Genomic DNA, 61,819 nt, shown 5'->3' on the forward strand with positions numbered 1-61,819 from the left:
GGATAAGTATTGTTATTCTGGTGAAAAATTGCCAAAATGTTGTCAGAAATTGATATTTCGGGTGGAAATCTCCTTGTTTTGTAGAGGAAAAGCAGGTATTCTGGAAGCAATGCTTGATAACTGAGCTAGAAAGCTTCATTTTGTAGAGAAAATGTCATCTTTTGGGGATAAAAACCAGCACTTTGGGGAGGAAATGATGTTTTTAAGGTTGAGAAGCATTATTTTGGAAAGAAAATCCTACTTTTGCGAAGATAAAGAGTGATACTTAAGAAAGAACTTCTGATTTCTGGGGTAACTATTGATAGTCTTGTGGAAATTTTCCAAATTTTGACAGAGACTGATATTTAGCGTGGAAATGTCCTTAATTTGTAAAGGAAAAGAAGTATTCTGGCAACAGTGTGTCATATCATACTAAAAAGCCAGCATTCTGTAGATAGAATGACCTCTTATAGGGATGAAAATCAGTATTTGGAGAAAAAATGCTATATTTAGGGAGGAATGGCATCATTTTGGAAAGAAAGCTATATTGATTGCAAGGATAAGGAGTGATACTTCAGAGAGAACTTCTTATTTCTGGCATAGGTATCGATAGTAGTGTGAAAATTTTCTAAATGTTGACAGAAATGGATATTTTGGGTGGAAATGTCTTTATTTTGTAGAGGAAAGCAGGAATTCTGGAAACAATGTGGCCTACTCCGATGGAAAGCATCATTTTCTAGAGAAAATGTCTTCTTTCAGGGATGAAAACCTGCATTTTTGGGAATAAAATGCTATTGTTAGGGTGAAAAAGCATTATTTTGGAAAGAAAATCATACTTTTGCCAAGATAAAGAGTGATACTTAAGACAGACCTTGTAATTTGTGGGGAAGTTTTTGATATTTCTGTGAAACTATTCTAAATGTTGACAGAAATGGAAATTTCGGGTGGGAATGTCCTGGTTTAGTAGAGGAAAACAGGAATCTGGAAACAATGGGTCATATGATGCTAGAAAGCATCATTTTGTAGAGAAAATGTCTTCCTTTGGAGATGAAAGCCAGAAATTTGGGGAGAAAAAAGCTATATGCAGGCATTAAAAAGCATTATTTTGGAAAGATAATATTTTTGCCAAGATAAAGAATGATACTTAAGAGAGAACTTCTGATTTCTGGGGATAAGTATCCATATTCGTGTGAAAATTTTCAAACTTTTGACGGAAATTGATATTTCGGGTGGAGATGTCTCTATTCTGTAGAGGAAAACAGGTATTCTGGATACAAAGTGCCATATTCTGCTAGAAAGCATCATTCTGTAGAGAAAACGTCTTCTTTCAGGATGAAGACCAGCATTTTGGGGAATAAAATGCTGATTTGTGGATGAAAAGCATTATTTTGGAAAGAAAATTCCATTTATTGCAATGATAAGGAGTGATAAACCTTCTTATTTCTGGGATAAGTATTGTTATTCTGGTGAAAAATGGTCTAAATGTTGTCAGAAATTGATATTTCGGGTGGAAATGCCCTACTTTTGTACAGGCAAACAGGCATGCTGGAATTAATGCGTCATATTCTCCCAGAAAGCATCGTTTTGTAGAGGAAGTTATCTTCTATTGTGGTTAAAAACCAGATTTTTGGGGAGAAAATGCTATTTTTAGGGATGAAAAGCATTATTTTGGAAAGAAAATTCCATTTATTGCAAGGATAAGGAGTGGATACTTAGGAGAGAACTTCTTATTTCTGGGATAAGTATTGTTATTCTGGTGAAAAATTGCCCAAAATGTTGTCAGAAATTGATATTTCGGGTGGAAATCTCCTTGTTTTGTAGAGGAAAGCAGGTATTCTGGAAGCAATGCTTGATAACTGAGCTAGAAAGCTTCATTTTGTAGAGAAAATGTCATCTTTTGGGGATAAAAACCAGCACTTTGGGGAGGAAATGATGTTTTTAAGGTTGAGAAGCATTATTTTGGAAAAGAAAATCCTACTTTTTGCGAAGATAAAGAGTGATACTTAAGAAAGAACTTCTGATTTCTGGGGTAACTATTGATAGTCTTGTGAAAATTTTCCAAATTTTGACAGAGACTGATATTTAGGGTGGACATGTCCTTAATTTGTAAAGGAAAAGAAGTATTCTGGCAACAGTGTGTCATATCATACTAAAAAGCAGCATTCTGTAGATAGAATGACCTCTTATAGGGATGAAAATCAGTATTTGGAGAAAAAAATGCTATATTTAGGGAGGAATGGCATCATTTTGGAAAGAAAGCTATATTTGATTGCAAGGATAAGGAGTGATACTTCAGAGAGAACTTCTTATTTCTGGCATAGGTATCGATAGTAGTGTGAAAATTTTCTAAATGTTGACAGAAATGGATATTTTTGGGTGGAAATGTCTTTATTTTGTAGAGGAAAGCAGGAATTCTGGAAACAATGTGGCCTACTCCGATGGAAAGCATCATTTTCTAGAGAAAATGTCTTCTTTCAGGGATGAAAACCAGCATTTTTGGGAATAAAATGCTATTGTTAGGGTGAAAAGCATTATTTTGGAAAGAAAATCATACTTTTGCCAAGATAAAGAGTGATACTTAAGACAGACCTTGTAATTTGTGGGGAAGTTTTGATATTTCTGTGAAACTATTCTAAATGTTGACAGAAATGGAAATTTCGGGTGGGAATGTCCTGGTTTAGTAGAGGAAAACAGGAATTCCTGGAAACAATGGGTCATATGATGCTAGAAAGCATCATTTTGTAGAGAAAATGTCTTCCTTTGGAGATGAAAGCCAGAAATTTGGGGAGAAAAAGCTATATGCAGGCATTAAAAAGCATTATTTTGGAAAGATAATATTTTTGCCAAGATAAAGAATGATACTTAAGAGAGAACTTCTGATTTCTGGGATAAGTATCCATATTCGTGTGAAAATTTTCAAACTTTTGACGGAAATTGATATTTCGGGTGGAGATGTCTCTATTCTGTAGAGGAAAACAGGTATTCTGGATACAAAGTGCATATTCTGCTAGAAAGCATCATTCTGTAGAGAAAACGTCTTCTTTCAGGGATGAAGACCCAGCATTTTGGGGAATAAAATGCTGATTTGTGGATGAAAAGCATTATTTTGGAAAGAAAATTCCATTTATTGCAATGATAAGGAGTGATAACCTTATTTCTGGGATAAGTATTGTTATTCTGGTGAAAAATGGTCTAAATGTTGTCAGAAATTGATATTTCGGGTGGAAATGCCCTACTTTTGTACAGGCAAACAGGCATGGTGGAATTAATGCGTCATATTCTCCCAGAAAGCATCGTTTTGTAGAGGAAGTTATCTTCTATTGTGGTTAAAAACCAGAATTTTGGGGAGAAAATGCTATTTTTAGGGATGAAAAGCATTATTTGGAAAGAAAATTCCATTTATTGCAAGGATAAGGAGTGATACTTAGGAGAGAACTTCTTATTTCTGGGATAAGTATTGTTATTCTGGTGAAAAATTGCAAAATGTTGTCAGAAATTGATATTTCGGGTGGAAATCTCCTTGTTTTGTAGAGGGAAAGCAGGTATTCTGGAAGCAATGCTTGATAACTGAGCTAGAAAGCTTCATTTTGTAGAGAAAATGTCATCTTTTGGGGATAAAAACCAGCACTTTGGGGAGGAAATGATGTTTTTAAGGTTGAGAAGCATTATTTTGGAAAGAAAATCCTACTTTTGCGAAGATAAAGAGTGATACTTAAGAAAGAACTTCTGATTTCTGGGGTAACTATTGATAGTCTTGTGAAAATTTTCCAAATTTTGACAGAGACTGATATTTAGGGTGGGACATGTCCTTAATTTGTAAAGGAAAAGAAGTATTCTGCAACAGTGTGTCATATCATACTAAAAAGCAGCATTCTGTAGATAGAATGACCTCTTATAGGGATGAAAATCAGTATTTGGAGAAAAAATGCTATATTTAGGGAGGAATGGCATCATTTTGGAAAGAAAAGCTATATTGATTGCAAGGATAAGGAGTGATACTTCAGAGAGAACTTCTTATTTCTGGCATAGGTATCGATAGTAGTGTGAAAATTTTCTAAATGTTGACAGAAATGGATATTTTGGGTGGAAATGTCTTTATTTTGTAGAGGAAAGCAGGAATTCTGGAAACAATGTGGCCCTACTCCGATGGAAAGCATCATTTTCTAGAGAAAATGTCTTCTTTCAGGGATGAAAACCAGCATTTTTGGGAATAAAATGCTATTGTTAGGGTGAAAAGCATTATTTTGGAAAGAAAATCATACTTTTGCAAGATAAAGAGTGATACTTAAGACAGACCTTGTAATTTGTGGGGAAGTTTTGATATTTCTGTGAAACTATTCTAAATGTTGACAGAAATGGAAATTTCGGGTGGGAATGTCCTGGTTTAGTAGAGGAAACAGGAATTCTGGAAACAATGGGGTCATATGATGCTAGAAAGCATCATTTTGTAGAGAAAATGTCTTCCTTTGGAGATGAAAGCCAGAAATTTGGGGAGAAAAAGCTATATGCAGGCATTAAAAAGCATTATTTTGGAAAGATAATATTTTTGCCAAGATAAAGAATGATACTTAAGAGAGAACTTCTGATTTCTGGGATAAGTATCCATATTCGTGTGAAAATTTTCAAACTTTTGACGGAAATTGATATTTCGGGTGGAGATGTCTCTATTCCTGTAGAGGAAAACAGGTATTCTGGATACAAAGTGCCATATTCTGCTAGAAAGCATCATTCTGTAGAGAAAACGTCTTCTTTCAGGGATGAAGACCAGCATTTTGGGGAATAAAAATGCTGATTTGTGGGATGAAAAGCATTATTTTGGAAAGAAAATTCCATTTATTGCAATGATAAGGAGTGATAACCTTCTTATTTCTGGGATAAGTATTGTTATTCTGGTGAAAAAATGGTCTAAATTTTGTCAGAAATTGATATTTCGGGTGGAAATGCCCTACTTTTGTACAGGCAAACAGGCATGCTGGAATTAATGCGTCATATTCTCCCAGAAAGCATCGTTTTGTAGAGGAAGTTATCTTCTATTGTGGTTAAAAACCAGAATTTTGGGGAGAAAATGCTATTTTTAGGGATGAAAAGCATTATTTTGGAAAGAAAATTCCATTATTGCAAGGATAAGGAGTGATACTTAGGAGAGAACTTCTTATTTCTGGATAAGTATTGTTATTCTGGTGAAAAATTGCCAAAAATGTTGTCAGAAATTGATATTTCGGGTGGAAATCTCCTTGTTTTGTAGAGGAAAGCAGGTATTCTGGAAGCAATGCTTGATAACTGAGCTAGAAAGCTTCATTTTGTAGAGAAAATGTCATCTTTTGGGGATAAAAACCAGCACTTTGGGGAGGAAATGATGTTTTTAAGGTTGAGAAGCATTATTTTGGAAAGAAAATCCTACTTTTGCGAAGATAAAAGAGTGATACTTAAGAAAGAACTTCTGATTTCTGGGGTAAACTATTGATAGTCTTGTGAAAATTTTCCAAATTTTGACAGAGACTGATATTTAGGGTGGACATGTCCCTTAATTTGTAAAGGAAAAGAAGTATTCTGGCAACAGTGTGTCATATCATACTAAAAAGCAGCATTCTGTAGATAGAATGACCTCTTATAGGGATGAAAATCAGTATTTGGAGAAAAAATGCTATATTTAGGGAGGAATGGCATCATTTTGGAAAGAAAGCTATATTGATTGCAAGGATAAGGAGTGATACTTCAGAGAGAACTTCTTATTTCTGGCATAGGTATCGATAGTAGTGTGAAAATTTTCTAAATGTTGACAGAAATGGATATTTTGGGTGGAAATGTCTTTATTTTGTAGAGGAAAGCAGGAATTCTGGAAACAATGTGGGCCTACTCCGATGGAAAGCATCATTTTCTAGAGAAAATGTCTTCTTTCAGGGATGAAAACCAGCATTTTTGGGAATAAAATGCTATTGTTAGGGTGAAAAGCATTATTTTGGAAAGAAAATCATACTTTTGCCAAGATAAAGAGTGATACTTAAGACAGACCTTGTAATTTGTGGGAAGTTTTGATATTTCTGTGAAACTATTCTAAATGTTGACAGAAATGGAAATTTCGGGTGGGAATGTCCCTGGTTTAGTAGAGGAAAACAGGAATTCTGGGAAACAATGGGTCATATGATGCTAGAAAGCATCATTTTGTAGAGAAAATGTCTTCCTTTGGAGATGAAAGCCAGAAATTTGGGGAGAAAAAGCTATATGCAGGCATTAAAAAGCATTATTTTTGGAAAGATAATATTTTTGCCAAGATAAAGAATGATACTTAAGAGAGAACTTCTGATTTCTGGGATAAGTATCCATATTCGTGTGAAAAATTTTCAAACTTTTGACGGAAATTTGATATTTCGGGTGGAGATGTCTCTATTCTGTAGAGGAAAACAGGTATTCTGGATACAAAGTGCCATATTCTGCTAGAAAGCATCATTCTGTAGAGAAAACGTCTTCTTTCAGGGATGAAGACCAGCATTTTGGGGAATAAAATGCTGATTTGTGGATGAAAAGCATTATTTTGGAAAGAAAATTCCATTTATTGCAATGATAAGGAGTGATAACCTTCTTATTTCTGGGATAAGTATTGTTTATTCTGGTGAAAAATGGTCTAAATTTTGTCAGAAATTGATATTTCGGGTGGAAATGCCCTACTTTTGTACAGGCAAAACAGGCATGCTGGAATTAATGCGTCATATTCTCCCAGAAGCATCGTTTTGTAGAGGAAGTTATCTTCTATTGTGGTTAAAAACCAGAATTTTGGGGAGAAAATGCTATTTTTAGGGATGAAAAGCATTATTTTGGAAAGAAAATTCCATTTATTGCAAGGATAAGGAGTGATACTTAGGAGAGAACTTCTTATTTCTGGGATAAGTATTGTTATTCTGGTGAAAAATTGCCAAAATGTTGTCAGAAATTGATATTTCGGGTGAAATCTCCTTGTTTTGTAGAGGAAAGCAGGTATTCTGGAAGCAATGCTTGATAACTGAGCTAGAAAGCTTCATTTTGTAGAGAAAATGTCATCTTTTGGGGATAAAAACCAGCACTTTGGGGAGGAAATGATGTTTTTTAAGGTTGAGAAGCATTATTTTGGAAAGAAAATCCTACCTTTTGCGAAGATAAAGAGTGATACTTAAGAAAGAACTTCTGATTTCTGGGGTAACTATTGATAGTCTTGTGAAAATTTTCCAAATTTTGACAGAGACTGATATTTAGGGTGGACATGTCCTTAATTTGTAAAGGAAAAAAGAGTATTCTGGCAACAGTGTGTCATATCATACTAAAAAGCAGCATTCTGTAGATAGAATGACCTCTTATAGGGATGAAAATCAGTATTTGGAGAAAAAAATGCTATATTTAGGGAGGAATGGCATCATTTTGGAAAGAAAGCTATATTGATTGCAAGGATAAGGAGTGATACTTCAGAGAGAACTTCTTATTTCTGGCATAGGTATCGATAGTAGTGTGAAAATTTTCTAAATGTTGACAGAAATGGATATTTTGGGTGGAAATGTCTTTATTTTGTAGAGGAAAGCAGGAATTCTGGAAACAATGTGGCCTACTCCGATGGAAAGCATCATTTTCTAGAGAAAATGTCTTCTTTCAGGGATGAAAACCAGCATTTTTGGGAATAAAATGCTATTGTTAGGGTGAAAAGCATTATTTTGGAAAGAAAATCATACTTTTGCCAAGATAAAGAGTGATACTTAAGACAGACCTTGTAATTTGTGGGGAAGTTTTGATATTTCTGTGAAAACTATTCTAAATGTTGACAGAAATGGAAATTTCGGGTGGGAATGTCCTGGTTTAGTAGAGGAAAACAGGAATTCTGGAAACAATGGGTCATATGATGCTAGAAAGCATCATTTTGTAGAGAAAATGTCTCTTCCTTTGGAGATGAAAGCCAGAAATTTGGGGAGAAAAAGCTATATGCAGGCATTAAAAAGCATTATTTTGGAAAGATATATTTTTTGCCAAGATAAAGAATGATACTTAAGAGAGAACTTCTGATTTCTGGGATAAGTATCCATATTCGTGTGAAAATTTTCAAACTTTTGACGGAAATTGATATTTCGGGTGGAGATGTCTCTATTCTGTAGAGGAAAACAGGTATTCTGGATACAAAGTGCCATATTCTGCTAGAAAGCATCATTCTGTAGAGAAAACGTCTTCTTTCAGGGATGAAGACCAGCATTTTGGGGAATAAAATGCTGATTTGTGGGATGAAAAGGCATTATTTTGGAAAGAAAATTCCATTTATTGCAATGATAAGGAGTGATAACCTTCTTATTTCTGGGATAAGTATTGTTATTCTGGTGAAAAATGGTCTAAATTTTGTCAGAAATTGATATTTCGGGTGGAAATGCCCTACTTTTGTACAGGCAAACAGGCATGCTGGAATTAATGCGTCATATTCTCCCAGAAAGCATCGTTTTGTAGAGGAAGTTATCTTCTATTGTGGTTAAAAACCAGAATTTTGGGGAGAAAATGCTATTGTTAGGGATGAAAAGCATTATTTTGGAAAGAAAATTCCATTTATTGCAAGGATAAGGAGTGATACTTAGGAGAGAACTTCTTATTTCTGGGATAAGTATTGTTATTCTGGTGAAAAATTGCCAAAATGTTGTCAGAAATTGATATTTCGGGTGGGAAATCTCCTTGTTTTGTAGAGGAAAGCAGGTATTTCTGGAAGCAATGCTTGATAACTGAGCTAGAAAGCTTCATTTTGTAGAGAAAATGTCATCTTTTGGGGATAAAAACCAGCACTTTGGGGAGGAAATGATGTTTTTAAGGTTGAGAAGCATTATTTTGGAAAGAAAATCCTACTTTTGCGAAGATAAAGAGTGATACTTTAAGAAAGAAACTTCTGATTTCTGGGGTAACTATTGATAGTCTTGTGAAAATTTTCCCAAATTTTGACAGAGACTGATATTTAGGGTGGACATGTCCTTAATTTGTAAAGGAAAAGAAGTATTCTGGCAACAGTGTGTCATATCATACTAAAAAAGCAGCATTCTGTAGATAGAATGACCTCTTATAGGGATGAAAATCAGTATTTGGAGAAAAAAATGCTATATTTAGGGAGGAATGGCATCATTTTGGAAAGAAAGCTATATTGATTGCAAGGATAAGGAGTGATACTTCAGAGAGAACTTCTTATTTCTGGCATAGGTATCGATAGTAGTGTGAAAATTTCTAAATGTTGACAGAAATGGATATTTTGGGTGGAAATGTCTTTATTTTGTAGAGGAAAGCAGGAATTCTGGAAACAATGTGGCCTACTCCGATGGAAAGCATCATTTTCTAGAGAAAATGTCTTCTTTCAGGGATGAAAACCAGCATTTTTGGGAATAAAATGCTATTGTTAGGGTGAAAAGCATTATTTTGGAAAGAAAATCATACTTTTGCCAAGATAAAGAGTGATACTTAAGGACAGACCTTGTAATTTGTGGGGAAGTTTTGATATTTCTGTGAAACTATTCTAAATGTTGACAGAAATGGAAATTTCGGGTGGGAATGTCCCTGGTTTAGTAGAGGAAAACAGGAATTCTGGAAACAATGGGTCATATGATGCTAGAAAGCATCATTTTGTAGAGAAAATGTCTTCCTTTGGAGATGAAAGCCAGAAATTTGGGGAGAAAAAGCTATATGCAGGCATTAAAAAGCATTATTTTGGAAAGATAATATTTTTGCCAAGATAAAGAATGATACTTAAGAGAGAACTTCTGATTTCTGGGATAAGTATCCATATTCGTGTGAAAATTTTCAAACTTTTGATGGAAATTGATATTTCGGGTGGAGATGTCTCTATTCTGTAGAGGAAAACAGGTATTCTGGATACAAAGTGCCATATTCTGCTAGAAAGCATCATTTTGTAGAGAAAACGTCTTCTTTCAGGGATGAAGACCAGCATTTTGGGGAATAAAATGCTGATTTGTGGGATGAAAAGCATTATTTTGGAAAGAAAATTCCATTTATTGCAAGGATAAGGAGTGATAACCTTCTTATTTCTGGGATAAGTATTGTTATTCTGGTGAAAAATGGTCTAAATATAGACAGAAATTGATATTTCGGGTGGAAATGCCCTACTTTTGTACAGGCAAACAGGCATGGTGGAATTAATGCGTCATATTCTCCCAGAAAGCATCGTTTTGTAGAGGAAGTTATCTTCTATTGTGGTTAAAAACCAGAATTTTGGGGAGAAAATGCTATTTTTAGGGATGAAAAGCATTATTTTGGAAAGAAAATTCCACTTATTCCAAGGATAAGGAGTGATACTTAGGAGAGAACTTCTTATTTCTGGGATAAGTATTGTTATTCTGGTGAAAAATTGCCTAAATGTTGTCAGAAACTGATATTTCGGGTGGAAATCTCCTTGTTTTGTAGAGGAAAGCAGGTATTCTGGAAGCAATGCTTGATAACTGAGCTAGAAAGCTTCATTTTGTAGAGAAAATGTCATCTTTTGGGGATAAAAACCAGCACTTTGGGGAGGAAATGATGTTTTTAAGGTTGAGAAGCATTATTTTGGAAAGAAAATCCTACTTTTGCGAAGATAAAGAGTGATACTTAAGAAAGAACTTCTGATTTCTGGGGTAACTATTGATAGTCTTGTGAAAATTCTCCAAATTTTGACAGAGACTGATATTTAGGGTGGAAATGTCCCTTAATTTGTAAAGGAAAAGAAGTATTCTGGCAACAGTGTGTCATATCATACTAAAAAGCAGAATTCCGTAGATAGAATGACCTCTTATAGGGATGAAAATCAGTATTTTGGAGAAAAAATGCTATATTTAGGGAGGAATGGCATCATTTTGGAAAGAAAGCTATATTGATTGCAAGGATAAGGAGTGATACTTCAGAGAGAACTTCTTATTTCTGGCATAGGTATCGATAGTAGTGTGAAAATTTCTAAATGTTGACAGAAATGGATATGTTGGGTGGAAATGTCTTTATTTTGTAGAGGAAAGCAGGAATTCTTGGAAACAATGTGGCCTACTCCGATGGAAAGCATCATTTTCTAGAGAAAATGTCTTCTTTCAGGGATGAAAACCAGCATTTTTGGGAATAAAATGCTATTGTTAGGGTGAAAAGCATTATTTTGGAAAGAAAATCATACTTTTGCCAAGATAAAGAGTGATACTTAAGACAGACCTTGTAATTTGTGGGGAAGTTTTGATATTTCTGTGAAACTATTCTAAATGTTGACAGAAATGGAAATTTCGGGTGGGAATGTCCTGGTTTAGTAGAGGAAAACAGGAATTCTGGAAACAATGGGTCATATGATGCTAGAAAGCATCATTTTGTAGAGAAAATGTCTTCCTTTGGAGATGAAAGCCAGAAATTTGGGGAGAAAAAGCTATATGCAGGCATTAAAAAGCATTATTTTGGAAAGATAATATTTTTGCCAAGATAAAGAATGATACTTAAGAGAGAACTTCTGATTTTCTGGGATAAGTATCCATATTCGTGTGAAAATTTCAAACTTTTGACGGAAATTGATATTTCGGGTGAGATGTCTCTATTCTGTAGAGGAAAACAGGTATTCTGGATACAAAGTGCCATATTCTGCTAGAAAGCATCATTCTGTAGAGAAAAACGTCTTCTTTCAGGGATGAAGACCAGCATTTTGGGGAATAAAATGCTGAATTTGTGGGATGAAAAGCATTATTTTGGAAAGAAAATTCCATTTATTGCAATGATAAGGAGTGATAACCTTCTTATTTCTGGGATAAGTATTGTTTATTCTGGTGAAAAATGGTCTAAATTTTGTCAGAAATTGATATTTCGGGTGGAAATGCCCTACTTTTGTACAGGCAAACAGGCATGCTGGAATTAATGCGTCATATTCTCCCAGAAAGCATCGTTTTGTAGAGGAAGTTATCTTCTATTGTGGTTAAAAAACCAGAATTTTGGGGAGAAAATGCTATTTTTAGGGATGAAAAGCATTATTTTGGAAAGAAAATTCCATTTATTGCAAGGATAAGGAGTGATACTTAGGAGAGAACTTCTTATTTCTGGGATAAGTATTGTTATTCTGGTGAAAAATTGCCAAAATGTTGTCAGAAATTGATATTTCGGGTGGAAATCTCCTTGTTTTGTAGAGGAAAGCAGGTATTCTGGAAGCAATGCTTGATAACTGAGCTAGAAAGCTTCATTTTGTAGAGAAAATGTCATCTTTTGGGGATAAAAAACCAGCACTTTGGGGAGGAAATGATGTTTTTAAGGTTGAGAAGCATTATTTTGGAAAGAAAATCCTACTTTTGCGAAGATAAAGAGTGATACTTAAGAAAGAACTTCTGATTTCTGGGGTAACTATTGATAGTCTTGTGAAAATTTTCCAAATTTTGACAGAGACTGATATTTAGGGTGGACATGTCCTTAATTTGTAAAGGAAAAGAAGTATTCTGGCAACAGTGTGTCATATCATACTAAAAAGCAGCATTCTGTAGATAGAATGACCTCTTATAGGGATGAAAATCAGTATTTGGAGAAAAAATGCTATATTTAGGGAGGAATGGCATCATTTGGAAAGAAAGCTATATTGATTGCAAGGATAAGGGAGTGATACTTCAGAGAGAACTTCTTATTTCTGGCATAGGTATCGATAGTAGTGTGAAAATTTTCTAAATGTTGACAGAAATGGATATTTTGGGTGGAAATGTCTTTATTTTGTAGAGGAAAGCAGGAATTCCTGGAAACAATGTGGCCTACTCCGATGGAAAGCATCATTTTCTAGAGAAAATGTCTTCTTTCAGGGATGAAAACCAGCATTTTTGGGAATAAAATGCTATTGTTAGGGTGAAAAGCATTATTTTGGAAAGAAAATCATACTTTTGCCAAGATAAAGAGTGATACTTAAGACAGACCTTGTAATTTGTGGGGAAGTTTTGATATTTCTGTGAAACTATTCTAAATGTTGACAGAAATGGAAATTTCGGGTGGGAATGTCCTGGTTTAGTAGAGGAAAACAGGAATTCTGGAAACAATGGGTCATATGATGCTAGAAAGCATCATTTTGTAGAGAAAATGTCTTCCTTTGGAGATGAAAGCCAGAAATTTGGGGAGAAAAAAGCTATATGCAGGCATTAAAAAGCATTATTTTGGAAAGATAATATTTTTGCCAAGATAAAGAATGATACTTAAGAGAGAACTTCTGATTTCTGGGATAAGTATCCATATTCGTGTGAAAATTTCAAACTTTTGATGGAAATTGATATTTCGGGTGGAGATGTCTCTATTCTGTAGAGGAAAACAGGTATTCTGGATACAAAGTGCCATATTCTGCTAGAAAGCATCATTTTGTAGAGAAAACGTCTTCTTTCAGGGATGAAGACCAGCATTCTGGGGAATAAAAATGCTGATTTGTGGGATGAAAAGCATTATTTTGGAAAGAAAATTCCATTTATTGCAAGGATAAGGAGTGATAACCTTCTTATTTTCTGGGATAAGTATTGTTATTCTGGTGAAAAATGGTCTAAATATAGATAGAAATTGATATTTCGGGTGGAAATGCCCTACTTTTGTACAGGCAAACAGGCATGGTGGAATTAATGCGTCATATTCTCCCAGAAAGCATCGTTTTGTAGAGGAAGTTATCTTCTATTGTGGTTAAAAACCAGAATTTTGGGGAGAAAATGCTATTTTTAGGGATGAAAAGCATATTTTGGAAAGAAAATTCCACTTATTCCAAGGATAAGGAGTGATACTTAGGAGAGAACTTCTTATTTCTGGATAAGTATTGTTATTCTGGTGAAAAATTGCCAAAATGTTGTCAGAAACTGATATTTCGGGTGGAAATCTCCTTGTTTTGTAGAGGAAAGCAGGTATTCTGGAAGCAATGCTTGATAACTGAGCTAGAAAGCTTCATTTTGTAGAGAAAATGTCATCTTTTGGGGATAAAAACCAGCACTTTGGGGAGGAAATGATGTTTTTAAGGTTGAGAAGCATTATTTTGGAAAGAAAATCCTACTTTTGCGAAGATAAAGAGTGATACTTAAGAAAGAACTTCTGATTTCTGGGGTAACTATTGATAGTCTTGTGAAAATTCTCCAAATTTTGACAGAGACTGATATTTAGGGTGGAAATGTCCCTTAATTTGTAAATGAAAAGAAGTATTCTGGCAACAGTGTGTCATATCATACTAAAAAGCAGAATTCCGTAGATAGAATGACCTCTTATAGGGATGAAAATCAGTATTTGGAGAAAAAAAATGCTATATTTAGGGAGGAATGGCATCATTTTGGAAAGAAAGCTATATTGATTGCAAGGATAAGGAGTGATACTTCAGAGAGAACTTCTTATTTCTGGCATAGGTATCGATAGTAGTGTGAAAATTTTCTAAATGTTGACAGAAATGGATATGTTGGGTGGAAATGTCTTTATTTTGTAGAGGAAAGCAGGAATTCTGGAAACAATGTGGCCTACTCCGATGGAAAGCATCATTTTCTAGAGAAAATGTCTTCTTTCAGGGATGAAAACCAGCATTTTTGGGAATAAAATGCTATTGTTAGGGTGAAAAGCATTATTTTTGAAAGAAAAATCATTACTTTTGCCAAGATAAAGAGTGATACTTAAGACAGACCTTGTAATTTGTGGGGAAGTTTTGATATTTCTGTGAAACTATTCTAAATGTTGACAGAAATGGAAATTTCGGGTGGGAATGTCCTGGTTTAGTAGAGGAAAACAGGAATTCTGGAAACAATGGGTCATATGATGCTAGAAAGCATCATTTTGTAGAGAAAATGTCTTCCTTTGGAGATGAAAGCCAGAAATTTGGGGAGAAAAAAGCTATATGCAGGCATTAAAAAGCATTATTTTGGAAAGATAATATTTTTGCCAAGATAAAGAATGATACTTAAGAGAGAACTTCTGATTTCTGGGATAAGTATCCATATTCGTGTGAAAATTTTCAAACTTTTGACGGAAATTGATATTTCGGGTGGAGATGTCTCTATTCTGTAGAGGAAAACAGGTATTCTGGATACAAAGTGCCATATTCTGCTAGAAAGCATCATTCTGTAGAGAAAACGTCTTCTTTCAGGGATGAAGACCAGCATTTTGGGGAATAAAATGCTGATTTGTGGGATGAAAAGCATTATTTTGGAAAGAAAATTCCATTTATTGCAATGATAAGGAGTGATAACCTTCTTATTTCTGGGATAAGTATTGTTATTCTGGTGAAAAATGGTCTAAATTTTGTCAGAAATTGATATTTTCGGGTGGAAATGCCCTACTTTTGTACAGGCAAACAGGCATGCTGGAATTAATGCGTCATATTCTCCCAGAAAGCATCGTTTTGTAGAGAAAGTTATCTTCTATTGTGGTTAAAAACCAGAATTTTGGGGAGAAAATGCTATTTTTAGGGATGAAAAGCATTATTTTGGAAAGAAAATTCCACTTATTGCAAGGATAATGAGTGATACTTAGGAGAGAACTTCTATTTCTGGATAAGTATTGTTATTCTGGTGAAAAATTGCCTAAATGTTGTCAGAAATTGATATTTCGGGGTGGAAATCTCCTGTTTTGTAGAGGAAAGCAGGTATTCTGGAAGCAATGCTTGATAACTGAGCTAGAAAGCTTCATTTTGTAGAGAAAATGTCATCTTTTGGGGATAAAAACCAGCACTTTGGGGAGGAAATGATGTTTTTAAGGTTGAGAAGCATTATTTGGAAAGAAAATCCTACTTTTGCGAAGATAAAGAGTGATACTTAAGAAAGAACTTCTGATTTCTGGGGTAACTATTGATAGTCTTGTGAAAATTTTCCAAATTTTGACAGAGACTGATATTTAGGGTGGACATGTCCCTTAATTTGTAAAGGAAAAGAAGTATTCTGGCAACAGTGTGTCATATCATAACTAAAAAGCAGAATTCCGTAGATAGAATGACCTCTTATAGGGATGAAAATCAGTATTTGGAGAAAAAATGCTATATTTAGGGAGGAATGGCATCATTTTGGAAAGAAAGCTATATTGATTGCAAGGATAAGGAGAGATACTTCAGAGAGAACTTCTTATTTCTGGCATAGGTATCGATAGTAGTGTGAAAATTTTTCTAAATGTTGACAGTAATGTATATTTCGGGTGGAAATGTCCTTATTTTATAGAGGAAAGCAGGAATTCTGGAAACAATGTGGCCTACTCCGATGGAAAGCATCATTTTCTAGAGAAAATGTCTTCTTTCAGGGATGAAAACCAGCATTTTTGGGAATAAAAAAGAATTATTTTGGAAAGAAAATCATACTTTTGCCAAGATAAAGAGTGATACTTAAGACAGACCTTGTAATTTGTGGGGAAGTTTTGATATTTCTGTGAAACTATTCTCAGTGTTGACAGAAATGGAAATTTCGGGTGGAATGTCCTGGTTTAGTAGAGGAAAAACAGGAATTCTGGAAAACAATGGGTCATATGATGCTAGAAAGCATCATTTTGTAGAGAAAATGTCTTCCTTTGGAGATGAAAGCCAGAAATTTGGGGAGAAAAAGCTATATGCAGGCATTAAAAAGCATTATTTTGGAAAGATAATATTTTTGCAAGATAAAGAATGATACTTAAGAGAGAACTTCTGATTTCTGGGATAAGTATCCATATTCGTGTGAAAATTTTCAAACTTTTGACGGAAATTGATATTTCGGGTGGAGATGTCTCTATTCTGTAGAGGAAAACAGGTATTCTGGATACAAAGTGCCATATTCTGCTAGAAAGCATCATTCTGTAGAGAAAACGTCTTCTTTCAGGGATGAAGACCAGCATTTTGGGGAATAAAATGCTGATTTGTGGGATGAAAAGCATTATTTGGAAAGAAAATTCCATTTATTGCAATGATAAGGAGTGATAACCTTCTTATTTCTGGGATAAGTATTGTTATTCTGGTGAAAAAATGGTCTAAATTTTTGTCAGAAATTGATATTTTCGGGTGGAAATGCCCTACTTTTGTACAGGCAAACAGGCATGCTGGAATTAATGCGTCATATTCTCCCAGAAAGCATCGTTTTGTAGAGAAAGTTATCTTCTATTGTGGTTAAAAACCAGAATTTTGGGGGAGAAAATGCTATTTTTAGGGATGAAAAGGCATTATTTTGGAAAGAAAATTCCACTTATTGCAAGGATAAGAGTGATACTTAGGAGAGAACTTCTTATTTCTGGGATAAGTATTGTTATTCTGGTGAAAAATTGCCTAAATGTTGTCAGAAATTGATATTTCGGGTGGAAATCTCCTTGTTTTGTAGAGGAAAGCAGGTATCTGGAAGCAATGCTTGATAACTGAGCTAGAAAGCTTCATTTTGTAGAGAAAATGTTCATCTTTTGGGGATAAAAACCAGCACTTTGGGGAGGAAATGATGTTTTTAAGGTTGAGAAGCATTATTTTGGAAAGAAAAATCCTACTTTTGCGAAGATAAAGAGTGATACTTAAGAAAGAACTTCTGATTTCTGGGGTAACTATTGATAGTCTTGTGAAAATTTTCCAAATTTTGACAGAGGACTGATATTTAGGGTGGACATGTCCTTAATTTGTAAAGATATCATACTAAAAAGCAGAATTCCGTAGATAGAATGACCTCTTATAGGGATGAAAATCAGTATTTGGAGAAAAAATGCTATATTTAGGGAGGAATGGCATCATTTTGGAAAGAAAGCTATATTGATTGCAAGGATAAGGAGTGATACTTCAGAGAGAACTTCTTATTTCAGGCATAGGTATCGATAGTAGTGTGAAAATTTTCTAAATGTTGACAGAAATGGATATGTTGGGTGGAAATGTCTTTATTTTGTAGAGGAAAGCAGGAATTCTGGAAACAATGTGGCCTACTCCGATGGAAAGCATCATTTTCTAGAGAAAATGTCTTCTTTCAGGGATGAAAACCAGCATTTTTGGGAATAAAATGCTATTGTTAGGGTGAAAAGCATTATTTTGGAAAGAAAATCATACTTTTGCCAAGATAAAGAGTGATACTTAAGACAGACCTTGTAATTTGTGGGGGAAGTTTTGATATTTCTGTGAAACTATTCCTAAATGTTGAGCAGAAATGGAAATTTCGGGTGGGAATGTCCTGATTTAGTAGAGGAAAACAGGAATTCTGGAAACAATGGGTCATATGATGCTAGAAAGCATCATTTTGTAGAGAAAATGTCTTCCTTTGGAGATGAAAGCCAGAAATTTGGGGAGAAAAAGCTATATGCAGGCATTAAAAAGCAATTATTTTGGAAAGATAATATTTTTGCCAAGATAAAGAATGATACTTAAGAGAGAACTTCTGATTTCTGGGATAAGTATCCATATTCCGTGTGAAAATTTTCAAACTTTTGACGGAAATTGATATTTCGGGTGGAGATGTCTCTATTCTGTAGAGGAAAACAGGTATTCTGGATACAAAGTGCCATATTCTGCTAGAAAGCATCATTCTGTAGAGAAAACGTCTTCTTTCAGGGATGAAGACCAGCATTTTGGGGAATAAAATGCTGATTTGTGGGATGAAAAGCATTATTTTGGAAAGAAAATTCCATTTATTGCAATGATAAGGAGTGATAACCTTCTTATTTCTGGATAAGTATTGTTATTCTGGTGAAAAAATGGTCTAAATTTTTGTCAGAAATTGATATTTCGGGTGGAAATGCCCTTACTTTTGTACAGGCAAACAGGCATGGTGGAATTAATGCGTCATATTCTCCCAGAAAGCATCGTTTTGTAGAGGAAAGTTATCTTCTATTGTGGTTAAAAAACCAGAATTTTGGGGAGAAAATGCTATTTTTAGGGATGAAAAGCATTATTTTGGAAAGAAAATTCCACTTATTGCAAGGATAAGGAGTGATACTTAGGAGAGAACTTCTTATTTCTGGGATAAGTATTGTTATTCTGGTGAAAAATTGCCTAAATGTTGTCAGAAATTGATATTTCGGGTGGAAATCTCCTCTTGTTTTGTAGAGGAAAGCAGGTATTCTGGAAGCAATGCTTGATAACTGAGCTAGAAAGCTTCATTTTGTAGAGAAAATGTCATCTTTTGGGGATAAAAAACCAGCACTTTGGGGAGGAAATGATGTTTTTAAGGTTGAGAAGCATTATTTTGGAAAGAAAATCCTACTTTTGCGAAGATAAAGAGTGATACTAAGAAAGAACTTCTGATTTCTGGGGTAACTATTGATAGTCCTTGTGAAAATTTCCAAATTTTGACAGAGACTGATATTTAGGGTGAAATGTCCTTAATTTGTAAAGGAAAAGAAGTATTCTGGCAACAGTGTGTCATATCATACTAAAAAGCAGCATTCTGTAGATAGAATGACCTCTTATAGGGATGAAAATCAGTATTTGGAGAAAAAATGCTATATTTAGGGAGGAATGGCATCATTTTGGAAAGAAAGCTATATTGATTGCAAGGATACGGAGAGATACTTCAGAGAGAACTTCTTATTTCTGGCATAGGTATCGATAGTAGTGTGAAAATTTTCTAAATGTTGACAGTAATGTATATTTCGGGTGGAAATGTCCTTATTTTTAGAGGAAAGCAGGAATTCTGGAAACAATGCTGGCTACTCCGATGGAAAGCATCATTTCTCTAGAGAAAATGTCTTCTTTCAGGATGAAAACCAGCATTTTGGGAATAAAAAAGAATTATTTTGGAAAGAAAATCATACTTTTGCCAAGATAAAGAGTGATACTTAAGACAGGACCTTGTAATTTGTGGGGAAGTTTTGATATTTCTGTGAAACTATTCTCAGTGTTGACAGAAATGGAAATTTCGGGTGGGAATGTCCTGATTTAGTAGAGGAAAACTGGAATTCTGGAAACAATGGGTCATATGATGCTAGAGAGCATCATTTTGTAGAGAAAATGTCTTCTTTTGGAGATGAAAGCCAGAAATTTGGGGAGAAAACGCTATATGCAGGCATTAAAAAGCATTATTTTGGAAAGATAATATTTTTGCCAAGATAAAGAATGATACTTAGAGAGAGAACTTCTGATTTCTGGGATAAGTATCCATATTCGTGTGAAAATTTTCAAACTTTTGACGAAATTGATATTTCGGGTGGAGATGTCTCTATTCTGTAGAGGAAAACAGGTATTCTGGATACAAAGTGCCATATTCTGCTAGAAAGCATCATTTTGTAGAGAAACACGTCTTCTTTCAGGGATGAAGACCAGCATTTTGGGGAATAAAATGCTGATTTGTGGGATGAAAAGCATTATTTTGGAAAGAAAATTCCATTTATTGCAATGATAAGGAGTGATAACCTTCTTATTTCTGGGATAAGTATTGTTATTCTGGTGAAAAATAGTCTAAATGTAGACAGAAATTGATATTTCGGGTGGAAATGCCCTACTTTGGTACAGGCAAACAGGCATGCTGGAATTAATGCGTCATATTCTCCCAGAAAGCATCGTTTGTAGAGGAAGTTATCTTCTATTGTGGTTAAAAACCAGAATTTTGGGGAGAAAATGCTATTGTTAGGGATGAAAAGCATTATTTTGGAAAGAAAATTACATTTATTGCAAGGATAAGGAGTGATACTTAGGAGAGAACTCTTCTTATTTCTGGGATAATAGTATTGTTATTCTGGTGAAAAATTGCTAAATGTTGTCAGAAATTGATATTTCGGGTGGAAATCTCCTTGTTTTGTAGAGGAAAGCAGGTATTCTGGAAGCAATGCTTGATAACTGAGCTAGAAAGCTTCATTTTGTAGAGAAAATGTCATCTTTTGGGATAAAAACCAGCACTTTGGAGAGGAAATGATGTTTTTAAGGTTGAGAAGCATTATTTTGGAAAGAAAATCCTACTTTTGCGAAGATAAAGAGTGATACTTAAGAAAGAACTTCTGATTTCTGGGGGTAACTATTGATAGTCTTGTGAAAATTCTCCAAATTTTGACAGAGACTGATATTTAGGGTGGAAATGTCCTTAATTTGTAAAGGAAAAGAAGTATTCTGGCAACAGTGTGTCATATCATACTAAAAAGCAGCATTCTGTAGATAGAATGACCTCTTATAGGGATGAAAATCAGTATTTGGAGAAAAAATGCTATATTTAGGGAGGAATGGCGTCATTTTTGGAAAGAAAGCTATATTGATTGCAAGGATAAGGAGTGATACTTCAGAGAGAACTTCTTATTTCTGGCATAGGTATCGATAGTAGTGTGAAAATTTTCTAAATGTTGACAGAAATGGATATTTCGGGTGGAAATGTCTTTATTTTGTAGAGGAAAGCAGGAATTCTGGAAGCAATGTGGCCTACTCCGATGGAAAGCATCATTTTCTAGAGAAAATGTCTTCTTTCAGGGATGAAAACCATCATTTTTGGGAATAAAATGCTATTGTTAGGGTGAAAAGCATTATTTTGGAAAGAAAATCATACTTTTGCCAAGATAAAGAGTGATACTTAAAACAGACTTTGTAATTTGTGGGGAAGTTTTGATATTTCTGTGAAACTATTCTAAATGTTGACAGAAATGGAAATTTCGGGTGGAATGTCCTGGTTTAGTAGAGGAAAACTGGAATTCTGGAAACAATGGGTCATATGATGCTAGAGAGCATCATTTTGTAGAGAAAATGTCTTCCTTTGGAGATGAAAGCCAGAATTTTTGGGGAGAAAACGCTATATGCAGGCATTAAAAAGCATTATTTTGGAAAGATATATTTTTGCCAAGATAAAGAATGATACTTAAGAGAGAACTTCTGATTTCTGGGATAAGTATCCATATTCGTGTGAAAATTTTCAAACTTTTGACGGAAATTGATATTTCGGGTGGAGATGTCCTCTATTCTGTAGAGGAAAACAGGTATTCTGGATACAAAGTGCCATATTCTGCTAGAAAGCATCATTTTGTAGAGAAAAACGTCTTCTTTCATGGATGAAGACCAGCATTTTGGGGAATAAAATGCTGATTTGTGGGATGAAAAGCATTATTTTGGAAAGAAAATTCCATTTATTGCAATGATAAGGAGTGATAACCTTCTTCTTTCTGGGATAAGTATTGTTATTCTGGTGAAAAATGGTCTAAATGTTGACAGAAATTGATATTTCGGGTGAAATGCCCTACTTTTGTACAGGCAAACAGGCATGCTGGAATTAATGCGTCATATTCTCCCAGAAAGCAACATTTTGTAGAGAAATTATCTTCTATTGTGGTTAAAAACCAGAATTTTGGGGAGAAAATGCTATTTTTAGGGATGAAAAGCATTATTTTGGAAAGAAAATTCCATTTATTGCAAGGATAAGGAGTGATACTTAGGAGAGAACTTCTTATTTCTGGGATAAGTATTGTTATTCTGGTGAAAAATTGCCTAAATGTAGACAGAAATTGATATTTCGGGTGGAAATCTCCTTGTTTTGTAGAGGAAAGCAGGTATTCTGGAAGCAATGCTTGATAACTGAGCTAGAAAGCTTCATTTTGTAGAGAAAATGTCATCTTTTGGGGATAAAACCCAACACTTTGTGGAGGAAATGATGTTTTTAAGGTTGAGAAGCATTATTTTGGAAAGAAAATCCTACTTTTGCGAAGATAAAGAGTGATACTTAAGAAAGAACTTCTGATTTCTGGGGTCACTATTGATAGTCTTGTGAAAATTTTCCAAATTTTGACAGAGACTGATATTTAGGGTGGAAATGTCCTTAATTTGTAAAGGAAAAGAAGTATTCTGGCAACAGTGTGTCATATCATACAAAAAAGCAGCATTCTGTAGATAGAATGACCTCTTATAGAGATGAAAATTAGTATTTGGAGAAAAAATGCTATATTTAGGGAGGAATGGCATCATTTTGGAAAGAAAGCTATATTGATTGCAAGGATAAGGAGTGATATAATAGGATATAATGGGAGCCCATAGGATATAGTGGGAGCCCATAGGGAATTATTACAGTCCTCCTGCAGTTAGGGGGCGCTATAACGGTTAGTCCCATAGGCTATAATGGTGTCCTTTGGATATAATGGAGCCCCATAGTGATAATGGGGGCCCATAGGGAATAATTACAGTCCTCCTGCAGGCATAGGGCGCTATAACGGGAAGACCCATACGATATAAGGGAGCCGATTGGATATAATGGAGCCCGATTGGATATAATGGAGCCCTAAGGATATAATGGAGCCCATAGGGGATAATGGAGCACATAGGGGATAATGGAGTCCTTCAATGGCGTCCTCCTGCATGTGGGGGGCGCTCAAACAGCGAGTCCCATAGCGAATAATGGGAGCCCTTAGGATATAATGGAGCCCATAGGGGATAATGTAGCCCATTGGGGATAATGGGAGCCAGCAATCGAGTCCTCCTGCAGGTAGGGGGCGCTATCGGCAAGTTCCATAGGATATAATGAAGCCCATAGTATATAATGGAGGGCATAGGATATAATGGGAGCCCATAGGATGTAATGGAGCCCATAGGATATAATGGGAGCTCATAAGGTATAATGAAGTTCATATGGGATAATGGAGCCGTGCAATGGCGACCTTGTGCCACCAGGGGGCACTCTAACTGGATATCCCATAGGATTAAAAGGGAGCCCGTAGGATATAATGGGAGCCCATAGGGAATAATTACAGGTTCTCCTGTAGGTAGGGGGCGCTTTAACGGGAAGTCCCATAGAATATAATGGGAGCCCATAGGATATAATGAGCCCATAGGATATAATGGGAGCCCATAGGGAATAATTACAGTTCTCCTGCAGGTAGGGGGCGATATAACGGCGAGCCCCATAGAATATAATGGGAGTCCTTAGGATATAATGGAGCCCTATAGGATATAATGGGAGCCCATAGGTTATAATGATAGCCAGCAATAGCGTCCCTCCTGCAGGTAGGGGGCGTAATAACAGGAAGTCCCTTAGGATATAATGGGAGTCCATAGGATATAATGGAGCCCATAGGGAGTAATTGGAGCCCATAGGGAGTAATGGGAGCCAGCAATAGTGTACTCCTGCAGGTAGGGGGCGCTATAACGGCACGTTCCATAGGATATAATGAAGCCCATTGAATATAATGGGAGCCCATAGGATATAATGGGAGCCCATAGGATTTAATGGGAGCCCATAGGATATAATGGGAGCCCATAGGGAATAATTACAGTCCTCCTGCAGGTAGGCGTCGCTATAACGGCGAATCCCTTAGGATATATTGGGAGCCCATAGGACATACTGGAGCGCATAGGATATAATGGGAGCTCATAAGGTATAATGGAGCACATAGGGGATAATGGAGTCCAGCAATGGCGACCTCCTGACACCAGGAAGCGTTGTAACGGGATGTCCCATAGGATATAATGGGAGCCCATTGGATATAATGGAGCCCATAGGGAATAATTACAGTTCTCCTGTAGGTAGCGGGCGCTATAACGGGAAGTCTCAAGAATAAAATGGGAGCCCATAGGATATAATGGAGACTATAGGATATAATGGGAGCCCATAGGATATAATGGGAGTTCATAGGATATAATGGGAGCTCATAAGGTGTATTGCAGCTCATAGGGGATAATGGAGTCCTGCAATGGCGACCGCCTGCCACCAGGGGGGGGCTCTAACGGGATATCCCATAGGCTATAATGGAGCCCATAGGATATAGTGGAGCCCTTAGGGGATAATGGGGGCCCATAGGGAATAATTACAATCCTCCTGCAAGTAGAGGGCGCTATAACGGTGAGACCCATCGGATATAAGGGAGCCGATAGTATATAAGGGAGTCGATAGGATATAATGGAGCCCATAGGGAATAATTACAGTTCTCCTGTAGGTAGGGGGCGCAATAATGGGAAGTCCCGTAGAATATAATGGGCGCATATAGGATATAATGGAGCCAATAGGATATAATGGGAGCCCATAGGGAATAATTACAGTTCTCCTGCAGGTAGGGGGCGCTATAACGGCGAGCCCCATAGGATATAATGGGAGCCCATAGGATATTATTGAGCGCATAGGATATAATGGGAGCCCATAGGATGTAATGGAGTCCATAGGATATAATGGGAGCTCATTAGGTGTATTGGAGCCCATAGGGGATAATGGAGTCCTGCAATGGCGACCGCCTGCCACCAGGGGGTCCTGCAGGTAGGGGGCGCTATAACGGCGAGCCCCATAGGATATAATGGGAGCCCATAGGATATAATGGAGCCTATAGGATATAATGGGAGCCCATAGGATATAATGGGAGCCCATAGGAAATAATTACAGTCCTCCTGCAGGTAGGGGGCGCTATAGTGGGGAGACCCATAGGATATAAGTGAGCCGATAGGATATAAGGGAGCCGATAGGATATAATGGAGCCCATAGGATATAATGGAGCCCATAGGGAATAATTGGAGCCCATAGGATATAATGGAGCCCATAGGGGATAATGTAGCCCATAGGGGATAATGGGAGCCAGCAATAGCGCCCTCCTTCCGGCTGGGGGCGCTATAACTGGAAGCCCTATAGGATATATTGGGAGCCCATAGGGGATAATAGGGCCCATAACGGATAATGGGATACAACAATACGGTCCTCCTGCAGTTAGGGGGCGCTCTAACGGCGAGCCCATGTAATATAATGGAGCCCATTGGGATAATGGGAGCCCATAGGGGATTAATGGAGTCCTGCAGTGGCGTCCTCCTGCCACCAGGGGTCACTATAACGGCGAGTCCCATAGGGAATAATGGGAGTCCATAGGGAGTAATGGAGTCCATAGGGGATAATGGAGCCCATAATATATAATGGGAGCGAGCAATAGCGTCCTCCTGCCGGCAGGGAGCGCTATAACTGGAAGTCCCATAGGATATAATGGGAGCCCATAAAGGATAATTTGAGTCCATAGGGGATAATGGAGCCCATAGGGGATAATGGGATCCAACAATACGGTCCTCATGCAGTTAGGGGGCGCTCTAACGGCAAGTCCCATAGAATATAATGGAGCCCATAAGGGATAATGGGAGCCCATGGGGGATAATGGGGGCTCATAGGGAATAAATACAATCCTCCTTTAGGTAGTGGGCGCTATAACAGGGAGACCCATAGGATATAATGGAGCCGATAGGATATAATGGAGGCGATAGGATATAATGGAGCCCATAGGATATAATGGAGCCCATATGGGATAATGGAGCCCATAGGGGATAATGGAGTCCTGCAATGGCGTCCTCCTGCATGTAGTGGGCGCTCTTGCAGCGAGTCCCTTAAGATATAATGGGAGCCCATAGGATATAATGGAGCGCATAGTATATAATGGGAGCCCATGGGATGTAATGGAGCCCATAGGATATAATGGGAGCTCATAAGGTATAATGGAGCCCATAGGGGATAATGGAGTCCTGCAATGGCAACTTCCTGCCACCAGGGGGCGCTCTAACGGGATGTCCGATAGGATATAATGGGAGCCGTTAGGATATAATGGAGCCCATAGGGAATAATTACAGTTCTCCTGTAGGTAGGGGGCGCTATAACGGGAAGTCCCATAGGATTTAATGGGAGCCCATAGGATATAATGGGAGCCCATAGGGAATAATTACAGTTCTCCTGCAGGTAGGGGACGCTATAACGGCGAGCCCCATAGGATACAATGGGAGCCCATAGGATATAAAGGAGCCTATAGGATATAATGGGAGCCCATAGGGAATAATTACAGTCCTCCTGCAGGTAGGGGGCGCAATAACGGCGAGCCCCATAGGATATAATGGGAGCTCATAGGATATAATGGAGCCCATGGGGGATAATGGGGGCCCGTAGGGAATAAATACAGTCCTCCTTCAGGTAGGGGGCGCCATAATGGGGAGACCCATAGGATATAAGGGAGCCGATAGGATATAATGGAGCCCATAGGATATAATGGAGCCCATAGGGGATAATGGAGCCCATAGGGGATAATGGAGTCCTGCAATGATGTCCTACTGCATGTAGGGGGCGCTCTAGCAGAGAGTCCCATAGGAAATAATGGGAGCCCATAGGATATAATGGAGCCCATAAGGGATAATATAGCCCATAGGGGATAATGGGAGCCATAATAGAGTCCTCCTGCAGGTAGGGGGCGCTATAACGGCAAGTTCCATAGGATATAATGAAGCCTATAGAATATAATACACATTTGAACTATTACTAAAAATAGAAGAAGCACACATCCTAGCTAATGTCTTAAACTCTCTAATTCTTGAGACTGCATTGGTAAAACAGAAAATCACACACTATGTTAAACTATTACTAATATTATCTCTAACACAGCAAGTTACAAAACAATACCACTAAGTAAGAAACACACAACTACAGTTACTATAAAGGCTGGATGCTATTTTCTGCCTTCAAATGAGACTGAGCATATCATGCTGGAACCCACGTAAGGCCAGTCTCTGTGGAAATATGAGCATATTCACAACCCCAAGTTGTCAGTGGTAGGGGACAGTCCCAAAGTCCTGTGGCCATATTCCAAACATTAACCATAGGCTGTTCCTTGAGCACTGGGGAAGCTTCAAAAGAACGATCCACATGAGCTGTATCTGTACGAACATGATTCAAAAAATTCAGCACAAGCAAAACAAGCAAAACCTTGCATAATATTTCTTGTAGTGTGTCTCCCATATTCCCACTTTTTTGTTTAATAATAACAAGAATGGATTTCAATGTTTGATAAACGTGCTTAGTGATAGCTTGTCCAGTGGGAGAACGAGCAATGGCTGTAGTATGTTCAACAGCCCCTTCTTGGAGGAAAGTTTGAGTGGCCTTAGAGGTATACGCAGGCCCATTATCTGTTTTTGTAATATGTGGGATTCCTATAGCAGCATAAGCTGATAACCAGTGTTTACGGGCATTGTGACTGTTTTCACTTGTATGTGCTGTGGCAAATATGTAAGAAGAATGAGTATCTATCGTTACATGTACATATTTTAGACAGCCAAATTCAGGAATGTGAGTGACATCTGCCTGCCACAGTTGAAGAGGTGCTGTGTTACGTGGATTTGTCCCAATTTGAGGCAAAGGGGCAATTTCCTGGCAGTCTGGGCATGTTAGAATAATGTTACGGTCCTGATCCACTGTCAGTTGGAACTGTTTTTGTAAGGCTCTCCTGTTATGATGGAAAATTTGATGGGAGAGTCGTGCTTGCTCAAATAATTGAGGGGCAGCAAAAGTGACTGTGGCTCGATCAGCCTTGCAGTTGCCCTCAGTTAAAGGACAAGGCAATGTAGTATGCGATCGAATGTGCATAATAAAATAAGGAAAAGTACGGTGAGTGTCATAATGCAAAACTTGCTTGAGCTGTACAAACAAAACCAGGTTATTAACTTCCTTAAGAAAGGATTCTTCGTTCCGTTGAATGATACCTGTAACATACAAAGAGTCAGTTATTAAGCTTCTGTTCTGAAAAAATTTGAAAAGCTTGAACTACTGCAGTGAGTTCTGCAACTTGAGGTGATCCATCAACAACATGTACATCTTGTTATCAATTTTAGTAATAAATCAATAAAACTATGGTATTCCAATTATAACTTTTTATTAATTACAACGGGTAAAACAAAAAGGCAACTCAGCGCTGGGCGACAGGGGAATCGCTATTCCGCAAACTGCCGCGCCGCCCCCCCCATTCCAACTTCTTTTGTAAAGTCCACTCTGAACGTGTTGTCCTCCGATTGGTTAGCCGTAATCGCGCGAATGGTGTGCCGTCACTTGGTTGGTTCTTCCAGGAAATTTTGTATCCATCGAGGCGCGCTTCTCCGGGGCCGCTCCCTGTATCCATCGAGGCGCGCTTCTCCGGGGCCGCTCCACACTGCCTTCACCTGCGCCGCCCGCCCCGCCCCCTGTAACTAGGCAGAACACAATCCCCGCGGTCTCCACGTCCCGCAACCCCCAACCTGGTTTTAACGAACAAACATTTTATTAAACTATTAACACGTCCCGGTTTTAATGAGCAAACATTTCTATAACACATCTGACTGCCATCGTGTAGCAGTCGCACACCAGAGAACCACTGCTTGGTGTGTCTTGCTGGAGCCATCTGTAAATACAGTAACAGCATTAGGTATTGGAGCATGTGAAAGTAAAGCATTAGTAGCAAGGGGGATATCAGTCAAATTATGTAGCTGGTATTCAGTCATAAACGCAGTGTATTGCATAGGAGAGAGGATCATTCGTAACACAGTTTTCCAGTCATGAGGGGTCATAACATAACTGTCACTGTTTGCAACCAAAAGATTGTATGTAAAGGCTGACTGAACTCCGTATGTTCTCACTGACTTCCTTAATTCCTTCACTGCCTCACAAGGCAGGGATTCCCATCGGGGAACCTGATTCGGCTGATACAACATAGGAAAGGCTTGCAACGTGTCAGCATCACCCCTTAATATTGCTTCTTTTCTGCAATGTCATTCCATTCCATTCCATTCCATTGTCATTCCTGCTCCCTTCAAAGTATCATCACGAGGAAATGCGTCCGATTCGCTTTCTGGATCTACTGGACCGGGGTCACAACGATCCCCTGGTTTCGATCCGTCTGTGTCTTTAACCACGTTACATGCGGGCTGCAGAGACGCAGACGCAGGAGTCATAGCCGCGGTGGAGAGAGGCAGCGTCCCGACGAGTGACGTGGGCGGGGCGGAAGGCGGCAGCTGGCTGGTAACGGCTGCTTGTGTCGGAGCGCGGCCGCTGTTCTTTCTTGCGCTGGGCTGGAGGTTTCCCCACCGGCGTCGGCAGCTGACGGTGTTGTGGTTGTCCGAGCGGCAGTTCTGGCACCATACACCGGCGGCTTGGCAATTCCGTCGCATATGTCCCTTGATGCCGCACCGGAAACATTTGTAATAGGTGCTTGGGCCTGAATTGGTTACCGCAGACGCTTGTAAGGGTGCAAGAGCTGCTAACACTTGGTTCTGAGAAGCCTCAGCCTGTGCCTTTAATCCTGCCCCTACCTCCTTAATAGCCTTAACTATGAAAGCCTGAGCCCCTGTGAGCACACTCGATAATCTGTCTAACACCTCCTCTATTGTCCAATTACTCCTCAAAGTATTTATAATGCCACAAGCTGTAGCGTTACAGTTTTGAAGTGCACACTGTTTCAGCATTATTTCCCTCATGTATTCTGGTACTCCAGCCTTCTCTATGGCTCCAGCTACCTTATCTATAAACGCTCCAAAATCCTCATTTCTTCCCTACTGGATTCCCATATAAGACGGCAGTCCACCTGGTGCCTTGATCTTATCCATAGCCTGTCTGGCCAGATACATTGACTCCCTACATTTAACTGGCCCTAATAAAGCCTGGGCCCCCGTCCGGATGAAAGGACCCACCCCTAAAAGTTCTTCAACGGTTACATTATACAAGGGATCTCCCGGCTGCCTAACTATCGCCGCGCTCTGTTGGCACATCTCCTGCCAATAAGCATTAAACAGCAGTTGTTGGTGCTGCAAAAAAATCAGCCTAGCTATAGCCCGACAATCTGATGGCAACAAAACTTGAGTACTCCAGATATAATCCAACATCTGTCTCGCTGACTCGCTTTTTACTCCAAACTGACTGACCGTAGACCACAATTGTGACAACAATTTCCAATCTAAAGCAGTGATAGCAGCCTGTATCGCGCCTGCAGGATTAGGTGCATACACCACCGGAAATGCCATCCGTTGCGCAGCTTCCAACGCCTCACCGTCCCCTGCCTCTAAACAAGCCCGCGCCAGCGCAGCCCAGGCCCCCCTCCACTCCCACGCGACGGCCTCCACTAGGTCAGTCCCTGCCCCAGGGAGCGACTCGTAGCCAAGGGGGGTCGAGGGGGCCGGCTGTAGCACCATGGTGGATGCAGGCGGCTCGTCCGATACAGACGTGCCTGGAGGCGGAGACGGGGCACTCGGCTCCGGGGCCACTGGCAACGCAGGCTCGGCGGCCAGCGGCAAATTTACGGTGGACACAGCAGGGGGCATCGGGCAATCTGACCACTCACTATAATTCTTATTCCTCCCCTGCACAACACTAGCTTGCTCTGTTGCTTTCTTTTCTGCCTGATATCGCAACAACTCATTATAAACCACACTCATCCACACACTCATCCACACACTCATCCACACACACATAAACACACGCCACCACTTTCCGCATTTTTTAGCCATTTTCTCCCCTTCTATCATTCCCTGCTCAGTAAGATCATGCACCAAATGCGGATTCTGAAATAACTCTTTAGCATATTCATACGCTAATAACTCGGGGAGTTCCTTTTCTAAGTCTATACCTTTAAATTGTCTCCGCCTAAGAAAAGCGGAAAATAATTCATGAGCCGCTTGCCTTTCCATTCCTATTTGTCAGAGCGCTGTTGCAGCCTTAAAGGACGTTGGCGGCCCGTATTGGCTAGGCCCTTCTATAAGGTCACCTAGAGCACCTGCACCTTCTTTTCCTGGCGCGTGCTATCCCCGCTGCTTAAGGATCCGAACCTTCGGAAAATAAATCATATGCTGCTTGCCTATCCAAGTTTACTCACGTCGGTACCGTTGCAGCCCTCCAGGCTTCGGCAGCACGTATCGGTCGAGCCCACCTCTCATGGTCGCTCGAGACGCGGAGCTTTAATTCGGCTCTTTTAGTCGTCCTCGCTGCTAAAGGACCCGAACCCAACGCAGTCCCCGTTCGTGGCAACTTCTTTTTTCCCTGGCAAGGATCCCGTCTCTTCTTACTTAGCAGAAGAAGATGGTCCCTGTTCGGGAGCCATTTGTTGGAAAAGACTGTGGGAGACGTGCCTCATATATCATGGTCAACAGGTCTCATTTATTAGGTGTTACAGCATCTTGTTTATACAGTCAGTAATAAGCTCATGCATATTGCAAAAGTAAAGCTCAGGATTGGTGGGTTATATATTACTTCATCTGACCTTTGTGGTTAGTCTTATGGTTACTTTTCTTCATAGCTATGCCTACACATTGCTACACATCTTGTTTTTCCCTTTAGGCCGTCCTTGCCTCTCGCTACATATTCTGTCTTTAGCTACATATCCTGTCTTTCACATCCTGATTTCTCCTCACTGTTGCCTTTAGTCACATACCTTCTCTTACAATTTAACTAATGGAATCTCATCATGTCCTTTCTCACGAAGCCACTCTGCATAAACACTCTCCACATTTCCCTTTATTATCCTTTTACCCCTTCTCATATCCCTCTCAGTTCCCTCATTCTGACCCATAGAGTCCCCTGTTGTCTTCCCAGAATCACCCCAGTGAGTCCCCCTGTCCCTTCCTGAAGGGTCCCTCCCCCATCCCACCCCTCCTATTCCCCCATTCTAATCCTCTTCCACCCCCCATATCCCCCCCAACCCCCCATCCACAATCACCAAGGTTGGAGAAGCCCTCCAAGCTCCCCCACCATCCACCCATCACCAATAGCTCTCATTCAACCACGGCCCTCAACGTGGCATCTCCATCTCCACCACCCCCTGCGCAGCCCATTGCAGCCCCCAACCACTCTTTAGGAGCAGCACTATTTCCTCACGTCCAGCCTGAATCTCCCCTGGCACAACTCAGGGCCGTTCCCTCCCATCCTATCACTGTTACACGGGAGCACAGGCCGACCTCCAGCTCATCACAACCTCCCTTCAGGAGCCTTGAGGTCTCCCCTGTGCTCCTCTTCTCCACGCTGACCCATCCTGGCTCCCCATCAGCCCCATCAGGTTCTCCAGACCCCTCACGGCTGCACCTCAGCCTCATTGGGTTGAAAGGGACCTCAAGGATGATGAAGCTCCAACCCCCCCATGCCTGGCAGGGCCACCAAACTTCCACTATTGACTAGATCAGGTTGCCCAGGGTCTCATCCAAACTGGCCTTCAACACCTCCAAGGACGGGGCATCCACAGCCTCCATGGACATCCTGTTCCAGGACCTCCCCGCTCTCATAGCAAAGAACTTCCCCCTGACATCCAACCTAAATCTGCCCTCTTTCAACTTAAATCCATTTCCCCTTGTCCCGCTATTATCAGCCCTTTCCAAGAGCTTACTCCCCTCCTGGATATAGGTTTCCTTCAGGTACTTTAGGCTGCAATGAGATCACCCCCTGGATATAGCATATGGGTTCCCTTCAGGTACTGAAAGGCTGCAGTGAGGTCACCCCGCAGCCTTCTTTTCTCCATGCTGAACAAGCTCAGCTCCCTCCACCTGTCTTCATAGGGCAGGTGCTCCAGCCCCCTGACCATCCTCATGGCCCTCCTCAGGACCCTCTCCAACAGCTCCATGTCTTTCTTGTACTGAGGGCTCCATACCTGGACACAGTACTCCAGATGGGGTCTCACAAGAGCAGAGTAGAGAGGGACAATCACCTGCCTATCCCTGCTGGCCACCCCTCTCCTAATGGAGACCACACCGCCAGCCCAGCTGTGGACAGCCACTCGGAGTCGGGTAGACTGTGTCGGCGCACCCGAACCACCACGGAAGCGACACCTGGCCTCTGCCGGGGAACGACCGAGTGGATCGGAGCAGAGTCCACCAGGAGCCAGGAGGACCCCGAGCCGTGTGTCATGGTTTTGTGCTATTGCTGTCAATATTCTACATCATGACATCATGTGCAGTATGAATCGTTAACTGAGGGTACAAATAGTGGCAAACTGTTTTGATGGTATAAGAAAGTGTAGTTGTTAATGGCATACGGAAGTGTAACAGAGGGTATGTGGAAGTGTAACAGAGGGTATGTGGAAGTGTAACAGAGGGTATGTGGAAATGTGGAAGGTTCATGCTCCCGTTCTGTGGAATGGCAGCATCCCGAGTACTCAGCTCTTGGAGGAAACTACATATCCCAGGGGACGACGCGGCCAGAGACAAATCACCGGAGGAGGACACATATATAATCTCACTCCCAGGCTGGAACGTCCTTCTTTTCGCTCTGTCTATCGTTTTGGAGCGCTCCATCCCTGCCGTCTCCCTCTATCAGCAACGTTCCAGCCCGTTGCCTAGATCATAGTAGGCCCCCCTGTTCTCGGGGACTCTTTTTCTCTCTTTCTGTCTCTCTCCCTGTCTTGTTCGATTTATTAGCCGCAATTATATTGTATCATATTGTGTTATCTTGTATTCCAATATCGTATTTGGTAAAATAAGTTTTCTCCTTAGACTGCTGCCACTGTTTTTGTCCATTCCCCTCTGTACTGGTTTTTAATGTACAGATGGAAACAAAATGTACAGAAGGTATATAAGTGAATAAGTAAAGGAAAAACTCACCACTGGTGGTGCCTTGACTGAAGCAGCTGGGGCAGTCCTCCCTGGTGAGCGATCTCCAAGAGATACTGCTCCAGTGGGAGTCAGCCCTTAAATGAGGTCTCAGAGGGGATGGAGTCAAGCTCCACCCCTCCCGGGAGCACAGCTACATCACTCTCACCTGTGCTCCCACAGCTGACCCCATACTTGCCTCAGCTGATTAATCAGAGGTTCAGGCTGTGATTACCAATCTCCCATACACTCCACCCCTTCACAGCGTGAACCAATGATTAGGTGAGTTTTCCCTTATCACAGAGACCCAACGCGACGCTGATACAATTTCCCGTCGCACCGAATGCTGATGTTATTCAAATGATGATTGGATGGGTATTCACGATCTTCCGTGGGCCAGTGCTTGATAGATTTTACTGGAGACAAGCCATCTCGAGGTGCAGGTCCATTTGCGTTTCATCAGTCCACACAAATTGTTCTCTGATGGTCCTAGAGGCTTAGAATCTTAGGGAGAGTAATACAGATGTTTCAAGGGTACCAGGAGAGGAAGGTCTGCCCTCCAGGGCAAGATACAGGCCGTATTCTTGTCTTGGGTCAATACTTCTGCTCGCACCGGATTATGTCCCGGCCTCCGATACCATACCCTCTGGCCAGATATCTGTGGCTGTATAACTATATCTGGCACCAGAGGAGGAGTCCTGATCTGCCATAGGGACATGATGGGTGTCCCTTTAGCAATAAAGACCGGAGTATTGACCACGATGTCAGTAGGCCATGTACCTATCACCGAGGGGGTAACTGAACCTCCCACCTCCAATAGTCTCCCCCAAGGTGCAAGTAGGCCACACCACTTGGGTCCTACTTGCACCTTCCAGGGCCAATTTATCTTATGGATTCCTGGTTTTAGATTCTCAGGGGCAGGGAGCAGAAGATTATTGTCATTACCAACCTGCGGTTTTACCTCATTATCAGTACCTGTAATTTGAATCCTAAGAGGGGAGGCCCATATAGTGTGTAACATTTTCAGAGCACTGGGTCTGCCATCCCGAGGTCTTTCGTTCAAGTCCCGCAGGGTTTCGTATAATCTTTTTGTCCACCCCTGCAGGGACTGGGAGTCTGTCTTCAGGGCAGCCTTAAGAATACCATTGTAGCGTTCAATAAGGCCTGCCCCTGTTGGATTATATGGCAGATGGAATCGCCATTCAATGTTGTTCTCTTCTGCCCAGCGCTGTATCATCGCTCCAGTAAAGTGAGTCCCTTGGTCGCTCTCGATGACTTGAGGTGTCCCATATGCAGACATCAGTTTAGTGAGTGCCTTAATTGTATATGCTTGATTTGCCTTTGGTACGGGATAGGCTTGCAGCAGTCCACTTACAGTATCAACGCAGGTCAGGGCATATCTCGCCCCCTCAGACCGAGGGAGGGGCCCAATGTAATCAACCTGCCATCTCTGAAGAGGACTATACCCTCTAGCAATGTGGGATGTTGTTTCAGGCAACGGTCTTGGTCTCATCTTCGAGCAAGCGTCACAGTCCTGACATGCTTGGACGATATCAGATAGCTGTACAGGCAGCCCCCATGCTTTAGCAGCTGCCCACATTATCTTTTGTCCAGCATGCCGTAGCTTCTGATGTAACCATCGGGCAATATTTTCGGATTGTGAATTCCCAATCCATCGAACTCGGGCCAGTGTGTCCGCTTCATCGTTTCCTGGTGACTGCAGGGGTTGATGACCAGAGACATGGTAGACACATACCGTCCTGTGTTTGACTGTATTCCAAATGTCTACCCACATGTCTTTCCCCCAGATCGGTCGGGCGTGGATAGTCCATTCCTGGGTAGCCCACTGCGTAATCCACAGAGTAAGTCCCCGGTACACGGCCCAACTATCCGTACAGATGTTCAGGATGCCATCACCAGGTTCTTTAGTTATAACCATCCACACGGCTCGTAATTCTGCCCATTGGCTGCTCTGACCATCCCCCTCATCAAACCAGATTGTCTCAGTAGAGGGATGGTATGCTATAGCTCGCCACTTGCTCGGGTTGCCTCTGCTGGACCCATCCGTATACCAGGCATCTTCAGGAATAGGATATCTTCCTTCCTGAACAGGGCTCTTCTCTGGTGGAGCGACCATTGGTTCTTTCGGCGTATCACTGCGATATGTCACTGGGCCTAGGATCTTCTGTAATTCCTCCTTGAGTGGAGACGAAGACAGGCTGCTTCTTTGACTTAGATAGGCGACCCATCGTGCTACTGTCTGTGCTTGGGCCACCCCTGTCTTAGGAAGGTGAGTTAGATCTCTTACCCACCCCTGGATCGGTAATGTAGTTTTAACTATAACCTCTGCTGTTTGCGTTATTGGCTCTACCGCTTGTAACGCTGAATAGGCGGCCAATAACTGTTTTTCAATCATGCTGTATCTTTCTTCTGCTCCGTGCCAAACCTGAGACCAGAATCCAATGGGGGTTCGAACAGAACTCTGGCGTTGCCACAGGCCCCAGCCAAAACCATCCTGGGTAACATGAACGTCTAGTTCAGCTGGGAGGGTCGGATCAAATATACCCAATGCCTGGGCTTGTTTAACTGCCAGCTTTGCCTGTTGGAAAGCATCTTGTTCTACCTTCCCCCAGTTCCACGATTGACCCTTCTTGGTAAGCTTATACAATGGCCTCAACAACTGAGCTAAGTGAGGTATAAAGGAGCGCCAATACCCCAATATACCTAAGAACTCTTGTAGCTGTTTCAATGTTGTAGGGACTGGGAACGCTTGGACTTTATCCACTACTGCACTGGGTAGTACTTTGGTTTTTCCGGACCAAATTACTCCCAGGAATTTTACAGATAGCCCCGGACCTTGCACCTTCTGTGGGTTTATAGCCCACCCTCTCTTTTGCAGATAAGCTATCAATAAATCTGCTGCTTGTCTCACCGCCTCTAATGAATCGGATGTTAACAGGAGGTCATCAATATAATGATATAAATTTACATTATGTGGCTTCTGCCACTTAGCCAGATCACGCGCCACCAAATTATGACAAAAAGTAGGTGAATGCACATACCCTTGCGGCAGAACCTGAAAAGTCCACTGCCTGCCTTCCCATGTGAATGCAAACTGGTCTTGTGATTCTTCACTAATTGGAATACTGAAGAATGCATTCGCTAAGTCTAGGACACAGTGATACGTTTTAATTTCTCTACTTAGTGTGTCCATTAGGGAGGCAATATTGGGTACAGCTGCATGAACAGGCGGCGTGACCTTATTTAATTCCCTATAATCCACTGTCATCCTCCATGTTCCATCCGATTTTCGCACTGGCCATATTGGGGAGTTGTACGGGCTATGTGCAGGCCTTATAATACCCACTTTTTCTAATTCCTGCACTGTTTTTGTTATTTCATCCTGCCCACCTGGGAGTCTGTACTGTTTTACATTAGTAATCCGACGTGGCTTGGGCAGACAAATAGGCTCATGTTTTGCATGGCCTCTCAATATTGTCTGAATTGCCCGGATACTAATGCATCTTTGCCGCAACCGGAACTCTCCCACTGTTGTGTGGAGAGCCAGACCCCACAAGATATCAATTCCCAATATGTATTCCGGAATTGGAGCAATAGATACCTTGTACTCCCGTGGTGGGAGGCGCCCGACCCCCAATTTTACCCAGGTTTGGGTGACTGGAACGGTCTGTCCCCCAAAGCCTCCAATCATTACTTTGTTCCCTCTGAATTTTGTTGGGTCCCCATATATTATAGATGTTTCTGCCCCAGTATCAACGAGGGCCATAACCTTCTGCACATTCTCTCGGGACCAATATATTGTCAATTCCACATAGGGCCTCCGGTCCCGTCTAGAGGCCCTAGGGTGACTGACGTCCCTCATCACGCCATAAACTGGGCCAGATTCAAGTCTTTTACCTCTGATGCCTCTGGTATTGTGACCCGAGGTACCTGAGGTGGCCTCTTTTTCCTATTTGGCACGACAAAGTCTTCTAGATTCCAAACTGTTGTTGGTCGTCGTTCTATAAGCCTTATCCCCGGTCTTTTGGGGCGGTTTTGAAATTTTTGTTCATCCTTCAGCTGTTTCCACAACTGAAGCAGAACGTGATTGGGCTGCCCATCAATTTTGGCAAATTGAACACCTGCTCGGAGTAGATCATTAAACATTTGTTTTCGGGACACCCTAATGGGTCCCGCCCGAGGGGTTCGTGGAGCCGATCTCCTGGCTCGGGCTATTGGAAAAACTTCAGAATCTTCAATTACTCTGATATTGCGCTTGGTTCTCAGGCGCTCAGTTTCTCCTAGGTCCGCTACCAATTGGGCAGCATGCTGGACTGCTGCCTCTGCGGCCACTAAAGGATTTAATATAGAAACCAATGTTCCATACATATGTGAGGGAGCCTGCTGTAAGATTAGGTCCCTCATTCCTGCGGAAAACTTCACCATGTCTGGACTAACAGATGCATCTTCATAGACAGCCTCTCGCATGCCTAGTTCCCGGATATAATTCTGTAGGTCTTCCATAGAAGACCACATTCCTGTATGTATTGGCATGTCTGTTTTATTTGACCATACCATACGGCAGGCAGCCATTATCCAGTCTACGATTGAATGATTCTCTTCAGGGAACTGGGACCCTGAGTACAATCTCTGCCTCAGGGCAGGATGGACTGTTATTGTTGCTAGTTTAGATACCTCGGGGCCGCTAACTATTACACTTTCTGCTCCCGAGTCCCATAATCGTAGCAGCCAGGCTGGGACACTTTCCCTCGGCCTTTGCCTGAAGCGCTGTACTAGATCCATAAGTTCGGTGGGTGTGTATGGACGTGCTGTTACGTGTAAATATGAGTCAGCAGGGGTCCATTGATCAGGAGGCACCCCTGCTGGTCGCTCCTGGACTTTTTTTGTTTTTTGAGTTACCATAGGACGGACTTCTAATAAGTCCGTCTTAAGTGGCTCTTCTAGGTCAGATTTAGTGACCTTAGTTTGGTCCGATGTTTCAGGATCCCTACTATCATCCATTGAAATATATCTAATTTGGGGGGTATTTGAAAAAAATGATGAATTTTTCCCCGTTAACAGACTAATTTCGCCCTCTAATTTTTCAATGCGGGCTTTTAATAATTGATTTTCATGCTCAATCTTATTTGATTTAATCTCTGCCTGATTTAAAGCATTCAATAAAGGCCAAGCTGCCATGGATGCAGCCATTTGCCTTTCCTTGGTTGTCAAAATATCTTTTTGCAATCCCTGAAAGTATTCGGTTAGATAGTAAGGGGACATATTGCCCGTTACCCGTAAGGGCCCCCATTGTTCGATAATCGTCGCTAATTGAAAATATGGGGACGCCTCAAACCCTGGGATTTGTCCAGGGAGAGTTTTCCCTAAGGGGGTGATCTTCTCCCCCTTGAACCAGCTAAACACATTCCATAGGAAAGACATTTTTTTTTCTGATATTTGCAGGCTCCTGCCTGGCTCGCCAAATGTATTGGTTTTTAATGTACAGATGGAAACAAAATGTACAGAAGGTATATAAGTGAATAAGTAAAGGAAAAACTCACCACTGGTGGTGCCTTGACTGAAGCAGCTGGGGCAGTCCTCCCTGGTGAGCGATCTCCAAGAGATACTGCTCCAGTGGGAGTCAGCCCTTAAATGAGGTCTCAGAGGGGATGGAGTCAAGCTCCACCCCTCCCGGGAGCACAGCTACATCACTCTCACCTGTGCTCCCACAGCTGACCCCATACTTGCCTCAGCTGATTAATCAGAGGTTCAGGCTGTGATTACCAATCTCCCATACACCCTCCTTCCAGGGGCAGCAGCCTCTATCACAGGTAAATCTAGGTAACCCATTTACACCGTGCTGCGCTGCTTCAGTCCAATGGCTTCATGATGGGCAGTGCCGCGTGTTTAGTGCCAGGGGGCAGCAAGGGCACATTGCTGAGCGAGAGCCAAAAGAGGAGAGGCTGGAGGACAAGAGTGTCTGGTGGCCATTTTCAATTGGTTTGTTGGCTTCTTCCTCATTCCTCCAGCCTGCACGGTGGACTCGGTACAGGCACTTGGTACTGCCTCCTGCTGCCTGCCTGCCTGCCTGCCTGGCAGCAAGAAGCGCTGCTGGAGATGGGAGACAGGATTGTCGGGTTGGGTGCAGCAAAGGGGGAAAATGAGGGAAACCCAAATACTTGTGAATGGTCATTGCATCTTAGGTCTGGGCTCAGCCCGTGCAGCAGCACCTCGGGGCTGGGGCCGAGCCCGGTGCCTGGGGCTGTGCTGCCTGCAGGAGGGCTGCGGGGCTGGGGCAGCCGGTGTGGGTGCAGCACATGGGCATGGGGGAGGGCCGGCAGCAGGGAGGGCGTTGGGCCTGAGCCCCGCTCGTGTTGGTCACAGCACAGGGGCCGCAGGGGACGCCAGGAGCGCAGAGCAGGGAGGGCCGGGCTGTGTGCAGGCCAGGGCATGAAACCTTCCCTCGGCAGCTGCTGAGCTGCTGAGCTTTTCCCCCACGTCTGCAGACTCTCCGATGAGGCTCTGCAGCAAAGCCAGCCCGGCCATCCTGATAGTGCACAAGGGGTTAGGAAAGGGCACAACTGAGCAGTCATTGAAGAGCACAAAGCAGCGAAGCACAGCACGAGCCATTGACTGCCTGCACAGATGAGCTTCTGCAGGCACCTCCGTTGGAGATCTGCGTACTGAGTGTGGGCGGAACGTGAAGGGAAAGGAGGAGAGGAGGGGAAGGAAGGCAAAGAAAGGAAAGGAAAAGAGGAGTCCAAAAGGCCAGAGCAGGAAAGGAGAAGGAAAGCTCCGTGCCGCCGGCGCCACCCGCCAGGAATCCGGGAGCGAACCCCCCCACAGGCCCGGGCCGGCCCCAGGCCGCCCTTAGCAACGGGACGGCGCAGGCGGTTGCTAGGGCCGGGGCAGGAAGTGCTTCCTGCCGGCCGAGAGCGCTTCCGGGGCAGCGCGGCGTGGCGGCGCGGAAGTTTGAATGGGGCCGGTAGGAGCGGGCTGTGTGCTGCCAGCGGGGCCGGGCCGCGGTGCGGGGCACGGAGGGATGTCGGCGGAGCAGCTCGCGGTGCTGGCGGCACGCAGAGGCGATGCGTGCGGTGCCAGCGAGTGCGGAGCTGAAGGAAGGGGAATCCATGTCCTTCCTCTGGCTGTCGGCGAGCGGGACGAGTCAGGGCTGCAGTTGTGTGTGATGGTGTTTGTTGCTGGGACCGGCTGCCCGAGCAGAATGGGGGCAGCGAGAGGGAGGCTTGACAAGCGCCCGCAGTCAGCAGCACGGCCCGTTCCTGCCCGCCTTGTTGCTGCTGTTGTGAGTCTGTTGGATGTGGAAGCTGGAGGTATTAATGGTGGGTCGTGGTTGAATCCCCCAAGAGGCCGCCCAAGGAGAGGCGCTGGATGCCAACATGGAGAGCAGAGCTTGTGTGTCCCAGGAGGCAGGCGTAGTCAGGTCCGCTTTGGAGCCTGCTGTTGTTGGCGCTGAGCTCAGGAGCCCCATCAGCGTGGTGCTGCGTGCTGCGTATGGCAGCCCGAAGAGATTCCCTTGTGGTGGAAGGGGGAGGCCGAAGGAGGCCGAAGGAGGCCGAGGGCCCTTTGCTCAGGGCCGGCTCCTCTGTGCCCTCTTGCTGGCCGGAGAGCAGGGCTGCCCGCTGGGCACAGCGAGTGCCTTCTGGCTGCCGTGCCGTGCCCTGCCCTCCAGCCCCCTCCTCATGCCATGTGGAACGCCAGTGCCAGCAGTGCCAGCAGCGCGGCCGCCATTTTAGAACCCTGGCCATGTCACAGCCGTTGCCTTGGTCACCGCTGCCCCACGCAACGCACTCGCCTCTCTGAGCTCTGGCCGTCAACAGCCATGTGGGCAGCAAAGAGAGCGAGGCTGGACGATGGGCAGGATGGAGGTGGGAAGATGGAGCCGGGGACCACAGGAATGAAGAGGAAGAGGGGGCCCACCATGACCATCGGGCAGCAGGCAGGCAAGAGAGCCCGTTTCCATCACACCTGGACCAGCCCCGTGACCACCTCCGTGGAGCCCATGGAGGTGGATCCACCTCCGGACGAGCCCATGGAGGTGGATCCGCCTCCGGACGAGCCCATGGAGGTGGGTCCGCCCGCGGCACAGCTGGCCTGGCACCACACCACCGTGCCAGGCCCCGCATCAGCACCACCAGGGCTGCAGCATCGCTGGTCCAGGCGCAGGGCTCCTTACCGTCTGCGCGGCCCCCGCCCCCGGCGTTAGTCGGGAGGCTTCATTTCACATCTGCTGCTCCTCTGCGGGTCCCCGGTCCCATCTTAACCCTCCGATGTCCCATCTTAGCCCATTTTTATTGTTGATTTCCTTGTTAATTTAGTTGTAGTGTTAGGAGTAGGTTATTGTTCATGTTTTTGGTTAGGAGTAGGTTATTGTTCGTGTTTTTGATTAGGAGTAGGTGTTACTGTTCATGTTTTAGTGTTAGGTGTAGGTTTTTTTCCTGTTTTAGAGTTAGGCTTAGGTTACTGTTGGTGTTTTATTGTTAGGTGTAGGTTTTTGTTCCTGTTTTAGAGTTAGGCTTAGGTTACTGTTCGTACTTAGGGTTAGCTGGGTTCCTACCAGCAGCTGGCAGCAAACAGCGCTCACTCGGTAAGCACACGCCTGCTTTCTCACCCGAAGACGTGAGCGCTGCTCCACGAGTGCGGAGATGTGCTGACATCTCCCAGGGATGGGATTTGCAGCTTGTGACTCTTCTGTTGCAGGTTGTCGAGGGGCAGCGCGTGAGTGGCTGTGAAATGCAATTGGGCTTCAGGAGAGCAGTCTGGAGCTGCCGTTGTAAGGTAGGTGTGCCTTACTGTAAGCGTGCTCTGAAGCAGTGCTGGTTAAGCACGGCTCACTCCTCTGTCTTCAACAGATCAGCTTTCTGCTCACTTTATTTCCGTGGCTGGCGTTGTAGAGCACAGCAGCAGCAAGGCCGCGAACACGTCCACAACCAGGTACGTGAACATGGGTAACTTTAATGGTAAGAATAACATTGCTGTGATAGTAATAGGGCAGTGGTTACGTGTGTGTGATGGAGCTCAGGGATAGGTTTAATCTTGCCTGGTAAGCTCTTCCCTTATTTGACGTCCACCCGTCCTCTCTGCTTCTCTTCCCCCACCTGCAAGTGCAGCAGTACCGAAGGCTGAGGGCTCTTTTCCTAGGCAGGCGGGCAAAGGCAACTGGAATGCAAGTTTGATGTCCCTCTTTGTTCTCGGGTCAGTAGGCCCTGGATCTCTTCCGAGCGGCTCTCTAAGTTAGCCTGGAAATGTTTGCTAGCAGGAAGTGACCCCGTCGCAGTGCCTGAGACTAACGGTGCCTTTTTCCCCCTCTCAGCAGGCAGCCTCCGTGAGAGCAGTGGAGCAGCAGGCTGTCTGCACTATGGCTGCTGAACTGCATTTCTCGCCACCTGAGATCCCTGAGCCCACACTAATGGAGAACGTGCTGCGCTACGGACTCTTGTTTGGAGCCCTTTTCCAGCTCCTGTGTGTTCTGGCCATCATCCTGCCAGTTTCCAAGTCCCCAAAGGCAGTAAGTAGCGCTGTGTGAGACTGATAGCAATGCTCAGGCAGTGGGCTGGGAGGGAGCCGTCTGTAGCTGTTGCCTACGGCAGAGTGCCCCGGCACTGCTGAGAGTGCCGCACTTGGTTCTGTCCTTCCTTCCGCACTCCAGCAGCCTTGAGGTGCCAGCTTGTCCTATCCTGCAGCTGCTGCTGCGCCCTATGAGCTGCCAGGCAGGGGGTCCACCCGATTAGCTCGGACAGCCTTGCTATAGAGGACTTCAGGCTCTGTTTTCATGGGATTTTTGGGAACTAGACAGAGGGGGAGTTTCTAATGTGCCCTGAGGTCAGGAAGGCGATTTCCAGTGCTGGTCCCCAAAGCTGCTCGGTCAGGTGACTTGAGCTCCCAAAGCCAGCTGTCAGCCAGTTGTTAGGGAGCTCCCTGACTGTGTCCCAATTGCTTCTTGTAGGACTCGGAGGGTTTTGAGTCTAAGACTTGGGAGACGGTGAAGAAACCCAAGGCGAGTGCTGCACAGCTGAGCAAGAAAGCCAAGAAGGAAAGCAAAAAGAAACGATAAGGGCTTGAGCAGTGAGGCGCAAAGGACAGCAGAATCGCTTGGAATGCTTCCTCAGAGGTGCACCAAAGGACACAGACTGCGTGGTCCTGTTTTCAGGCATGGCCGTGCTTTCCCTTTTGTGGACTGCGGAGAGGAACTAAGGAAGCTGTGTCTTTAGTCATTACCAGTATCCCGCCTATTTGATTTCCCATTGAAATGCATTTTGGTTGCATTTAGCATCTCTTTCTTGCAAATAAAAGCGAAACAAACATTTGAATAGTGGTGCTGCCTCTTTCAGTAGCTGCTCAAAAGGTGCCTGGCTCGGGCTGGCAATCGCAGGGCCATGAAGCGGTCGGCTTCACGTCCCTCCCTGGAAATGGAGCTGCTTGTCCCACGTTTCAATTGGCTGGGAGTGTGGATCTGCCTGGGGGTAGCGAGGCCCTACAGAGGGCTCTGGACAGGCTGGAGAGCTGGGCTGAAGGCAATGGGATGAAGTTCAACAAGACCAAATGCCGGGTCGTGCACTTTGGCCACAACAGCCCCAGGCAGCTCTATAGGCTTGGGTTGGAGTGGCTGGAGGACTGTGTGGAGGAAACGGACCTGGGGGAACTGATTGATGCTCGGCTGAACGTGAGCCCACAGTGTGCCCGGGTGGCCAAGAAGGCCAACGGCATCCTGGCTTGCATCAGAAACAGTGTTACCAGCAGGAACAGGGAGGTGGTTGTCCCCCTGTACTCGGCACTGGTGAGGCCGCACCTCCGAGGGCTGTGTTCAGTTTTGGGCCCCTCACTGCAAGAGAGACATTGAGGCCCTGGAACGTGTTCAGAGGAGGGCTACGAAGCTGGTGAGGGGTCTGGAGCACAGGCCTTATGAGGAGCGGCTGAGGGAACTGGGATTGTTCAGCCTGGAGAAGTGGAGGCTCAGGGGAGAGCTTATAGCTCTCTATAACTTCCTGAAGGCAGGTTGTAGTGAGCTTGGGGTCGGCCTCTTCTCTCGTGTAATCACTGATAGAACTAGAGGGAATGGCTTCTAGCTGCGCCAGGGGAGGTTCAGGCTGGACATTCGGAAGTATTACTTCTCGGCAAGGGTAGTCAGGCACTGGAATGCACTGCCCGGGGAGGTGGTGGAGTCACCGACCATGGGGGTGTTCAGGAAACGTTTGGACGTTGCGTTGAGGGATATGATTTAGCTGGGAAGTACTGGTGATGGTTGGACTGGATGATCTTTTAGGTCTTTTCCAACCTTGATAATTCTGTGATTGTGTGAAGGAGGGAAACCCAATACTTCGGAGTGGTCATTGCATCTTAGGTCTGGGCTCAGCCCGTGCAGCAGCACCTCGGGGCTGGGGCCGAGCCCGGTGCCTGGGGCTGTGCTGCCTGCAGGAGGGCTGCGGGGCTGGGGCAGCCGGTGTGGGTGCAGCACATGGGCATGGGGGAGGGCCGGCAGCAGGGAGGGCGTTGGGCCTGAGCCCCGCTCGTGTTGGTCACAGCACAGGGGCCGCAGGGGACGCCAGGAGCGCAGAGCAGGGAGGGCCGGGCTGTGTGCAGGCCAGGGCATGAAACCTTCCCTCGGCAGCTGCTGAGCTGCTGAGCTTTTCCCCCACGTCTGCAGACTCTCCGATGAGGCTCTGCAGCAAAGCCAGCCGGGCCATCCTGATAGTGCACAAGGGGTTAGGAAAGGGCACAACTGAGCAGTCATTGAAGAGCACAAAGCAGCGAAGCACAGCACGAGCCATTGACTGCCTGCACAGATGAGCTTCTGCAGGCACCTCCGTTGGAGATCTGCGTACTGAGTGTGGGCGGAACGTGAAGGGAAAGGAGGAGAGGAGGGGAAGGAAGGCAAAGAAAGGAAAGGAAAAGAGGAGTCCAAAAGGCCAGAGCAGGAAAGGAGAAGGAAAGCTCCGTGCCGCCGGCGCCACCCGCCAGGAATCCGGGAGCGAACCCCCCCACAGGCCCGGGCCGGCCCCAGGCCGCCCTTAGCAACGGGACGGCGCAGGCGGTTGCTAGGGCCGGGGCAGGAAGTGCTTCCTGCCGGCCGAGAGCGCTTCCGGGGCAGCGCGGCGTGGCGGCGCGGAAGTTTGAATGGGGCCGGTAGGAGCGGGCTGTGTGCTGCCAGCGGGGCCGGGCCGCGGTGCGGGGCACGGAGGGATGTCGGCGGAGCAGCTCGCGGTGCTGGCGGCACGCAGAGGCGATGCGTGCGGTGCCAGCGAGTGCGGAGCTGAAGGAAGGGGAATCCATGTCCTTCCTCTGGCTGTCGGCGAGCGGGACGAGTCAGGGCTGCAGTTGTGTGTGATGGTGTTTGTTGCTGGGACCGGCTGCCCGAGCAGAATGGGGGCAGCGAGAGGGAGGCTTGACAAGCGCCCGCAGTCAGCAGCACGGCCCGTTCCTGCCCGCCTTGTTGCTGCTGTTGTGAGTCTGTTGGATGTGGAAGCTGGAGGTATTAATGGTGGGTCGTGGTTGAATCCCCCAAGAGGCCGCCCAAGGAGAGGCGCTGGATGCCAACATGGAGAGCAGAGCTTGTGTGTCCCAGGAGGCAGGCGTAGTCAGGTCCGCTTTGGAGCCTGCTGTTGTTGGCGCTGAGCTCAGGAGCCCCATCAGCGTGGTGCTGCGTGCTGCGTATGGCAGCCCGAAGAGATTCCCTTGTGGTGGAAGGGGGAGGCCGAAGGAGGCCGAAGGAGGCCGAGGGCCCTTTGCTCAGGGCCGGCTCCTCTGTGCCCTCTTGCTGGCCGGAGAGCAGGGCTGCCCGCTGGGCACAGCGAGTGCCTTCTGGCTGCCGTGCCGTGCCCTGCCCTCCAGCCCCCTCCTCATGCCATGTGGAACGCCAGTGCCAGCAGTGCCAGCAGCGCGGCCGCCATTTTAGAACCCTGGCCATGTCACAGCCGTTGCCTTGGTCACCGCTGCCCCACGCAACGCACTCGCCTCTCTGAGCTCTGGCCGTCAACAGCCATGTGGGCAGCAAAGAGAGCGAGGCTGGACGATGGGCAGGATGGAGGTGGGAAGATGGAGCCGGGGACCACAGGAATGAAGAGGAAGAGGGGGCCCGCCATGACCATCGGGCAGCAGGCAGGCAAGAGAGCCCGTTTCCATCACACCTGGACCAGCCCCGTGACCACCTCCGTGGAGCCCATGGAGGTGGATCCACCTCCGGACGAGCCCATGGAGGTGGATCCGCCTCCGGACGAGCCCATGGAGGTGGGTCCGCCCGCGGCACAGCTGGCCTGGCACCACACCACCGTGCCAGGCCCCGCATCAGCACCACCAGGGCTGCAGCATCGCTGGTCCAGGCGCAGGGCTCCTTACCGTCTGCGCGGCCCCCGCCCCCGGCGTTAGTCGGGAGGCTTCATTTCACATCTGCTGCTCCTCTGCGGGTCCCCGGTCCCATCTTAACCCTCCGATGTCCCATCTTAGCCCATTTTTATTGTTGATTTCCTTGTTAATTTAGTTGTAGTGTTAGGAGTAGGTTATTGTTCATGTTTTTGGTTAGGAGTAGGTTATTGTTCGTGTTTTTGATTAGGAGTAGGTGTTACTGTTCATGTTTTAGTGTTAGGTGTAGGTTTTTTTCCTGTTTTAGAGTTAGGCTTAGGTTACTGTTGGTGTTTTATTGTTAGGTGTAGGTTTTTGTTCCTGTTTTAGAGTTAGGCTTAGGTTACTGTTCGTACTTAGGGTTAGCTGGGTTCCTACCAGCAGCTGGCAGCAAACAGCGCTCACTCGGTAAGCACACGCCTGCTTTCTCACCCGAAGACGTGAGCGCTGCTCCACGAGTGCGGAGATGTGCTGACATCTCCCAGGGATGGGATTTGCAGCTTGTGACTCTTCTGTTGCAGGTTGTCGAGGGGCAGCGCGTGAGTGGCTGTGAAATGCAATTGGGCTTCAGGAGAGCAGTCTGGAGCTGCCGTTGTAAGGTAGGTGTGCCTTACTGTAAGCGTGCTCTGAAGCAGTGCTGGTTAAGCACGGCTCACTCCTCTGTCTTCAACAGATCAGCTTTCTGCTCACTTTATTTCCGTGGCTGGCGTTGTAGAGCACAGCAGCAGCAAGGCCGCGAACACGTCCACAACCAGGTACGTGAACATGGGTAACTTTAATGGTAAGAATAACATTGCTGTGATAGTAATAGGGCAGTGGTTACGTGTGTGTGATGGAGCTCAGGGATAGGTTTAATCTTGCCTGGTAAGCTCTTCCCTTATTTGACGTCCACCCGTCCTCTCTGCTTCTCTTCCCCCACCTGCAAGTGCAGCAGTACCGAAGGCTGAGGGCTCTTTTCCTAGGCAGGCGGGCAAAGGCAACTGGAATGCAAGTTTGATGTCCCTCTTTGTTCTCGGGTCAGTAGGCCCTGGATCTCTTCCGAGCGGCTCTCTAAGTTAGCCTGGAAATGTTTGCTAGCAGGAAGTGACCCCGTCGCAGTGCCTGAGACTAACGGTGCCTTTTTCCCCCTCTCAGCAGGCAGCCTCCGTGAGAGCAGTGGAGCAGCAGGCTGTCTGCACTATGGCTGCTGAACTGCATTTCTCGCCACCTGAGATCCCTGAGCCCACACTAATGGAGAACGTGCTGCGCTACGGACTCTTGTTTGGAGCCCTTTTCCAGCTCCTGTGTGTTCTGGCCATCATCCTGCCAGTTTCCAAGTCCCCAAAGGCAGTAAGTAGCGCTGTGTGAGACTGATAGCAATGCTCAGGCAGTGGGCTGGGAGGGAGCCGTCTGTAGCTGTTGCCTACGGCAGAGTGCCCCGGCACTGCTGAGAGTGCCGCACTTGGTTCTGTCCTTCCTTCCGCACTCCAGCAGCCTTGAGGTGCCAGCTTGTCCTATCCTGCAGCTGCTGCTGCGCCCTATGAGCTGCCAGGCAGGGGGTCCACCCGATTAGCTCGGACAGCCTTGCTATAGAGGACTTCAGGCTCTGTTTTCATGGGATTTTTGGGAACTAGACAGAGGGGGAGTTTCTAATGTGCCCTGAGGTCAGGAAGGCGATTTCCAGTGCTGGTCCCCAAAGCTGCTCGGTCAGGTGACTTGAGCTCCCAAAGCCAGCTGTCAGCCAGTTGTTAGGGAGCTCCCTGACTGTGTCCCAATTGCTTCTTGTAGGACTCGGAGGGTTTTGAGTCTAAGACTTGGGAGACGGTGAAGAAACCCAAGGCGAGTGCTGCACAGCTGAGCAAGAAAGCCAAGAAGGAAAGCAAAAAGAAACGATAAGGGCTTGAGCAGTGAGGCGCAAAGGACAGCAGAATCGCTTGGAATGCTTCCTCAGAGGTGCACCAAAGGACACAGACTGCGTGGTCCTGTTTTCAGGCATGGCCGTGCTTTCCCTTTTGTGGACTGCGGAGAGGAACTAAGGAAGCTGTGTCTTTAGTCATTACCAGTATCCCGCCTATTTGATTTCCCATTGAAATGCATTTTGGTTGCATTTAGCATCTCTTTCTTGCAAATAAAAGCGAAACAAACATTTGAATAATGGTGCTGCCTCTTTCAGTAGCTGCTCAAAAGGTGCCTGGCTCGGGCTGGCAATCGCAGGGCCATGAAGCGGTCGGCTTCACGTCCCTCCCTGGAAATGGAGCTGCTTGTCCCACGTTTCAATTGGCTGGGAGTGTGGATCTGCCTGGGGGTAGCGAGGCCCTACAGAGGGCTCTGGACAGGCTGGAGAGCTGGGCTGAAGGCAATGGGATGAGGTTCAACAAGACCAAATGCCGGGTCGTGCACTTTGGCCACAACAGCCCCAGGCAGCTCTATAGGCTTGGGTTGGAGTGGCTGGAGGACTGTGTGGAGGAAACGGACCTGGGGGAACTGATTGATGCTCGGCTGAACGTGAGCCCACAGTGTGCCCGGGTGGCCAAGAAGGCCAACGGCATCCTGGCTTGCATCAGAAACAGTGTTACCAGCAGGAACAGGGAGGTGGTTGTCCCCCTGTACTCGGCACTGGTGAGGCCGCACCTCCGAGGGCTGTGTTCAGTTTTGGGCCCCTCACTGCAAGAGAGACATTGAGGCCCTGGAACGTGTTCAGAGGAGGGCTACGAAGCTGGTGAGGGGTCTGGAGCACAGGCCTTATGAGGAGCGGCTGAGGGAACTGGGATTGTTCAGCCTGGAGAAGTGGAGGCTCAGGGGAGAGCTTATAGCTCTCTATAACTTCCTGAAGGCAGGTTGTAGTGAGCTTGGGGTCGGCCTCTTCTCTCGTGTAATCACTGATAGAACTAGAGGGAATGGCTTCTAGCTGCGCCAGGGGAGGTTCAGGCTGGACATTCGGAAGTATTACTTCTCGGCAAGGGTAGTCAGGCACTGGAATGCACTGCCCGGGGAGGTGGTGGAGTCACCGACCATGGGGGTGTTCAGGAAACGTTTGGACGTTGCGTTGAGGGATATGATTTAGCTGGGAAGTACTGGTGATGGTTGGACTGGATGATCTTTTAGGTCTTTTCCAACCTTGATAATTCTGTGATTGTGTGAAGGAGGGAAACCCAATACTTCGGAGTGGTCATTGCATCTTAGGTCTGGGCTCAGCCCGTGCAGCAGCACCTCGGGGCTGGGGCCGAGCCCGGTGCCTGGGGCTGTGCTGCCTGCAGGAGGGCTGCGGGGCTGGGGCAGCCGGTGTGGGTGCAGCACATGGGCATGGGGGAGGGCCGGCAGCAGGGAGGGCGTTGGGCCTGAGCCCCGCTCGTGTTGGTCACAGCACAGGGGCCGCAGGGGACGCCAGGAGCGCAGAGCAGGGAGGGCCGGGCTGTGTGCAGGCCAGGGCATGAAACCTTCCCTCGGCAGCTGCTGAGCTGCTGAGCTTTTCCCCCACGTCTGCAGACTCTCCGATGAGGCTCTGCAGCAAAGCCAGCCGGGCCATCCTGATAGTGCACAAGGGGTTAGGAAAGGGCACAACTGAGCAGTCATTGAAGAGCACAAAGCAGCGAAGCACAGCACGAGCCATTGACTGCCTGCACAGATGAGCTTCTGCAGGCACCTCCGTTGGAGATCTGCGTACTGAGTGTGGGCGGAACGTGAAGGGAAAGGAGGAGAGGAGGGGAAGGAAGGCAAAGAAAGGAAAGGAAAAGAGGAGTCCAAAAGGCCAGAGCAGGAAAGGAGAAGGAAAGCTCCGTGCCGCCGGCGCCACCCGCCAGGAATCCGGGAGCGAACCCCCCCACAGGCCCGGGCCGGCCCCAGGCCGCCCTTAGCAACGGGACGGCGCAGGCGGTTGCTAGGGCCGGGGCAGGAAGTGCTTCCTGCCGGCCGAGAGCGCTTCCGGGGCAGCGCGGCGTGGCGGCGCGGAAGTTTGAATGGGGCCGGTAGGAGCGGGCTGTGTGCTGCCAGCGGGGCCGGGCCGCGGTGCGGGGCACGGAGGGATGTCGGCGGAGCAGCTCGCGGTGCTGGCGGCACGCAGAGGCGATGCGTGCGGTGCCAGCGAGTGCGGAGCTGAAGGAAGGGGAATCCATGTCCTTCCTCTGGCTGTCGGCGAGCGGGACGAGTCAGGGCTGCAGTTGTGTGTGATGGTGTTTGTTGCTGGGACCGGCTGCCCGAGCAGAATGGGGGCAGCGAGAGGGAGGCTTGACAAGCGCCCGCAGTCAGCAGCACGGCCCGTTCCTGCCCGCCTTGTTGCTGCTGTTGTGAGTCTGTTGGATGTGGAAGCTGGAGGTATTAATGGTGGGTCGTGGTTGAATCCCCCAAGAGGCCGCCCAAGGAGAGGCGCTGGATGCCAACATGGAGAGCAGAGCTTGTGTGTCCCAGGAGGCAGGCGTAGTCAGGTCCGCTTTGGAGCCTGCTGTTGTTGGCGCTGAGCTCAGGAGCCCCATCAGCGTGGTGCTGCGTGCTGCGTATGGCAGCCCGAAGAGATTCCCTTGTGGTGGAAGGGGGAGGCCGAAGGAGGCCGAAGGAGGCCGAGGGCCCTTTGCTCAGGGCCGGCTCCTCTGTGCCCTCTTGCTGGCCGGAGAGCAGGGCTGCCCGCTGGGCACAGCGAGTGCCTTCTGGCTGCCGTGCCGTGCCCTGCCCTCCAGCCCCCTCCTCATGCCATGTGGAACGCCAGTGCCAGCAGTGCCAGCAGCGCGGCCGCCATTTTAGAACCCTGGCCATGTCACAGCCGTTGCCTTGGTCACCGCTGCCCCACAGCAACGCACTCGCCTCTCTGAGCTCTGGCCGTCAACAGCCATGTGGGCAGCAAAGAGAGCGAGGCTGGACGATGGGCAGGATGGAGGTGGGAAGATGGAGCCGGGGACCACAGGAATGAAGAGGAAGAGGGGGCCCGCCATGACCATCGGGCAGCAGGCAGGCAAGAGAGCCCGTTTCCATCACACCTGGACCAGCCCCGTGACCACCTCCGTGGAGCCCATGGAGGTGGATCCACCTCCGGACGAGCCCATGGAGGTGGATCCGCCTCCGGACGAGCCCATGGAGGTGGGTCCGCCCGCGGCACAGCTGGCCTGGCACCACACCACCGTGCCAGGCCCCGCATCAGCACCACCAGGGCTGCAGCATCGCTGGTCCAGGCGCAGGGCTCCTTACCGTCTGCGCGGCCCCCGCCCCCGGCGTTAGTCGGGAGGCTTCATTTCACATCTGCTGCTCCTCTGCGGGTCCCCGGTCCCATCTTAACCCTCCGATGTCCCATCTTAGCCCATTTTTATTGTTGATTTCCTTGTTAATTTAGTTGTAGTGTTAGGAGTAGGTTATTGTTCATGTTTTTGGTTAGGAGTAGGTTATTGTTCGTGTTTTTGATTAGGAGTAGGTGTTACTGTTCATGTTTTAGTGTTAGGTGTAGGTTTTTTTCCTGTTTTAGAGTTAGGCTTAGGTTACTGTTGGTGTTTTATTGTTAGGTGTAGGTTTTTGTTCCTGTTTTAGAGTTAGGCTTAGGTTACTGTTCGTACTTAGGGTTAGCTGGGTTCCTACCAGCAGCTGGCAGCAAACAGCGCTCACTCGGTAAGCACACGCCTGCTTTCTCACCCGAAGACGTGAGCGCTGCTCCACGAGTGCGGAGATGTGCTGACATCTCCCAGGGATGGGATTTGCAGCTTGTGACTCTTCTGTTGCAGGTTGTCGAGGGGCAGCGCGTGAGTGGCTGTGAAATGCAATTGGGCTTCAGGAGAGCAGTCTGGAGCTGCCGTTGTAAGGTAGGTGTGCCTTACTGTAAGCGTGCTCTGAAGCAGTGCTGGTTAAGCACGGCTCACTCCTCTGTCTTCAACAGATCAGCTTTCTGCTCACTTTATTTCCGTGGCTGGCGTTGTAGAGCACAGCAGCAGCAAGGCCGCGAACACGTCCACAACCAGGTACGTGAACATGGGTAACTTTAATGGTAAGAATAACATTGCTGTGATAGTAATAGGGCAGTGGTTACGTGTGTGTGATGGAGCTCAGGGATAGGTTTAATCTTGCCTGGTAAGCTCTTCCCTTATTTGACGTCCACCCGTCCTCTCTGCTTCTCTTCCCCCACCTGCAAGTGCAGCAGTACCGAAGGCTGAGGGCTCTTTTCCTAGGCAGGCGGGCAAAGGCAACTGGAATGCAAGTTTGATGTCCCTCTTTGTTCTCGGGTCAGTAGGCCCTGGATCTCTTCCGAGCGGCTCTCTAAGTTAGCCTGGAAATGTTTGCTAGCAGGAAGTGACCCCGTCGCAGTGCCTGAGACTAACGGTGCCTTTTTCCCCCTCTCAGCAGGCAGCCTCCGTGAGAGCAGTGGAGCAGCAGGCTGTCTGCACTATGGCTGCTGAACTGCATTTCTCGCCACCTGAGATCCCTGAGCCCACACTAATGGAGAACGTGCTGCGCTACGGACTCTTGTTTGGAGCCCTTTTCCAGCTCCTGTGTGTTCTGGCCATCATCCTGCCAGTTTCCAAGTCCCCAAAGGCAGTAAGTAGCGCTGTGTGAGACTGATAGCAATGCTCAGGCAGTGGGCTGGGAGGGAGCCGTCTGTAGCTGTTGCCTACGGCAGAGTGCCCCGGCACTGCTGAGAGTGCCGCACTTGGTTCTGTCCTTCCTTCCGCACTCCAGCAGCCTTGAGGTGCCAGCTTGTCCTATCCTGCAGCTGCTGCTGCGCCCTATGAGCTGCCAGGCAGGGGGTCCACCCGATTAGCTCGGACAGCCTTGCTATAGAGGACTTCAGGCTCTGTTTTCATGGGATTTTTGGGAACTAGACAGAGGGGGAGTTTCTAATGTGCCCTGAGGTCAGGAAGGCGATTTCCAGTGCTGGTCCCCAAAGCTGCTCGGTCAGGTGACTTGAGCTCCCAAAGCCAGCTGTCAGCCAGTTGTTAGGGAGCTCCCTGACTGTGTCCCAATTGCTTCTTGTAGGACTCGGAGGGTTTTGAGTCTAAGACTTGGGAGACGGTGAAGAAACCCAAGGCGAGTGCTGCACAGCTGAGCAAGAAAGCCAAGAAGGAAAGCAAAAAGAAACGATAAGGGCTTGAGCAGTGAGGCGCAAAGGACAGCAGAATCGCTTGGAATGCTTCCTCAGAGGTGCACCAAAGGACACAGACTGCGTGGTCCTGTTTTCAGGCATGGCCGTGCTTTCCCTTTTGTGGACTGCGGAGAGGAACTAAGGAAGCTGTGTCTTTAGTCATTACCAGTATCCCGCCTATTTGATTTCCCATTGAAATGCATTTTGGTTGCATTTAGCATCTCTTTCTTGCAAATAAAAGCGAAACAAACATTTGAATAGTGGTGCTGCCTCTTTCAGTAGCTGCTCAAAAGGTGCCTGGCTCGGGCTGGCAATCGCAGGGCCATGAAGCGGTCGGCTTCACGTCCCTCCCTGGAAATGGAGCTGCTTGTCCCACGTTTCAATTGGCTGGGAGTGTGGATCTGCCTGGGGGTAGCGAGGCCCTACAGAGGGCTCTGGACAGGCTGGAGAGCTGGGCTGAAGGCAATGGGATGAAGTTCAACAAGACCAAATGCCGGGTCGTGCACTTTGGCCACAACAGCCCCAGGCAGCTCTATAGGCTTGGGTTGGAGTGGCTGGAGGACTGTGTGGAGGAAACGGACCTGGGGGAACTGATTGATGCTCGGCTGAACGTGAGCCCACAGTGTGCCCGGGTGGCCAAGAAGGCCAACGGCATCCTGGCTTGCATCAGAAACAGTGTTACCAGCAGGAACAGGGAGGTGGTTGTCCCCCTGTACTCGGCACTGGTGAGGCCGCACCTCCGAGGGCTGTGTTCAGTTTTGGGCCCCTCACTGCAAGAGAGACATTGAGGCCCTGGAACGTGTTCAGAGGAGGGCTACGAAGCTGGTGAGGGGTCTGGAGCACAGGCCTTATGAGGAGCGGCTGAGGGAACTGGGATTGTTCAGCCTGGAGAAGTGGAGGCTCAGGGGAGAGCTTATAGCTCTCTATAACTTCCTGAAGGCAGGTTGTAGTGAGCTTGGGGTCGGCCTCTTCTCTCGTGTAATCACTGATAGAACTAGAGGGAATGGCTTCTAGCTGCGCCAGGGGAGGTTCAGGCTGGACATTCGGAAGTATTACTTCTCGGCAAGGGTAGTCAGGCACTGGAATGCACTGCCCGGGGAGGTGGTGGAGTCACCGACCATGGGGGTGTTCAGGAAACGTTTGGACGTTGCGTTGAGGGATATGATTTAGCTGGGAAGTACTGGTGATGGTTGGACTGGATGATCTTTTAGGTCTTTTCCAACCTTGATAATTCTGTGATTGTGTGAAGGAGGGAAACCCAATACTTCGGAGTGGTCATTGCATCTTAGGTCTGGGCTCAGCCCGTGCAGCAGCACCTCGGGGCTGGGGCCGAGCCCGGTGCCTGGGGCTGTGCTGCCTGCAGGAGGGCTGCGGGGCTGGGGCAGCCGGTGTGGGTGCAGCACATGGGCATGGGGGAGGGCCGGCAGCAGGGAGGGCGTTGGGCCTGAGCCCCGCTCGTGTTGGTCACAGCACAGGGGCCGCAGGGGACGCCAGGAGCGCAGAGCAGGGAGGGCCGGGCTGTGTGCAGGCCAGGGCATGAAACCTTCCCTCGGCAGCTGCTGAGCTGCTGAGCTTTTCCCCCACGTCTGCAGACTCTCCGATGAGGCTCTGCAGCAAAGCCAGCCGGGCCATCCTGATAGTGCACAAGGGGTTAGGAAAGGGCACAACTGAGCAGTCATTGAAGAGCACAAAGCAGCGAAGCACAGCACGAGCCATTGACTGCCTGCACAGATGAGGCTTCTGCAGGCACCTCCGTTGGAGATCTGCGTACTGAGTGTGGGCGGAACGTGAAGGGAAAGGAGGAGAGGAGGGGAAGGAAGGCAAAGAAAGGAAAGGAAAAGAGGAGTCCAAAAGGCCAGAGCAGGAAAGGAGAAGGAAAGCTCCGTGCCGCCGGCGCCACCCGCCAGGAATCCGGAGCGAACCCCCCCACAGGCCCGGGCCGGCCCCAAGGCCGCCCTTAGCAACGGGACGGCGCAGGCGGTTGCTAGGGCCGGGGCAGGAAGTAGCTTCCTGCCGGCCGAGAGCGCTTCCGGGGCAGCGCGGCGTGGCGGCGCGGAAGTTTGAATGGGGCCGGTAGGAGCGGGCTGTGTGCTGCCAGCGGGGCCGGGCCGCGGTGCGGGGCACGGAGGGATGTCGGCGAGCAGCTCGCGGTGCTGGCGGCACGCAGAGGCGATGCGTGCGGTGCCAGCGAGTGGCGGAGCTGAAGGAAGGGGAATCCATGTCCTTCCTCTGGCTGTCGGCGAGCGGGACGAGTCAGGGCTGCAGTTGTGTGTGATGGTGTTTGTTGCTGGGACCGGCTGCCCGAGCAGAATGGGGGCAGCGAGAGGGAGGCTTGACAAGCGCCCGCAGTCAGCAGCACGGCCCGTCCTGCCCGCCTTGTTGCTGCTGTTGTGAGTCTGTTGGATGTGGAAGCTGGAGGTATTAATGGTGGGTCGTGGTGAATCCCCCAAGAGGCCGCCCAAGGAGAGGCGCTGGATGCCAACATGGAGAGCAGAGCTTGTGTGTCCCAGGAGGCAGGCGTAGTCAGGTCCGCTTTGGAGCCTGCTGTTGTTGGCGCTGAGCTCAGGAGCCCATCAGCGTGGTGCTGCGTGCTGCGGTATGGCAGCCCGAAGAGATTCCCTGTGGTGGAAGGGGAGGCCGAAGGAGGCCGAAGGAGGCCGAGGGCCCTTTGCTCAGGGCCGGCTCCTCTGTGCCCTCTTGCTGGCCGGAGAGCAGGGCTGTCCCGCTGGGCACAGCGAGTGCCTTCTGGCTGCCGTGCCGTGCCCTGCCCTCCAGCCCCCTCCTCATGCCATGTGGAACGCCAGTGCCAGCAGTGCCAGCAGCGCGGCCGCCATTTTAGAACCCTGGCCATGTCACAGCCGTTGCCTTGGTCACCGCTGCCCCACGCAACGCACTCGCCTCTCTGAGCTCTGGCCGTCAACAGCCATGTGGGCAGCAAAGAGAGCGAGGCTGGACGATGGGCAGGATGGAGGTGGGAAGATGGAGCCGGGGACCACAGGAATGAAGAGGAAGAGGGGGCCCGCCATGACATCGGGCAGCAGGCAGGCAAGAGAGCCCGTTTCCATCACACCTGGACCAGCCCCGTGACCACCTCCGTGGAGCCCATGGAGGTGGATCCACCTCCGGACGAGCCCATGGAGGTGGATCCGCCTCCGGACGAGCCCATGGAGGTGGGTCCGCCCGCGGCACAGCTGGCCTGGCACCACAACCACCGTGCCAGGCCCCGCATCAGCACCACCAGGGCTGCAGCATCGCTGGTCCAGGCGCAGGGCTCCTTACCGTCTGCGCGGCCCCCGCCCCCGGCGTTAGTCGGGAGGCTTCATTTCACATCTGCTGCTCCTCTGCGGGTCCCCGGTCCCATCTTAACCCTCCGATGTCCCATCTTAGCCCATTTTTATTGTTGATTTCCTTGTTAATTTAGTTGTAGTGTTAGGAGTAGGTTATTGTTCATGTTTTTGGTTAGGAGTAGGTTATTGTTCGTGTTTTTGATTAGGAGTAGGTGTTACTGTTCATGTTTTAGTGTTAGGTGTAGGTTTTTTTCCTGTTTTAGAGTTAGGCTTAGGTTACTGTTGGTGTTTTATTGTTAGGTGTAGGTTTTTGTTCCTGTTTTAGAGTTAGGCTTAGGTTACTGTTCGTACTTAGGGTTAGCTGGGTTCCTACCAGCAGCTGGCAGCAAACAGCGCTCACATCGGTAAGCACGACGCCTGCTTTCTCACCCGAAGACGTGAGCGCTGCTCCACGAGTGCGGAGATGTGCTGACATCTCCCAGGGATGGGATTTGCAGCTTGTGACTCTTCTGTTGCAGGTTGTCGAGGGGCAGCGCGTGAGTGGCTGTGAAATGCAATTGGGCTTCAGGAGAGCAGTCCTGGAGCTGCCGTTGTAAGGTAGGTGTGCCTTACTGTAAGCGTGCTCTGAAGCAGTGCTGGTTAAGCACGGCTCACTCCTCTGTCTTCAACAGATCAGCTTTCTGCTCACTTTATTTCCGTGGCTGGCGTTGTAGAGCACAGCAGCAGCAAGGCCGCGAACACGTCCACAACCAGGTACGTGAACATGGGTAACTTTAATGGTAAAGAATAACATTGCTGTGATAGTAATAGGGCAGTGGTTACGTGTGTGTGATGGAGCTCAGGGATAGGTTTAATCTTGCCTGGTAAGCTCTTCCCTTATTTGACGTCCACCCGTCCTCATCTGCTTCTCTTCCCCACCTGCAAGTGCAGCAGTACCGAAGGCTGAGGCTCTTTTCCTAGGCAGGCGGGCAAAGGCAACTGGAATGCAAGTTTGATGTCCCTCTTGTTCTCGGGTCAGTAGGCCCTGGATCTCTTCCGAGCGGCTCTCTAAGTTAGCCTGAAATGTTTGCTAGCAGGAAGTGACCCCGTCGCAGTGCCTGAGACTAACGGTGCCTTTTTCCCCCCTCTCAGCAGGCAGCCTCCGTGAGAGCAGTGGAGCAGCAGGCTGTCTGCACTATGGCTGCTGAACTGCATTTCTCGCCACCTGAGATCCCTGAGCCCACACTAATGGAGAACGTGCTGCGCCTACGGACTCTTGTTTGGAGCCCTTTTCCAGCTCCTGTGTGTTCTGGCCATCATCCTGCCAGTTTCCAAGTCCCCAAAGGCAGTAAGTAGCGCTGTGTGAGACTGATAGCAATGCTCAGGCAGTGGGCTGGGAGGGAGCCGTCTGTAGCTGTTTGCCTACGGCAGAGTGCCCCGGCACTGCTGAGAGTGCCGCACTTGGTTCTGTCCTTCCTTCCGCACTCCAGCAGCCTTGAGGTGCCAGCTTGTCCTATCCTGCAGCTGCTGCGTGCGCCCTATGAGCTGCCAGGCAGGGGTCCACCCGATTAGCTCGGACAGCCTTGCTATAGAGGACTTCAGGCTCTGTTTTCATGGGATTTTTGGGAACTAGACAGAGGGGGAGTTTCTAATGTGCCCTGAGGTCAGGAAGGCGATTTCCAGTGCTGGTCCCCAAAGCTGCTCGGTCAGGTGACTTGAGCTCCCAAAGCCAGCTGTCAGCCAGTTGTTAGGGAGCTCCCTGACTGTGTCCCAATTGCTTCTTGTAGGACTCGGAGGGTTTTGAGTCTAAGACTTGGGAGACGGTGAAGAAACCCAAGGCGAGTGCTGCACAGCTGAGCAAGAAAGCAAGAAGGAAAGCAAAAAGAAACGATAAGGGCTTGAGCAGTGAGGCGCAAAGGACAGCAGAATCGCTTGGAATGCTTCCTCAGAGGTGCACCAAAGGACACAGACTGCGTGGTCCTGTTTTCAGGCATGGCCGTGCTTTCCCTTTTGTGGACTGCGGAGAGGAACTAAGGAAGCTGGTGTCTTTAGTCATTACCAGTATCCCGCCTATTTGATTTCCCATTGAAATGCATTTTGGTTGCATTAGCATCTCTTTCTTGCAAATAAAAGCGAAACAAACATTTGAATAATGGTGCTGCCTCTTCAGTAGCTGCTCAAAAGGTGCCTGGCTCGGGCTGGCAATCGCAGGGCCATGAAGCGGTCGGCTTCACGTCCCTCCCCTGGAAATGGAGCTGCTTGTCCCACGTTTCAATTGGCTGGGAGTGTGGATCTGCCTGGGGGTAGCGAGGCCCTACAGAGGGCTCTGGACAGGCTGGAGAGCTGGGCTGAAGGCAATGGATGAGGTTCAACAAGACCAAATGCCGGGTCGTGCACTTTGGCCACAACAGCCCAGGCAGCTCTATAGGCTTGGGTTGGAGTGGCTGGAGGACTGTGTGGAGGAAACGGACCTGGGGAACTGATTGATGCTCGGCTGAACGTGAGCCCACAGTGTGCCCCGGGTGGCCAAGAAGGCCAACGGCATCCTGGCTTGCATCAGAAACAGTGTTACCAGCAAGGAACAGGGAGGTGGTTGTCCCCCCTGTACTCGGCACTGGTGAGGCCGCACCTCGAGGGCTGTGTTCAGTTTTGGGCCCCTCACTGCAAGAGAGACATTGAGGCCCTGGAACGTGTTCAGAGGAGGGCTACGAAGCTGGTGAGGGTCTGGAGCACAGGCCTTATGAGGAGCGGCTGAGGGAACTGGGATTGTTCAGCCTGGAGAAGTGGAGGCTCAGGGAGAGCTTATAGCTCTCTATAACTTCCTGAAGGCAGGTTGTAGTGAGCTTGGGGTCGGCCTCTTCTCTCGTGTAATCACTGATAGAACTAGAGGGAATGGCTTCTAGCTGCGCCAGGGGAGGTTCAGGCTGGACATTCGGAAGTATTACTTCTCGGCAAGGGTAGTCAGGCACTGGAATGCACTGCCCGGGGAGGTGGTGGAGTCACCGACCATGGGGGGTGTTCAGGAAACGTTTGGACGTTGCGTTGAGGGATATGATTTAGCTGGGAAGTACTGGTGATGGTTGGGACTGGATGATCTTTTAGGTCTTTTCCAACCTTGATAATCTGTGATTGTGTGAAGGAGGGAAACCCAATACTTCGGAGTGTCATTGCATCTTAGGTCTGGTGCCTCAGCCCGTGCAGCAGCACCTCGGGCTGGGCCGAGCCCGGTGCTGGGGCTGTGCTGCCTGCAGGAGGGCTGCGGGGCTGGGGCAGCCGGTGTGGGTGCAAGCACATGGGCATGGGGGAGGGCCGGCAGCAGGGAGGGCGTTGGGCCTGAGCCCCGCTCGTGTTGGTCACAGCACAGGGGCCGCAGGGGACGCCAGGAGCGCAGAGCAGGGAGGGCCGGGCTGTGTGCAGGCCAGGGGCATGAAACCTTCCCTCGGCAGCTGCTGAGCTGCTGAGCTTTTCCCCCACGTCTGCAGACTCTCCGATGAGGCTCTGCAGCAAAGCCAGCCGGGCCATCCTGATAGTGCACAAGGGGTTAGGAAAGGGCACAACTGAGCAGTCATTGAAGAGCACAAAGCGCGAAGCACAGCACGAGCCATTGACTGCCTGCACAGATGAGCTTCTGCAGGCACCTCCGTTGGAGATCTGCGTACTGAGTGTGGGCGGAACGTGAAGGGAAAGGAGGAGAGGAGGAGGAAGGCAAAGAAAGGAAAGGAAAAGAGGAGTCCAAAAGGCCAGAGCAGGAAAGGAGAAGGAAAGCTCCGTGCCGCCGGCGCCACCCGCCAGGAATCCGGGAGCGAACCCCCCCACAGTGCCCGGGCCGGCCCCAGGCCGCCCTTAGCAACGGGACGGCGCAGGCGGTTGCTAGGGCCGGGGCAGGAAGTGCTTCCTGCCGGCCGAGAGCGCTTCCGGGGCAGCGCGGCGTGGCGGCGCGGAAGTTTGAATGGGGCCGGTAGGAGCGGGCTGTGTGCTGCCAGCGGGGCCGGGCCGCGGTGCGGGGCACGGAGGGATGTCGGCGGAGCAGCTCGCGGTGCTGGCGGCACGCAGAGGCGATGCGTGCGGTGCCAGCGAGTGCGGAGCTGAAGGAAG

At 46.9% G+C, this 61,819-nt stretch overlaps 3 protein-coding genes and 1 pseudogene across 5 annotated transcripts; all 4 read left to right on the top strand.

Annotated features, from left to right (window-relative positions):
- The first annotated feature begins 40,629 nt into the window (after positions 1 to 40,629).
- On the top strand, positions 40,630 to 44,403 carry LOC140264905 (protein MANBAL-like). Of its 2 annotated transcripts, XM_072360802.1 has the most exons (4): positions 40,658 to 42,680; positions 42,794 to 43,027; positions 43,407 to 43,601; positions 44,040 to 44,403. In XM_072360802.1, the coding sequence occupies exons 2-4, from the start codon at positions 42,827 to 42,829 to the stop codon at positions 44,145 to 44,147; spliced, it is 504 nt and encodes a 167-aa protein (XP_072216903.1). In that variant the 5' UTR covers positions 40,658 to 42,680; positions 42,794 to 42,826; the 3' UTR covers positions 44,148 to 44,403. The 2 variants fall into 2 exon arrangements, 1 of the variants encoding a protein (XP_072216903.1); XR_011906147.1 differs by lacking the exons at positions 43,407 to 43,601; positions 44,040 to 44,403 and having other exon boundaries at positions 40,630 to 42,871; positions 42,946 to 43,029.
- A 2,149-nt stretch (positions 44,404 to 46,552) lies between these two features.
- On the top strand, positions 46,553 to 49,562 carry LOC140264903 (protein MANBAL-like). 2 transcript variants are annotated; one of them, XM_072360800.1, is made up of 4 exons: positions 46,553 to 47,836; positions 47,950 to 48,183; positions 48,563 to 48,757; positions 49,196 to 49,562. In XM_072360800.1, the coding sequence occupies exons 2-4, from the start codon at positions 47,983 to 47,985 to the stop codon at positions 49,301 to 49,303; spliced, it is 504 nt and encodes a 167-aa protein (XP_072216901.1). In that variant the 5' UTR covers positions 46,553 to 47,836; positions 47,950 to 47,982; the 3' UTR covers positions 49,304 to 49,562. The 2 variants fall into 2 exon arrangements, 1 of the variants encoding a protein (XP_072216901.1); XR_011906146.1 differs by lacking the exons at positions 48,563 to 48,757; positions 49,196 to 49,562 and having other exon boundaries at positions 46,553 to 48,027; positions 48,102 to 48,185.
- A 2,655-nt stretch (positions 49,563 to 52,217) lies between these two features.
- On the top strand, positions 52,218 to 54,710 carry LOC140264904 (protein MANBAL-like). Its single transcript, XM_072360801.1, has 4 exons — positions 52,218 to 52,993; positions 53,107 to 53,340; positions 53,720 to 53,914; positions 54,353 to 54,710. The coding sequence occupies exons 2-4, from the start codon at positions 53,140 to 53,142 to the stop codon at positions 54,458 to 54,460; spliced, it is 504 nt and encodes a 167-aa protein (XP_072216902.1). The 5' UTR covers positions 52,218 to 52,993; positions 53,107 to 53,139; the 3' UTR covers positions 54,461 to 54,710.
- A 3,710-nt stretch (positions 54,711 to 58,420) lies between these two features.
- LOC140264902 (protein MANBAL-like) lies at positions 58,421 to 59,802 on the top strand (annotated as a pseudogene).
- Positions 59,803 to 61,819: the final 2,017 nt, after the last annotated feature.

This window comes from Excalfactoria chinensis, unplaced genomic scaffold (genome assembly GCF_039878825.1).
Source record: "Excalfactoria chinensis isolate bCotChi1 unplaced genomic scaffold, bCotChi1.hap2 Scaffold_340, whole genome shotgun sequence".
Lineage (NCBI taxonomy): Eukaryota > Metazoa > Chordata > Aves > Galliformes > Phasianidae > Excalfactoria > Excalfactoria chinensis.

Excerpts from the sequence above, each read along its gene's own strand:
- LOC140264904 (XM_072360801.1), top strand. The coding sequence starts at position 53,140 with ATGCAATTGGGCTTCAGGAGAGCAGTCTGGAGCTGCCGTTGTAAGGTA. Across the intron at positions 53,341-53,719 it reads GCGAACACGTCCACAACCAG|CAGGCAGCCTCCGTGAGAGC; the intron begins GTACGTGAACAT and ends TCCCCCTCTCAG. Across the intron at positions 53,915-54,352 it reads TTTCCAAGTCCCCAAAGGCA|GACTCGGAGGGTTTTGAGTC; the intron begins GTAAGTAGCGCT and ends TGCTTCTTGTAG.
- LOC140264903 (XM_072360800.1), top strand. The coding sequence starts at position 47,983 with ATGCAATTGGGCTTCAGGAGAGCAGTCTGGAGCTGCCGTTGTAAGGTA. Across the intron at positions 48,184-48,562 it reads GCGAACACGTCCACAACCAG|CAGGCAGCCTCCGTGAGAGC; the intron begins GTACGTGAACAT and ends TCCCCCTCTCAG. Across the intron at positions 48,758-49,195 it reads TTTCCAAGTCCCCAAAGGCA|GACTCGGAGGGTTTTGAGTC; the intron begins GTAAGTAGCGCT and ends TGCTTCTTGTAG.
- LOC140264905 (XM_072360802.1), top strand. The coding sequence starts at position 42,827 with ATGCAATTGGGCTTCAGGAGAGCAGTCTGGAGCTGCCGTTGTAAGGTA. Across the intron at positions 43,028-43,406 it reads GCGAACACGTCCACAACCAG|CAGGCAGCCTCCGTGAGAGC; the intron begins GTACGTGAACAT and ends TCCCCCTCTCAG. Across the intron at positions 43,602-44,039 it reads TTTCCAAGTCCCCAAAGGCA|GACTCGGAGGGTTTTGAGTC; the intron begins GTAAGTAGCGCT and ends TGCTTCTTGTAG.